Source organism: Candoia aspera, chromosome 2 (genome assembly GCF_035149785.1).
Source record: "Candoia aspera isolate rCanAsp1 chromosome 2, rCanAsp1.hap2, whole genome shotgun sequence".
NCBI lineage: Eukaryota > Metazoa > Chordata > Lepidosauria > Squamata > Boidae > Candoia > Candoia aspera.
The window spans coordinates 136,008,352-136,078,767 of record NC_086154.1 but is presented as its reverse complement, the minus strand read 5'-3'; the positions used below and the strand labels follow the sequence as shown (position 1 = coordinate 136,078,767).

Genomic DNA, 70,416 nt, shown 5'->3' with positions numbered 1-70,416 from the left:
AGTATAATGGCTAAACTATTAAATTTGCACACAAAAAAACCCACCCCATATTAGTGAAAGCAATGAGAAACAAGCATGCTGTCCTAATTTTGTTATGAGTTATGGATTGGTTACTATTTATTAGCTGGATTTCTATTCTGTTTCTCTATTATAATGACAGTCATGATGTTTTACAATAATATGCTGAACAGGAATAATCTTGTATTCCATTTTGGGCCCAGCCCAGTTGCTGTAATCATGAGTAGAGCTGCAATTTTACACACACTTACTGGGAAGCATGTTTGGGTGAATTAAGTGAGAAATATTCAAACATTTGAATATTTTGGGCAACTACCCAAACCTAGCATTCTGGCAGGGCTCACCACTGATCCTGCCCTGAGCCTCCTCCCTGTGAAATATTTTTAGACAGGTGTTTTTGCAGGTCAGAGCTGCATCAGCTTCCTGCATATAGTTACCATTTACATTCCACCCCCCAAACCTTTGCATACCATCAGACTGGTATTTTACAGAGAAATAAAATTTATTGATCGATCAGACTTTTATCACCGTCCATCTCCCCCACATAGCCCCGTTTTTCAACAAGCAAACAAAAGGCATCCAGGATTGCATGTCCTATTTAAAGCAGTAAGACTTAATACACAGTATGAGCCTCTGTATGGATGTTCTGAAAGTAAACGTTATCGCTCCCAGGAAAATGAATATAGAGTTGCACCCTGAATAATGACTTCCTTGGTTTCAATAGCAGTGTGTTTTACGTTGATCTCACTTGTTAAGACAGTTGTAAGAAGAAAAAGTTAAAGGTATCAAGATTCTTCAGCCACTGCTACCAACGTGTGGAAATAATTTTCCTCATTAGAGACAATATTGATATAATGAGTATTCCCGATTCCGCATTAATAGAATGGCCAGACCGGATTCCAAAAATCCGGACGATCCTAATGGTCGTCTGGGTTTTTATAGCCCGGATCTGGTAGCCCTGGGATTAATCTCCCGGGATGTCTAAGGAAGAGCTCCCATTTCTCCCTCGTTCTGAGCTGAATCAAAGCAGACACCCGCCACCAAAACAAATCACGTGGAGAAGCTGAGCAAGATTAAGCTCCTCCCTTTTCCAATGGATCCAATCGCTATTAAAGGCGCTGTCCCTCCTGTCCAATCGGAATAGTTTACGGCGCTGTTCCCGGATCGTTCCGCGCCCCCGCCCCCCGCCCAAAGAAAAAGTCGCTATTCCGGGAAAATGGCGGCGTTGAGGTTTGCAGGTGACGTGGAAGTGGGTTTAGAGTCGGTGTTTCCGCAGGAACTGGAGTTGTTTGCTGATGCTTTTCCTGTGCAGACCCGGTACCGGCTCTGTGGACACGAGCTGAGCATCACGCAGTACCACGGGGCGCGGCTGGGAGTGGCTGCTCCGGTCTGGGAGGCGGTGAGCGCAAGTCCCGACCCGGGACGGTCGAGATTTGTTAAGCCCGAAACTAGGACTGCTGGTTCAAGCGGAGCGTATACGCACGTATGAGGAATTGGCAGAAAGAACAAAGACAGTTTGGACAGTTTAAAGTCTAGCAGTTTATAATCATTCCCAGGAGTAGTTTATTTAATCTAGCAAAAACACCACTCACGCCTTAAATGACCAAGAAACATTACGAATAAGCTTTTGTGCACCCATTTCATTAACTATACGGAACGATCTGGATTCAAAGGGGGCAGTGGGGATTTGGCACCCCTACCTGCACACATTTAGCGCCTTTTGGCGCCTCCTTTCCTTAGTTGGGTTAGCTTCGAACCTGGATTGTTGCATAGCACTAATACATGATGCAAACGGAAATTCACTAGAAAAGCAAGGAAGGAACGTAATTGTACCAGTTTCATTCAGGCTGCTTAATGTACTTCGGTATTTCCTTTGCCTCATTAGTGCATATCCAGATCTGTGTCCTGACTTTATTTATATCTGCAATATAAGACGTGCTCAGTATGTGATGATCTAGAACAGTTTAATACCTGTTGTGCAAATATTTTCATAACACTGTTTCTACTATTTGATAGAAGCTTAAAAATAAAACCTAAGTCAAAATGTTAAAATACCATCTGAATAATCAGCATAACACCAGTATAATGAATAGCATGTCCTGCTGTCAAATTTCTTATTTGTCTCTATGTATTTGTATCTTAATGGTCATATTTGCATCTCTGCTCCAACCTGAGCAAGCATATCAATGTCCTTAAAGTCTAAGGATAAAGGGGAAATAGAGGATGCTTCATAGGTGTTTGCAAGGGGGGGCACAATGGCAGGAGGCGCTGAAAAGTGTAGTGATGTCATGACACAAACCCAGTGAGTTACACACTTGGATCTAATGTCAAGATACAAGGACAAAAGAGTGGTGTTTACACCATGGTATCAACTTGTGCATGCTGCCATTTCTTTATTATCATGGTTACTTGAAGACACCAGTGGGTAACCAGAGATAATGTGCCAAAGGGAGGAAATAAAAACTCCTTTGGATAAATAACAAAGCTAGGGTGGATATATGAAAGAGGAGGAAATTGGATAAGAACAATAAGAGAGACAGGGATAGAGGAAGATTTTAACTGTATTGAGATAAATTTGTACAAGGTATATTTAAATAATTATGTGGCGCACATCAGGCATATACTCTAAATATTTACAAAAAATAATATTTTTACTTGCAAGAAAAAAACCTAGAAAGCGGTCAATCTAATATATAGTACTTTGGTGGTGAATAGGATTCTTCCTAGATTTTTTACATGCTAGGTATGAGCTTTGGTGAGATCACTTGAGATGAGGGAGCACCGAGAAGAGCAGCAAGGAATATGGAAGAGCAAAGCTGTCTTATATCAGGTCAGACTAACTGTCCCTGTAGGCCAGTATTGAATAGAAGTCTGTTTGGCCGGTTGATCAACCCCCATCTCATCCAGCCTTCTGTATCACACAGTGGCCAACCAGATGTGCCTGGGAAGGACCTCCCTCCCATTTTCTGACTGGCAGCAGCTCCCTCCCTCAGTTTCAGATTTTTCCCCATGTTCTGCAAAAACATTGTTTCTCAGAAATTTGACAGATAAATAAATTTTGCAAGTAAGAATTTGTGATGTGTGTGAAACCAGGGTGATGAAATGGAAGGGAAGATGTTTATGTAAAAAAAATTGTCTGCAAAGTACCTCGAAACAAATGCTAAAATGTTGCTTCTTGGAAACAAAAAGCTTGTAGAATAGAAGACAGTGCCCTCATCAGAAGATGTCTGTGAAGCAAAAAGAACTTGTACATGTGTGCTGCTACATTAATTTTTTGTTTGAATCTTTCATTCTAAAATATTACTCCCTCATCTGTTTTTTTATAATAACTTTAAAGAGATAAAATCTAACAAACTAATAAAGAGAAAGAGAACAGAAGGGTAGGAATAAAAGAAAAAGAACAGAACAGAAATACAAAAAGGAATAACTCCTGATTTCTTTTACAACAGATATAGGTAAAACTTATATTAAGCTCTTACTCTAAAGTTACAACATAACATCCATTTTTTCTGTTGTCAAATAATATCAAACTAGCCATCAAATCCGTATATTATAATTTCATTCTTTTCTGTTTCACGCAGAAAGTCCAAAAGGGGCTTCCAATTCACCATCAAATTAGTCAGTGTCTTTTCTCATCTGTTTTTTAGGCTCTAGCTCTCTGTGAATATTTTGAAGCAAAGAAGGTGAACTTTCAGGGCAAGGAAGTTATAGAGCTGGGTGCTGGGACAGGTGTTGTGGGCATCCTCGCATCGCTTCTTGGTATGTTGAATTAACTGCAGAAAAGGGTGGGGAAGAATAATTGATTAGACCTCTGTTGCTAAAACTACTCTATGGCATCTTTTAAGACTAACACATTTTATTATAAAGCATAAACTTTAGTGAGCTGCAGCTCACTTCTTCAGAAGCATGCATTAGCTTAGCTGATGTAGGATTTCAGTGCATAAGGATGAGGCAGGAATGAAGAGGAAGACAGGAATATTATGCAGGTGATGGTTTCACTGAGGACAGACTACGAGTCACTGTGATCTATAATGTGTTAAAAACCCAGTTTGTTCAGACCTTCTGAGGTAATTTGAACCCTATTGATGCCTGTAAGCTCAGCTGTTTCCTGCTCAGTTATGCTACATAGATTTTTTTGTTCCCCAAGTGCTGCTTTGAGATGTGTAATGGAATGTCCTGGGAAGTAAATATGTTCTGATATTACTTTGTCCTTATTGTGAGTCCCAAAGTCAAATGTATGTCCATTACTGTAATTCTTTTGAACAAAATCTGGCCTGTTTGTCCTAGATAGAGTGCAAAGGAGCACTGCTAACAGACGGTGGCGTATATCGTATTAGAGTAGAAGCAGGTGAATGCGCCTCTAATCTTGTTGAGCCATATGATGGTGATGGTGGTGTTGGTGTTATTGTGGGGGCAGAGTAGACCTATGGCCTGGTTCAGGGTCTGGTTCCCATGTTAGTATCATTGTCCTACTGTTTCTTGTTGCTTATGAGAATCTACTTCAGATTGGGTGGTTGTCTATATGCAAAATATTGGTCTGCCACCAAGTGCCTCAGAAAGAATAGTGTCATTGGATAATAGCTGTAATGTTAAAAATAAAGCAAAGCACATTTTGGTAGCCTAAATGTTAAATGCTAAATGTTGAAACTCTAGAAATAGAAATCCATGTAAGAATGATTATAACATTTGTGCCCTTGAAATCTCAGACCCAGTACAAAACAAAATGCTGCATTCATGAGAATCTTTGTTTTCTTCCCCATTACTTACACATTTGCTTATGACTATATTGTTATCCGCAGAAATCCTGGATATGAAGCTTTATGCTGATGTTTGTCTATGTTCTTTCCTTTGATGCAGAATATAGCATGGGGTTGAGTCAAGGAGAGCAGATGGATGTCAAAGTTGTGCTGAAGACTTTCTGACTCATTGGTTTTAGTGTAGCTGGAGATAATGGGGTTATTTGTGAGTAATACCTGTGCACTGGATGCTTGAGAGCCTTTTGTTGTTCAGAGTTCCCTTTTTTTTTCTTTCAGGAGGTAACGTGACCATCACAGATCTTCCTGTAGCCTTGAAACAGATAGAGGAGAATGTCCATCAGAATTTGCCTGTACAATGTATGGCACAAACCAGGGTTTGTGCTCTATCATGGGGTCTGGACCACAAGGACTTTCCTCAAAATTATGACCTCATTTTGGGTGCAGATATTGTCTATCTCAAGAACACTTACCCCCTCCTGATAAGGACTCTCCAGCATTTATGTGGTGCTCAATCTACTATCTACCTGTCTTCGAAAATGAGAGAAGAACATAGTACAGTGCTGTTTTTTGAGACTCTGCTTCCTGTGCACTTTGTCACCAAACTCGCCTTTAGGAATGAGGCTGAGAATATTAACATCTACAAAGTGACAAGCAAGAATAACATTGGTGAATGACTGTCTTTTTTTGGTATAAACAGTGCAACAAACACTCATTCTCCATCTCTTTTAAAGAAAACATAAAAGTTGTGATTTGAGAATTCAGAGTGGAATGAACTTTGTGTCTCTCACTAATTATGTTCATAGTTTTTAATGGTGTTTATATTTTTATGTATTGTATTGTATATTAGATTTATTTTTTAATTGATTACTCTTGTTGTAAACCGCCCAGAGTCCCTCTGGTGAGAGGAGATGGGCGGTGACAAATCTGATAGAGAGATAGATGATAGAGAGATAGATAGAGAGATAGAGAGATAGATGCTATAAGAGCAGACATGCAAATCTTGCAAGGAAGAACCCTGTCTGAGAAACAGCAGTCCTACCAAGCATATATTGCCAGTGGAAATTTAGCAATATGAGGCAGCCATTATCTCTATTGTCTTTCATCCCCTAGTCATTCAGTAGACTTCACACTTTAAATTTTCTTGAGGAGACAGTGAGAGAAATCTGAAGTTCTGTCTTTAGGAATGTGTATTTTCCAGGTGTGATACGGCTTTCAGGGTTGGCTCATTTTGTTCTTTTTTGCAGAAATGTTCAGAAGTGGCTGTCTAAGGCACCAAATGGTGTGTGTGCGGAAGAGGAAATGCAGTAGTACTAATGGTGAATGTAGATTGACTCCTTGCTGCACTTAGGGAAGTTTATTTATTTGATTTGCATGGCTGCCCACTTGACGTATGATCCTGAGTGGGAAACCGCAAGTTAAAAACAGAAACTGAACCATGTCACGCTTGCGGCAATGTACAAGGTGACCAAAGTATGAGTGACTGTCCTAAGGGCCTCCCGGTCCAAGTATGGGTGCAATTGATGCATGATGAATTTGTAGAAAGGCTCTCCTAGACTTTCAGTGACTTTCGACAGAGAAGATATGTTTCCTAGGTCCCATAAGATGGTATGGTTGAATGAAAAGGATCCAGAGCATGCCCAGAAATAATTAGAAACAGGTGGTCCCGCAAATAATCCAGCCCTGTATCATGAAGGGTTTTATAGGTGACAACCAACACCTTGAAATGGTGTAGAAACCTACTGGGAGCCAGTGCAGCTCATACAGTTGTGATATTACATGGGTGTACCAAGGTGGTCTATAACTCTCCATGCTGCTGCATTCTGGTCCAACTGTAGGTTCCATGTGGTCTTCAAGGACACCTCCATGTAGAGCACATTGCAATAGTGCAAATACAAGGTGACCAAAGTATGAGTGACTGTCCTAAGGGCCTCTCAATCCAAGTATGGGTGCAATCGATGCATGCTGAATTTGTAGAAAGGATCTCCTAGACTGAGCAGGGACTGAGAGTCTAGGAGAAACCCCTGAGTTGCACACCAATTATGTCTGGGGCAGTGTCTCCCCATCCAGAACCAGTGATGGAAAATCCCCAGATTGGTGTTGGGGGTAAAACCCACAGCTGCTCAGTTTTATTAGGATTGAGCCTAAGCTTGTTTCTCCCCATTCAGGCCCCCACAACCTTCAGACACAGACAGAAGCTTGACAGCATCACTTGGTTGGCCAGGGGTTAAGCTGTACAGCAATCAGCATACTCATGATACCTGACCTTGTGCTCTCAGATGACCTCACCCAGCAGCTTCATGTAACTCTTAAAAAGGAGTGGGGAAAGAGAAGAGCTCTATGGGACCTTGCAAAGTGGGAACTGAGAGTCCAAGGAAGGCTAGGATGGATGCACTATTTCCATCCCAGTCCTGCTAGAGGTGATCCACAAGTATGATCGATGCCATCTCAGTATTATACTTAGATCAGAGTCCCAAATGAAAGGGACCTCCAAAGCTGTAGCCTAAGCAACTTACCCAGAGACAGAATAAAAATTGTCCAGTGCTGTTGGATTCAGTGATGGCTTCTAGAGTAGGGGAGTGGACCACCACCTCTTAAGCACAGGCAAGACTACCCCTCCCTCAAGGATGTACTCCGCTCAACCTCAGAGCCCAGCCACGTGTCATCTCCCACAAGGTTCTGACCAACCAGGAGGGACATGGTTCTAATACTCAGCCACACTCAAAGCCCTGAGGACCCTGTCCACTTCTTCAAGCTTGAACTCAAAGCGTGGTCCAATCTAGATCGTGCCTCAGTCAACTCCATAGGACTTACATAGCTGGAGTCCAACTTGGAGCAAATCGGACTGACTTTATTCAATAAATGCCTTGAATAGTCTTCACAGCAACCCTGCAAATATTCCTCCAGCCCCCCTACCCAGGACGGGCAGGTAATCTTAAACAGGGCCACTGGCTGGCAATCTTCAGACAGAGTAAGAATGGAAAAATAACTACATATTGCTGTTCTAATCCCACAAGGTAATCCTTAACAAAGATTTTTACCCGTGTTTGGCTGACTTTGCTCTTCATCCTCTTCCAGCGACATCTTAGCATTTAATCTCCAGGAAGTCCTTTGAAAATTGGGGTTCTCTGGGACCCACTCACAGGGACAGACCACACAGGCACAACGTGACCCAAGGCTGTCACCCTTTTATTCCAAGTGGTGATTAAAGCTTCAGTTAAACCATGCATCAGAGTCTCAGAAACAATCTCAAGTTCCCTCTGAAACCCACAGTGGTCCATAAAACATAAGAATGATGTGAGCTCTGGTGTTGGTTCTTGCTCAAAAGTACAACTTCAGGAATGTGCTTACCAGGTGAAGTGAAGCATTTAACATGTGCATTAAAACACATGATGCCTTTTCTCATTTTGAGATTTTTTTAATGTCCTCTTCACAATAACTATAGAAAGTGGAACATTATGTTTGTAAGTGCCTGTACACTGTGCATTTGTATTTTCAACAATATACTGTCCCATTCTTTTAGGAATCGAGGCTTCAGTTCAATTTGTATATCTGAAAAGATCTAACCATATATATGCATTCTGAGCATGGATTCTATGTAGCTTATCAGCTGTAGGAGGTACAGCTGCAATTATCGCTGTTTGTTCTCCTCACATTGCATGCAAGATATTCCAGCATATGTGGTTCTAAGAGATCATTTATCTCAACTGTTTCATGAACTAAAAGAAATTTTCTGTATGTTACTTAGTCTTTCCTCATCAATTATTATGTTGCTAATGGTAAATTACTAAGTATTTGCATCAGTAAACAGTATTTTTTTTAAAAAAGCAATTAGACTTATGCATATGTGATGTAATTTGCTGTTATAACAATGCTTTTATTTTCCCTATATTTTTATTGGAAAGGGGAGGAAGGGGGAAAGAACATGGTATACTTATCATGTGAGTTTATAGTTAAATTGAAATTTATAGAAGCTTCCTGGTTCATGTTCTTAATCACTATAACATTACTGAATTTCCTTTGGGTTGATATTATGGAAGCCCAGAAATGGCAGGGGGAAGATCCATCTAAAATAGTAATGTGGGAGGAATAATACTTTAATTACCTACTCAGTTTCATGTGTTGTGAATTCTCTAGGTTGGTTCACATGCTTGACTGTCGTCATAGATCAAAGTTCCTTTTAATCTGAACTCTTGTATCTCATTGTTCACCTGTGGACTGCCAATGTTTTATCATAGTTTAACTTGTAAAGACCAATTTTAAGCCTGGATGCTAGATCATATTTAACAGTGGGGAAAACACAGACATACTGTAATATGATGGAAAGGTTCCAAAGTATTGAAACTAAAGTGGCTGTGATCTAATTAGGATTTGTGTGTGATCCAGTAATGAAGAAATATGGTTTACGGAGTGGAACTTTCTCCTGGAGCACAGCTATAGCTTTATTTCGGCTTGCCATTGGTGTTGCTGTTAAAAGAATAATTGCAGGATCATTAAAAACAGCATAGGTCATGGAGGAGAAATTGGTGTTCGATAGTAAAGGAAATTCGAAGTGATCTTGTAAGTTTACTAAGAAGTCCCATGGAATTCAGGTGATTTACGCACCCTTCCTAAGCAGCTTCCAATTTTCTGCCAAGTTAGGCGAAGATTGGGCTTTTCTTTTTCTTTTCAAAAAGCGCCATACTGATGATGCAAATGAAACTGCTTGATTTGTAAAAAGGTAAAAAAAGGCACAGGTTTCCCTGCACAGTCTGTCCGACTCTGGGAGCGGTGCTCTTCTCCGTTTCATGGCCGAAGAGCCAGCGCTGTCCGAAGCGGCCGGCATGACAGGCACGGAACGCTGTTACCTTCCCCGAAGCGGTCCCTATTTATCTACTCGCATCATTTGCAATGCTTTCAAATTGCTAGGTGGGCAAGAGCTGGGGCGAGTGCTGGAGCTCACTCAGTCACGCGGCGCTCGGGTCTCGATCGCAGAACTTGCAACCTTCCAGTGGACAAGCCTGGCGTCTTCCCCGCTGAGCCACCGCGCCCCCTCGCACTGACCAACCGCGTAATGCTTCTAACATTGTCCTCGACTTCTGCCACTACCCTCCTGTTTAGCGGGATAGAAGTGGCAGCAGTCTGGAGGACTCAGAAAAAAAAGTAGTCTTTGTTCTCAGCAGCAGCAGCAGAGCGTGTCCATTTCTCTCCAAATTCGAAACAAAAACAACTCTAAAAAAATCGGCTCTGTCTAAACCAGTGTTTTTCAACCTTGGCAACTTTAAGATGGGTGGACTTCAACTCCCAGAATTCCATGCTGGTCTAAACGCACTGGTCCAAACGCAGACGCCCAGCAAGACGCCTGACTCGACTCTCCCTTTCTGACGCAGAGAGCGGCGTCTTATTTCAACCAATGAAACATCTCGGTAGATTGGAGTGAATCAGCTTCAAGGGAAGGAGGGCTGTTCTGCGCGCGCAGTTTCAGCCCAAGGAAGCCTCTATCTCCCTCGTCGCATCCCGTAGCGGCTGATGACGTGTAATACGTGCGCCCTGAACATGCAGCGCGTTTCAGGGCTTGGAAAGATTCTGGTCTCCTTGCAAGCAAGGGGTGCTCCGGCGGCGCAGGTGAGGGGCGCCTGGCTGAAGGCGATGACGGGCTGGGCTACTTTGCTAGGAGTGGCTCTTCTTCTGGTCTGCTTTGCTAGGAATGACCTGTTCCCATCGAGGTCACCAAGACTAGAGCAGGTTACCACGTTTCTTTTATTGGCGGAGCCGCCTCTTTTGCCTTTAAAACAACAGGATTGTATATGTGGGAATTTAGCGAGGGGGACTTTTCCCTATTTCTGCCCGCGATGCAACTTTCATCTTATTGTTTAAAATTCATTTCCAAAGATTACATCTGTTAATCTTGGTTTTTATAGAATGGCAGGATGTAAATTAGGAGAACTAGTTTGGTGCAGTGGTGAAGGCACCAGGCTAGAAACGGGGAGATCGTGAGTTCTAGTCCCGCCTTAGGCACAGAGCCAGCTGGGTGACCCTGGGCCAGTCCCTCTCTCTCTCAACCCCGGGAAGGCAGGCAAGGGCAAACCACTTCTGAAAAACCTTGCCAAGAAAACTGCAGGGATTTAGCCAGGCAGTCGCCAGAAGTCAATATTGACTTGAGGGCACACTCAGTCAATTCAGTGCTTCACTAATAGGGCTTATTTGAAATGGGAGGACCTGGAAGTAGTAATTCATGCCCTCATCACCTCAAGGTTGGACTACCACCATGTGCTTTACATAGGGCTGCCTTTGAAGACTATTTGGAAACTGCAATTGGTGCAGAACGATTGGCTATTTACTGGCAAGTGAAAGCTGCTACAGTCATGTGACACCAATTCTATGAATGCTGCATTGGCTTATGGGTACAGTTCAAAGTGTTGGTTTTAACCTGTAAACCTTACATAGCTTGGCTTCCTGGTATCGCAAGGACTATCTTCTTCAAACTGAATCTGACCACCCTGTGTGAACAATAAGGGAGAGGAGCCTCCTCTCTGACAGGCTGGAGGTAGTCTTTTTCAATAGTTGCTTCTACTCTAGGAAGAACTTTCCAGAAGTACAGATGGCCCATGCCATGTTATTCTTTAGAAGAGTAGTAGAATGAATGAATGAATGAATGAATGAATGAATGAATATATATATATATATATATATATATATATATATATATATATATACATACATGCACACACACACACACACACATTTAAAAGAGCTTTTGGGGTTGATTTGCTTATTGCCTGTAGGAGGAAGGGCTCATTGAAGTTGGGTGTTTTATTGGGTAATCATGTGTTACTACTTTTAGCGTACTATTTTTAAAAAATTGTGATTTTATAGGTGTTGTATTGCAATTTTGTATTGTAAACTTCCTAGAGTAGTTTATTACAAACACTGTAATAAAGAAAAGGATAGGAATTTGCTCCTATACACTAAGCTTCAGATTGCTGGGAAGAACTGAGAAGTTTCTTCCATGCTTCTGAAGTCAGTCTGGCACTATGGACTACACATCTGCCCTCCCATTTCTTCAGCATTAGAGAACAGCATCTCTTTTCTTTGGGTTCTCGCCCTGCCCACTTGCCTGCCCACAGGTGAGTTGGCATTTGTGCATTCTCTTTGGGAATATGTCTTCCCTAACAGAGGTTTGTCAGAAGTCTGATTTTATGTTTCTCTGCTGGAGGACACTTCTAGTAAGTTCAGTTGAATTGACTTCCAGGCAACTGTATGGGAACACTCTCTGACTCTTCTGCTCCATTTTGCCATCCACAGGTGGGTTGGTGGCAATATCAAACCTTTTCATTCTATTTTTGTTTTTTCCCCCCTATAGCAATGGCATTTGGCTCGTCTCCTTCATGTTGGCATTCCTGCACTGGCAGCAAAGGAAGTGCTGATGAAACTTAGGAAGAAAACTGGCTATTCCTTTGTGAACTGCAAGAAAGCCTTGGAAAAATACGATAATAGTGTTGAAGAAGTGAGAACAATTTTGTGTGTGTGATATTATAATCTATATCTTTCATTTTCTCATTCTTTCCCCCTCTACCAACATGCTGCTTAAAAAATCATGTTTTAAAATCTGGGCAACAATCTTGTTTCAAGCAGCAGTCTTGTGCTTGTTGCCTATACAGTAAATCCTATTGACATTAGAATTTTGGCTGGAGTAAATATAATTAAATCTGTACTGACTCTTGTTTCTTCTTGCCTTGAGAGTGCATATTTTCATAAGCACACTGCTTACAAAAGCACATTCATGGCATTGTCTTTTCTGTGCATCTGACCAACTTTTATAAGGTCAAGGGATGAGTAGGAAGGGGAAATACTTGAATCTAGGATCACCCGCTGCTATTCCTGCTAGTCTGAAAATCCTTACATGGGGGAAACAAATGTGACCGAGGACCTTTTCTGTGATTTTCTAACTTTCTACCTCCTGGGTGTCTTTGAAATAGGGGCATATTCAGAGCTGTACCTCACTTTTTGCAGAGGTATAATGGGAGGACACATTTGTTTTTATCTAATATCCCCTCCGTTAAACAATGTCACTGGTGGGATCCAGGAAGAGGATTCTTTGTCATGGTGCTGCCCTCTTGAACCCCAATTCCCCCAAGACTTATATGCCTCCTTGGTGACTTACATGAGCCCTTAACACCTGAGTCTGTCTCCAAGCCATGGGTTAGAACCATGTGAGGTGTTTTGATGGTTCAATCTATGCTTGTTTTTTGCTCTGGATTTTCTTTTGGATTGTATATTCTCTGGATGGATGGATGGATGGATGGATGGATGGATGGATGGATGGATGATATATTATCTCTCATTCTGGGGTTTGTCTTCAAAGGCTGAAATCTGGCTGCACGAACAAGCCCGGAAGGAGGGGTGGAGCAAAGCGCTGAAACTTCAAGGGCGGAAGGCAAAAGAAGGGCTAATAGGGCTGCTTCAGGAGGGCAGCTCAGCAGTAATGGTGGAGGTGAGTGTTTCCTTTGGAGGAGGTTCCTTGTTGGCCTTCAGGAAGGCAATGAAGGCCTTGTTTTTCCCACCAGGGCCAGGATGTTTACAGAGCTGGCATGGGGTGGGTGGGTGGATGGAGGGATGTTTTTATCAGGGCCTCAGTGCAGTTTATTGTTTTAAATGGTTGCTTTATTGAACTGGTTTTACTGAACTGGTTTTTGTGTTGTTCACTGTCCAGAGTTCCTTTTGGCAGATGGGCAGCTATATAAATTGGTTAAATAAAGAAATGTTAGATGTCTGGAGCAAGAATGATTGTTTGGGAATATTCTTCCCTTGCAATTTAACAACTATATAGGTGTGCTCTGTCTTGAACACGGTGTTCTTCAATGTTTTGGGTTATGAGTCTCTTTGGAATTTTGAACCATTTAAGTTAAAGTGGTTGTTTCAAATTCAGACAACTGTTTGGCATTCGAAATGGGCTGCCTCAGTTACTTAGGGAGTGAGTTCAAAGCGGACTGTGTCACGCCTGAACTACTGCTTCCAAAATGATCAAACAGCCTATTTCAAGCGCACAGTGGGATGTTTTGAATTTGAAATGGGTCTCTGCACCACTGCTTTCTGGCCACAGGCAGCAGGGCTAGTGATCAGGAATAATAAATGAATATTTTGCATTATAGTTTCCTGTAATTCCTAAAAGCAGACATGGCCTCTCTGGTATGAGTTTGGAGGTTTGCCTTGCAAGCATGCGCTCTCGAGAAAAGGCACTTTCTTTATGTTTCCGTGTAACATGGTAGATGCAGACAGTGACTTTGGAGCCTGCTGAAGTAATGCAGGAAATAGCCCTGGTCTTTCCCAGATTTAAGCATCAGAGAAATCTGGGATTTTTTCTAAAGTATGGATCAGTTCACTGGTGTGTTTAACTTCCTGGGTTTTCCCCTTTCTTTATTTTATTGTTTTTGTTGAGCAATACTAGTATTGAATAAATGACATGGTGCTGGGATCCTGCTTTTTTATAATAGGGTGCTGCTCAGAGTCTGCGTCAGAGACAAAGAGACAGCTGCAACTGTTTGGCAGCTGTTTTCATTTTTTCTTTTAGTCTTCTGGGGGGGGCGGACAGGCAGTAAAGCTGCTGAGGATCTTTTCAGCATCCATTTTACATCCAGTTCTCATTAGACAAGCACAAACCTAACCCTAATCCTTTAGCAGTAGTTCCAGTGTTATGCTAATAATAAACTAGCAGTATTGAACATGCAATAAACAGAGCTACTTTTTAACATTAAAATAGTATTTATCAATTATCTTATACATAACAATGTTATATTTAGGTTTGATTCATTATAGTTTAGAATACAGGGTATTCTTACAGGGTAAGGAAGAGAGGAAAATTATTATTTGTAAACCGCCAAGAGTCATTGTGTACGAGTTGGGCAGTGGAGAAACACGACAAATAAATAAATAAATAAAATGCTGCTATCGGGCTACTAAAAAGTTGGGATCTCAATTTACCCAGCTATGACTTTGGGGAGCAAAGTCTCTGCGTCTCTCTCTATTTCAACCTTTTCAGCAATATAATCGCGGGTGAGACATTTCTAAGTTAGTCATGCTTCTTTGCCAGGTGAACTGTGAGACCGATTTTGTGGCCCAAAATGTTAAATTTCAACAGCTGGTTCAGCAAGTAGCAGTTGGAACAATGATGCACCATAAGGAAACCATGGACCAGTCAAACACATATGCTAAGGTACGAATGATGTACGCACATACATGTGCGCTTCAGAAACATCTGGTACTTTTTAAAGAAATGATATGTAATGTTTCAAAGCGCTGCATTTAAATCTTCCTGCTGGCTGATTCTTAACGAGCACCTTCAAACGAACAAATTTTGTTCAAACAAAATTTTAGTTGAGTGATTTAAAATGGAAGAGATGTCAAGGTAATGTTTTAGGTTGGGGCTGGCCAGCATGGCATATTTGAGGCAGGATCAAAATCCTGCTTATCTTGGGCTGAACAGAGAGCACTTTCTCTGCTTTGTTTGCAGAACATCCCTGCCAGAACCAAGTAGCTTAAGAGACTAGTGCCCTGCTTCTGACCAGAAGCAGGTATGTATTCCCCATACCAAGCGATACTAAGGTATGTCCCCACAGGCTTCTGCAGAAGTGCAGTGATTCCTTGGCCTTAAGTCCTTCAGTAGAAAACTGCCCCTTGCTGCAAAATTGCCCTGCAGCTCATGCTTTGCATCTAAGTAAAAGAATGTCTGAGATTTATTTATTTACAGTTTCGTATATTGCTGTACTGTGAGAAAATTCCCAGTAAGCTATGCCTTTTCCTTGTTCAGAATTATTTTAACATGAATCCATCGTTCTCTGTTTAATCCAGGCTAAAGTATGACTCAAAAGCTCTGCGGCATGTTTTCGACTCAGTGGTGGATAAAACTTTCCAGAAAGCATAGGAATTACGTGTACCAGGACAGGGATGGCCCGCTTTTTCTTGGCAAGGATCCACAGTTGACGTTTTTGGTGGGGATGATGGCCATAGTAGATGGGGCAATGATGCAAAATGAACAGAATTTCTACATAAGATGATCTGGGTTTTTTCCGGTTTTGGGGGGTTGAAAGTTTTTTGTTGTAGTAGTTTTCTTTTTGAGCTGTGTGAAGATTATCTTAAGATACACAGTTTTCAAGTACTGCTTACCTTAAAATGCTATAAAACAAGCCACTGATTTTGGCTACTGTCAAAATCCAGCAATGAAGTCAAAGAGAGCTCTAGGTTTCAGGGGCCACACATGCTTCTGTGTCTGTAGGCTCTTTACCTTTGCTCTAGAAAAATAAAGTGTTGCTGAAGTAGTGGAGCTGCAGAGAATTCCTTCTTGGTTTCCCAATGTCAGTTTGTACCTCTTTAGATACCCCTTGCTAAGCATATGCAAGAGAGAGCGCAGTGTGATACTGAAAGATACTTCATTCATGAAGTAAACCTTAGTTTACTTGCAGCTTTTTCCATTCTGGAGTATAATTATATTATAGCCTGTGTTTGTGTTACACTTCTGTAAAATTTGCCATATTGAAGCAGCAGCCAGGGAGCACTTTCAGTGTCTCTCGGTTGAGAGCCACAGGTTTTGCACAGGAACCTTACTGTACAATCAGCTCCTTGCAGGCGGGGCTTTGGCAATGGATTGGGTGTCCTGATCCCACAAGTTCCTGCACGCAAGCCCTGCTTGTGCATTAGCGTTCCTTTGCAAACAACACTGTCCAGTGAATGGAGATCAGAGCAGCTTCTTGAGCAGCTGGGCTAAAAATGCAGCCTCGGTCTGCTGTAGGACACAGAGACCTTCCGTGCAAAGACCACCTCAGTTGAGCTGAGGCCATGGTAAACATAGATAACAGTCACGCTCTCTTGTGTAGGAAACCATGATTTTGGCCTCTTCCTGAGACAGCCTACTTCACAATCAGCTTATTTTCTCATTTTTGTAGTTAGGAATTGGAAGTTGTTGGGAAAGGTGCAGAGTTTACACACATCATCCGTGTTCAGTAAAGCTAAAGGATGTACAGTAGTGTGCCTCAGAGGCTCTGGAAATCACTGCCACTCTTGATAGTAGTTAATGATCATCTTGTATTTTTACCAGATGTCCAGTACCCCATCTCCATCAGAAAGCAGGCTACAATGAAGGAGGCTTCCTCTGTAATTCTGTTGCACATTGCATTCAGGGAGAACGGTAGCACCCACTAGCCTTTTGTCCCTTAAGTGCTGCTCCATCAGTGTTGTTATGATTATTATGTGCGATTTAAATTAAATTGCTGTTTTTTATTGATATTTTACCTTGTTTATTTTATGGATTGTAACCCACCACTAGATTATCTAGATAGCAGGTGGTCTTTAAAAAAAAAAGTACATTTTAAATTAAGTAAATAACTTCTACAAACCAGTAGCTGGCAATCTCTGGAGCTTTCCAGATACAGTTTGCTGTAAGAGCACATGAAATAGTCCTGTTTCTATTTGTGGGTGGCAAATTGTGGGAGGCAAAAAGAGAAATACTGCAGGAAAACTCTAGAATTCTTTTTTAACTTACTGTTCTTGCTTGGGCATTAGATTACTGCTTCTTGCTGGCAATTTGCTGCAGATGTGGTTTGCGCCTCCCTCTTCATTCCATCTTCATTATTCCCAACCCCTTACAACATCAGAAGAAAGACAGTGCATACAGCCAAGTCTCTGAAAAAAGCGGTCACTGGAATTAATGTGTAGGCTTTCATTTAAAAATTAATTGATACTATGTTTGATATGTTTTGCAGAGTTTCTTGAATTCTGATGAGCTTTCTCAACTCAGGATGGGACCGGAGAGTTCATTGCTTATTGACCAACTTGCTCTGGTGATAGGTGAGTGTTTGGTGCCCAGTAATAGCCAGAAATGGGCAGCAGCAATTTCCTGTTTTCATACACTGTTTCTTTATTTTGAATGGATGGAATTTATGACAGACAGATATGCATTTATATTCTACCTGTTCTCCAAGAGCTCAAGGCAACGTACATGTGGGCCTCTGCTCATTTATCCCTCCACCAACAACATTCCTGGGTGAGGGAGGCTGGGCTGAGAAAGAGTAGCTGGCCCAAAATGGCCCAGTCATCTCTGTGCCGTCTGGGGGAAATCCAACCCTTAAACTACTATCCTAATTTTGAGGGGACTCTTCAAATATTCCATCTTATTACATTGTTGCTTTGCTGCTTGTTGGTGAGCCTGAAACATTCTCTGCACCTTTAGTGGTTCACGCTGTTCTCTCTGCCATTATTTTTTTTCCTCTTTTTTTAAAGGCAAGCTAGGCGAGAACATCGTTGTCAAAAGGGCAGCGTGTATATCAGTGCCTGAGAACTTATTCATTGGCTCTTACGTACATGGGCCACTCTCAGAAAGAAGCCCACTGCTTGCTAACATGTTACTCGGCAAGTACGGTGCCGTGGTGATCTGCAGTTCCTCAGACCAAGACCAAAAGTTGGATGTCACTGAACTGGGCTGGAGACTGGCCCAACATGTGGTAGGTATGGCCCCTCTCTCTGTAGGCTCTCTGGAAGACGAACCTGGAGATGAATCTGAAACAAAGATGCTTGCCCAGCCATACCTGATGGAGCCAACTATTTCTTTGGGACAATACCTTCAGCCTACTGGTGTATCTGTGTTGGATTTTGTGCGGTTTGAATGTGGAGAAGATCCAGAGTTGTCCAAGTCAAGCTAGAAAAGATTTTTTTGTTCTGAGAAAGACTAATTCCCAGTTCTGCTTGGGCTTGGGGATAATTAACAGAAGTAGCTGGTAATGCCAGTAATGCTATGGTAATGCTCTGGAAGCCAGCAATAAAAAACACAACGTGTCTTTTGAAAACTCAGAAATGGCTTTTGTGGAATGTGACTGCCAAAATGTGGCAAACAGATGTTAATGTAACAAATAAAATATGAATTCCTTCTTTGAGTGTGATGGTAACATTATGGGAGTTGTGGCCTCTGATTCAAACCTATCATATTTTTTGCATTATTTTTTGAAATGTGACAGAGCTGTGTTTATTTCCTATAAAGGAAACCAGTAGGATTCCTAGTCACTTACTGTGAGCAAATGGCATGTGCAATTTGCATACTTTTAAAGTGTTTAACCAGAGTGACAGAATATGTATTTTGCTGAGCAGTTTGTAACTCTGCTATTCGGACTAATGAAGTGTCTTTGTGCAGTAAAATAAGGACAGTAAAGGATTCATGAGGTGGAAAGAAGGGTGGATTCCTCTAAATACCAGTGACAAGTTGAGAGGGGCCAATAGTCAGCTGAGAGACACCAAGTTAGGGAGAATTATCTTTGACGTAAACGGCTGAATCATGAAGAACAGAAATTCCTCGTACCCCTTGGAAACTTCCTGTAGCCCCTTCTCCTCAGACAAGGGCACAAGGGAAATCATCCTCAGTTTTAGTGCGTTAACAGTGAAGACTAGAACTGCCTTCTTGCTTCTATTTAAGTCAGATGTGCAATCACTTTAATGTAGTTACTACCAAAAAGTAAACAAATGTCTTGGATTTTTCTTTTCCTGCACCCTCTGTCCCAGATCTTGAGTCTGGAATAGCAGCAGCGGGGCATTGCAGTTGCTGTCCTCCAGAAGAATGGCTCTTCCTTCATAGAAGATTACGTGCTGTTTCCTTTTGTACTTTGTAGTATTTGATTGGACACATGCAGTGGGTTACTGTGTTACTGTGTGGACAAACTTGTGTGTCTAGTAACCCATGCTGAACACAAGCGGGCTTTTGCACAGTGTAAGAAGGACATCTTCAGTGTCTCATAAGCAACACCTGTCAGGGCCAGCCTCGCTTCGCAATAAGACACAGACTCACTTAATGGGTATTAAGGATTTCTGGTTTATTGGAATGATAGCTGACAGAACGAAAAACGGGAACGGGGTCGGTGGTGTGGGGGTGCCTCTTTTATACCCTCCTGTATTGCCCCGGGCTTCCCCACCCTTCCTTGACCCGATCCCTCTTGATGGGACCCTTGATGACTGCCTGGGTGTTTTCCCAGTGTCTTCTTTTGTCTCCCAGCGACGGTTGTGTCCTCCGGGGCACCAGGTGCGTCTTATCTTCGTTCCTCTGACGTCCTTCTTTTCAGCTGCCTATGGGTCCATGGGTGTGGGTGCTTTTGGGTGCTTGTGTTAATCCCTGGTTTGATTATCTCCTTCCTCTTTTCCTTAATGATCATGATCCACGTTGTGAGGCTCTTTGTGCCTTGCAACGAGGTCATGACATGCTGCCCCCCCAAAGATGTTCTTATGGTGCTGGTTTCTCAGGGTATGCCTTGTGGAACTGTCTTGTTAGTTGTCTAGCCATGACGTGTCGTGCCTGGACCCACTCTGGGTGTGAGAAATGTTTCCATCTCACGAGGTATTGTAGTGTTCCTCTTTGCTTTCTTGAGTCCAGTATTTCTTTTACTTCAAAATGTTGTTGGTTGTCTATCATTATGGGTGGGGGCGGAGGTTCTTCCGTATGCCATTTGGAAGTGCTCGTTGGCTTCAGTAGTGCACAGTGAAACACTGGGTGGACCCGTCTCAAATTGTAAGGCAGTTCCAGTTTGAAGGTAACTGGGTTGATTACCTGTATGATTTTAAAAGGTCCAATGAATTTCGGTGCCAATTTCTTCGAGGGTTGTGAGGTCTTTATGAACTTAGTGGAGAGGTAGACCCTATCTCCCACTTTGTAGTTCGGTGCCTCCGCCCTGTGGTTGTCCGCGTATTTTTTGTACGTGGTTTGTGCGTCTGTTAGGGCCGTTTGGATGATTGGCCAGGTTGTTGCCAGCTGTGCCGCCCAATCATCTGGTGAGCAGGGCAGGGTTTCAGGTTGCGGCAATTCCGGTATCGGTACAAAGTCCCTTCCGTAGACCACCTTAAATGGGGTGTGGCCAGTGCTCTGGTGTACCGCGTTATTATAAGCCACCTCTGCAAAAGGTAGTAGGTCTACCCAGTTTTCCTGTTGATAATTTATGAATGCCCTCAGGAACTGTTCAAGTGTTGAGTTTAGGATCTCTGTAGATCCGTCCGTGTGTGGGTGCCACGCAGTGGACAGTGCTTGCTTGGTTCCGATTAGTTTTAAAAATTCCCGCCAAAACTTTGACGTGAATTGTGTGCCTCTGTCGGTCACCAACCTGTAGGGGGCGCCGTGGATCCTGTATATGTGTGTCAGGAACAAACGTGCCAGTTGTTGTGCGGAGGGGATAGTTGCGCACGGGATGAAGTGTGCCTGTTTCGAGAAATAGTCTTTTACCACTCATATCACAGTTTTTCTTTGGCTGGGTGGGAGGTCCACAATGAAATCCATGGAAATTTCTTCCCATGGGCAGGAGGGGCTGGCTACCGGCTGTAGCAGCCTGTGGGGTTTCCCTCCTTTCCGTTTGGTGGTGGCACATATGGGGCAGTTGGCCACGTAGTCTTTTACGTCTTTTCTGAGGTTTGGCCACCAAAATTGCCTCCTCGTCAGGTGGAGGGTTTTTACAAACCCGAAATGCCCTGCAGATTTGTCATCGTGCGATCTATGTAAGATCTCCCCCCGCAGTGATTCGGGCACGTACAAGGCTGTCCCTTTCCAGGCGATGTTGTCTTTAAAAGATACATGTTGTCGGTTGTTTTGCAACCATGTATCTTGCTGTAGTGCTTGTGTGAGTCTTTGTTGCCAGTTCGGTGAAATTGAGCGCCGGCTCCGATCGCTCTCCGCTGTTCGTGCTGGCGTGCGCCGATTCCTTGTCTGGCTACGCGTGACAGCTGGGCAGCCGAGCTGTTTCTCGGTCCATACTGTCCCCACGATGTCGGAGGCTTGCATGTCGTCCTGTGGCCATCGGGAAAGGGCGTCAGCCAAGTTTTTCTTGCCCGGTATAAATTTCAGCGTGAAATTGAACCGGCTGAAGAACTGAGCCCATCGCACCTGCTTCGGGCTGAGCCGTTTTGGCGTGCTGAGTGCCTCCAGGTTCTTGTGGTCCGTCCAGACCTCGAAGGGGCAGGTGGCCCCTTCCAGCAGGTGCCGCCATGTTTCCAGAGCTGTCTTTACTGCAAACGCCTCCTTTTCCCATACGTGCCATCTCCGCTCTGTTTCGGAGAATTTGCGGGAAAGGTAGGCGCAGGGTTTTAGGTGGTTGTCTGAGTCCTTTTGAAGCAGGATGGCTCCGATGGAAAAGTCGGAGGCATCTGCCTGCACCACAAAAGGCTTGGTGGGGTCGGGGTGTTGGAGCACTGGCTCAGCTGTGAAGAGGTTTTTCAGTCTCTCGAATGCCGTTTCACAGTCAGCTGTCCAGTTCAGTAGCGCCCCCGGGTTTCTCGATTTGCGCGTGTCCCCCAAGCCCTTAGTCTTTAGCAGGTTAGTTAGGGGCAAAATAGTCTCTGCCAGCCTGGGCGTGAACCCCCTGTAGAAATTAGTGAATCCAAGGAGGCTTTGCAGTTGTCTCCTCGTGCGTGGGCGCTCCCACGCCAGGATGGCTTGGACCTTGCTAGGGTCCATTTCTATCCCTTTAGCTGAAATCCTATACCCTAGGTAGTCAATTTGTTTTTTATGAAACTCGCACTTGGAGAGTTTAACGAACAGCTCTGCCTTGCGAAGTTTCTTGAACACTTCTTTTACCAAGCGTTCGTGCTCACGTTCTGTTTCTGTGTAGATCAATACATCGTCGAGGTAAACCAAAACCCCTTAAAAAGGTGGTCACGCAGGACCTCATTAATTAACTGCATGAATACCCCCGGTGCTCCTGCCAGTCCGAATGGGAGTACCTTATATTGAAACACCCCCAATGGGCAGTTGAAAGCAGTCTTCCACTCATCCCCCTCCCATATCCGTATGCGGTAGTAGGCTTCCCTTATGTCCAGTTTGGAGAATACCTTACCCTTTACCAGGTGGGACAAAATGTCCTTTATTAAGGGTAAGGGGTATTTATTTGAAATGCTTGCTGTGTTTAATCCGCGGTAGTCTGTACAGAGCCGCAATGACCCGTCCTTTTTCTCACGAAAGAGGACTGGCGCTCCCACTGGAGAGTTTGCTGGCTCGATAAAACCTCTCGCCAAATTTTTGTCTACGAAGTCCCTTAATGCTGCCAGCTCTCGCTGGGTCATAGCATATATTTTTGGTTTGGGTAGGGGTACCCCCGGGACCAGTTCAATGGTGCAGTCCGTCTTTCTGTGGGGGGGGAGTTTGTCTGCCTCTTTCTCGCTGAAAACGTCGGCGAAATCCCCGTATTTGATTGGCAGTCCCTCTGGCAGTGCCGTCTCTCTGTGTTCCGCAGTCGTCGTCACCCCCCCCATGGCTGCTCGGGGGACCCTGTTCCCTGAAGGTGCTTGGTAACGCCCGTCAGCAAACTTAATCTCTCTGGTTCTCCAGTTGATGACTGGGTTTTGCTGCACGAGCCATGGGATCCCCAGTATGAGTCGGGGTTGCCCCACCGGTGCCACGATGAAAGCCAATTTTTCCTCGTGGCTGCCGAGCCGTAGCGCGGTTTCTCCGGTGTATTGGGTGACCGGGCCCCCTCCCGCTGCAGATCCATCGAGCTGCGAGAAGACCAGTTGGTGCTGAAGTGGATAGCAGCGGAGGTCGAGTGCGGCTGCCAGGTCAGGGTGCATTAGGCTTTTGGAGCAGCCCGAATCAATGAGTGCCCAGACCTTTTCAGTTTTATTTCGATGGGTGAGGGTAACACGGACGTAGAGGGTGGGGCATTCCTCACTCACCCCTTTGTCGTAGCGCCTGTCACTGTCCTCCACCTGTCCTTCGGCGCCCCTTAGGCCAGGTGGTTGTCGTTTCCCGTCAGCTCGTCGGGGTTGCTTCCCTCGACCTCTGAGCTGTAGGGGACGTGTCTGCGTCGGTACTCCCCCTTCGCTGCTGGTCGCTTTCTTGGCGCTGGGGTTGGTGCGGTTTGTGCCCTCCTCGGGCTCTCTGGGTGTCGTTTTGGGGCATGCGGCTGCTTTGTGATCTTCCCTGCCGCACGTGAAGCATTGCCCTTTAGCGAAGCGTCTGTCCCGTTCCTCCTTCCAGGGTTGGGGTCTCACCCTCACCTGCCTTGCGCTGGTGCGTGGGGGTCTCGCTGCCTCCATCTGCTGCGTTTCCCTCCTTGCGTGGAGGAACGTGTCGTGAGCGTTCTCCGCTTCCGCTGCCAGCCGGATCCAACCCGTCAGGGAGCTGGGGTTGTCGCGGCCGAGTGCCCACTGGAGGACGTTTAAGTTGAGTCCGTGTTTGAACTTCTCAATCAGTGTCGATTGAGACCAAGTGTCCACTTTTCCGGCTAGGGCTTGGAACTCCATGGCATACTCTGCCACGGAGTGCGGGCTTTGTCTGAGTGTCTCTAGTGCCCTTTTCGCCTTTTCTTGCTCCAGGGGGTCCCTGAAGTGCCATTCCAGCACCTGCAGGAATTCTGTGCTGTCCTGCAGCGCCCGGGCACCTGATTGGCACAATTGGACGTACCAATCGGTGGCCCGCCCTTTAAGTTTTATGGCCAGGGCATTGACTTTGCCCCTTTCGGTTCTGAAGCAGGGACCCCATTCTTCGAGGTAGTACCTCGCGTTAGTCAAGAAAAAGGAAAGTTTAGAGGGGTCCCCGTCAAACTTTATGCCGAAGTCCTTGGCAGGTGTCCTGGTCTGGCTCCTGGCGCCCTCTGAGTCATGCCTCGGGCTCTGCGGGAGCTGCTGCGGGTCGGGTTGTCTCCAGTTTTCTTGCGGCATTGGTGCCTCTCTCTGGGTCTCCTCGCAAGGTCATCGTCCTGTCGCTCGGGGGGGAGGGCGGGTCGTTCTCCCTCAGTCGGGCTCCTGGATCCAGGCTCCGCCGTCGCCGCCCGCCGGGTCGTCCCTCCGCCTCTCAGCCTGGTGCGTCTCCCGTCTTGGGGTGGGTTCCTGGGACCGGGCGCCGCCGCCGCCGAGGTTGTCCCGCCGTCTCACGTCTGGGCGCGCCTCCGATCGGTGGGTGGGCTCCTGGGGTCGGGTTCCGCCGTGGTCGCTGCCGTCCGCTGGGTCTCCGCCCCGTCTCTCGTCCCGGTGCGCCTCCGATCGTCGGGTGGGCTCCTTGGGCTGGGTTCCGCCGTCACCGCCGCCCCGCTCGCCCCGCCGCCATTCGTCCAGGGGTGCCTCTGTGCCGCCTCCGCTGCGGGGTCCCTACGCCACCGTCAGCTGTTGGAGCATCAGCCGCATCGCCTGCATCCCTTCCTCCAGCGCGTCGAGCCTCTCCGCTGTCCACGGCTTCCCACCGAGGTGTTCGCCGCTCCGCTCACCCTCGCCGTTGGCCGTGGTGGAGGACGGATCTTCCCTTGGTCCCTCCGCGGCGCCAGGCGCGCCCTCGCCTCCGTGCGCCCAGGGTGGCGGAGAGGCTCGCGCTTCCTCCGGGGTTGCCTGCGGGCCTGGAGAGGGTCCCCTCGTCTCGCCCCCGGTGCCTCGCGGGCTCCGGGGCGCCGGGGTGGGTCCCTCCCCCGCCGCTTCCCCCCAGCTGAGTCCCATACTTACCGGGGCGTTGCATCGCCCGGACCTCAGCTGCATCCCGCCCTGCGAGAGCGGGGCTTCGTCGCCGGGCGCCGAAGGGTTGCGCCGCCTCGGTTCCTGGATTTCCATGCCTGGCTGGGTCCCTCACAAGCTTGTTGGATAGGTGCCAGGTGAAAAAAAATTTTTTGGGTTCCCGTTTTTATGTCAGGGCCAGCCTCGCTTCGCAATAAGACACAGACTCACTTAATGGGTATTAAGGATTTCTGGTTTATTGGAATGATAGCTGACAGAACGAAAAACGGGAACGGGGTAGGTGGTGTGGGGGTGCCTCTTTTATACCCTCCTGTATTGCCCTGGGCTTCCCCACCCTTCCTTGACCCGATCCCTCTTGATGGGACCCTTGATGACTGCCTGGGCGTTTTCCCGGTGTCTTCTTTTGTCTCCCAGCGACGGTTGTGTCCTCCGGGGCACCAGGTGCATCTTATCTTCGTTCCTCTGACGTCCTTCTTTTCAGCTGCCTATGGGTCCATGGGTGTGGGTGCTTTTGGGTGCTTGTGTTAATCCCTGGTTTGATTATCTCCTTCCTCTTTTCCTTAATGATCATGATCCACGTTGTGAGGCTCTTTGTGCCTTGCAACGAGGTCATGACAACACCTGTCTGGTTACTTCATATACATACTACCTTTCTAAAGAGATGACATATTTTAGCATAGCGGAGGCTGTGTGACATATTTCAATCTGACATTCTCTGTTCAGCAGCAGATTCCACGGTGTACAGGCCTCTTCCAGTCACCCAGTCTGCCTGTCAAATTCTATGAGATGTAATACAAGCTGTATATAGACCCCGATTCAAAGGCTGTACATAAATACATTAAGTAACATTCAGTACACTGGTAGCCTCACATTTTATTATATATGAATGTTCATTGTGGGAGCGGGGAGAGCAAAAGCTCCTAGGGAACTTTAATCCTTGTCAGATGGTTGGAGGGGACTATCTACCATGTGCCTCCACACCCTTTGTTGATAATGTGCTTTAAAGTACAAGGTACTGTGCTATTAATTTTAAAATACAGCAGTCCTTGTTTAGCAACTGCCTCATTTAGTGTCCACAGTTAGGACAGTGATGAGAAAGTAACTTTGGCCAATCCTCACATTTATGACCTTTGCAGGTCTGTAAAGCAAAGGAAAGCTGAATTAAGATCAAAAGCACAATCATGGTTTCACTTAGCGACTGCTTTGCTTAATGACTGAGTTGCCAGTCCCAATTGTCACTAAACGAGGATTACCTGTTGGGTGAGCTGAACGCACCCCCTGTTTGGTGGTGTTAAGAGGAAAGATGGCTTGCTTGTATACAATGCCAAAATGGCAGCTGATAAGAGGTGCTTCTGTGGCAGTGTCTGCTCAGGAATTTGTGAACTAGGATAGTTGTGCCTGCTTGTGAGCTGCAGTAACTCGCAGCATATCAGGGAAAGGCAAGACATTGCATAGCTATTAAAGTTTCCTCAAGTCAAAGCTAAAGGGGAGGTTAGAGAAGATTGCCCTAAGTCAAGGTAAATTGGGGTTTTGGTGTATATTCTTGTTCTCAGACAAGCCGTGATGGGTGGGAATCAGAGCTGTAGAAGACGGGTTCTAAAACTATATGTGGTGAGCACTTAGAGGAGGGTTGTGATTTTTAAAAATAAACTGCATAGGAAAGTTGGCTGTCAAATACATGTATACTGTATGTATCTTGTCGGGAGAGAGAGGATAACATTTTATTTCATTATTTATTTAATTTTCTTGGCTTTCTATCTGGCATTTCCTTCAGGAGCTCAGTGTGGTGAAGATAGCACTCCCACTGTCCAGCTCCCCCCCCACCCCAAACTACCACCCTGTAACGTAGGTTGAACTGAGAGAGAGTGCCTGGCCTGCAGAGTGAAATTCAGTTATTAAAAGTAGGTAATATACTCATTTCTTGCCCAGCCCTAACCCCAATGCAATGGTTAGTTTTATTCATGGGTGAGGGGGTTACAAATGCATGTATGTCATGTTCACCGTTCCGGTGTGTCTACATCGTAACGGTTCGCTTGCCAAGGTGCTGATACGTGTCCTGGCTGGGAGGGTGCTGCTGAGAGCCTTGTACAGGAGATGTGCTGGACTGTGCCGGGAGGAATGTGTTTAGGCTATCTCTGAAATGTCAAGGTCTTTTTGCCCGTTGATCAGCAGAGCTCGTTAGGAGCACCTGGGAATGTGGGGTGAACTGTGAGGGAGGGGGTGGGCTGCTGTTTGCAAAGACGCTATTTAGTTTGAGTTTAGGCACGCTTTTCTCATTCTCAGCTTTTTACCTGTTTGCACTCTTTTCTAAATAAACCCAGAACCTGAATTGCAATTTTGAGTCTGAGAGTTTTATTTAGATTAAGGCAATCATCACAATGTATCATTGTAAAGGGTGCAAGACCAAGAATGATCACCGTGGTAAACTTCTGAAATAAAAAGTCTAGGGCCCTTTGTTTGCAGCCTTGAAGTGGAAGGCGAGCCAGTGGCTCTGGGTAGCCTCAGATACCCATCCATCCCAACCAGCATAGCCGTCAGGAATGATGGGAGCTGTAGTCCAACCGCACCTGAAAGGCCATCCGTTCACAGTTCCAGTACCTTGAAAGTAGACATGGGTCAGAGGAAATAAGGCACAACTCATATTTAATGATTATCATCTACATGCTTATGTCTGATTCAAACAAAACCAGCAGCCCTGCCAAGCAGCTTGGAGTTCCAGGGGTCAACCCAGTTGCTCTTTATAGGGTAGGTATTTGCCAAGAGCAGAAGGTGCAGTGCCAGTTGCTAATGGGCCTGCTGAGGTTCAGCCATGCAGTTTACTTCACATACATTGACTTTTCTGCGAAGGGAGGCTTGTCTCGGAGAGGGGGTGATGGCAGTGGGGAGAATAAACTTCCTGGACAGCAGCAGCCTTTAATAGATGAGACCAACTTCCCGAGTGCAGTTAGGCCCAAATATGAATACAGATTCAAAAGAAAAAGCTCGTGATACAAGCTGTGTCTGGACTTGGTTCCCGCCCCAAATCAAGAGAAACCCAAGTTTGAGAAATGCCACATTTTCATCAGAAAAGACCCCTTTCTTTTTTCATGTGAAGTTGCTTCCAAGTAGGGAGGGCAGCAAACTTTTCCCGGGAGATTCCAAAGACTCGTATAAAGTCATCATCTGACAGGAAATTCTATGGATGGGGAAAACAACAAGAGATGAGTAAAAAGGATGAGGCTGGCGCAGAGTGTAGAAACAATGGGATTTCTCCCAATCCGGTTAAAATTAGCTCTACAGATCTCACCAGACTAAATTAATCACGCTAGTTTGCTTTTTAAGAGATTTATTCTGACTGCAGGAAGAAACCACACTGGATATTCTGCCCCACTGAAACGTAAAAGCCTTACCACATTGAACATCATGCACTGAAAAACATTACTTAATGCTGTTCAGAGTACAGTTCTTTATCATGAGAAACTACCAACAAAGAATTAAAGAAGAATGGCTTGAGGCAGTGATAAATGAATTAACATGTGCTGTCCTAGTTACAGGCTGTATAAGAGGGAAAAATAAGCCTTCAGTGAGAGAGTTAGGGCAAGAATCCTTCCTGATCTGCTAGCTTTCTAGGTGAAGAAGATTTGGGGGGTTTGTTTTTACTTGGCATTGAGGGGCAATTCAGGCCTCTGAAGTCCCCATTTGTGGTGTGTGTTTGTTCTTTTTAAGTCAGGGTTTCTCTCTTAATCTGTTCATGAGTTCAGAAGCCAGACATTTTACCAGGTATAGCCCAAAGAGTTTGTACAGCCATGAGAATTAGGAATATACTACTTGCAGGTCTAAAATGATAAATTCTGCCCCTCAACTCTAAAACAACATGTTTGTGGGGTGTCCTTATGGAATCTCTGAGGCAAAGTCTGGTTACTTTTCTCAGCACGTGGCAAATGCTTGAGAGAACAGAACTCACCTCTTTCTTAGCAGGATCCACATCTTTGGGTAAGTCCTCCTGGCTGGAGAGCAGAACGTCTAGAGGATAGATTGGACTCTTACTGCTTCCTGGGGTCCCAAGTTTGTCTTCCTAAGCAGAGCACAGCAGATTCTTAAATACCAATTGGATTTCATCTTCTGGGCCAGCCTTCTGGTATCCTCAAAAGAAGTGGAACTACAACTCCCAGATTTCCCAGTTAGAATGGCTTCCCAAAGCATCTAGAGTTTATTGGACTGGACAGGACATTCCATAACAGGGAAGAGAAATTCATGCCCCCCCCAACCGATGCAGCCCCAGATAACAACCAATGGTGAATGATGTTGGAAATTGTAGCTGAACGTGTGGAGGGCCACAGGTTCCCCATCTCTCTTCTCCCCTAGTGTTTTCCAAACACAGATATCTGGTGCCCTCTTTTATCCTGATGTAAAGATTTAGTCATACCTCATTATTAAACCCCAAATGTCTTAATTTAAAGGGTAAGAACCACTCATTCTACCCCATGTTCTCACTCTTTTAGTTATGCAGTGTTTTCTCCTGCTAATTCTCTGCATTGGGGACAAGTTGTGCCTGATGCAGAGATGAGGCAGAATAGCTGGTCCCCAGCAAAGGTGTTTAGCAAAAACAATGAACTGTGTAGGATGTTGTGGGAAACACTTCTCTGAAAATGGATCGTTTGGTCTTACAGGAGCTTTAAATTATTGTGTCACTACCACCATCTTTCAGCAGCAGCACAAGCTTAGAAATGACTTTCTCACAGGTGACGCAAAAACATGTCATCAACCAAAAGCCACCTTAACTGTGGTACTGAAGCTAAGAGCAGGTGGGTAGTGGAAGGTGATACAACAGAAGTGCATCAGTACGAACCCAGTGTGCATCTACATTGAGGCTGCAGGACAGGGTATCTAACATGGAGTAAAATGCAGATGACCAGAGCATACAGGCAAATCACCTTTTCAGTTTATTTATTTGTTTATTTATCCAATTTGTCCCCGCCCATCTCCTCCAATCGGGGGACTCTGGGCGGTTTCCAGCATTTCCTATTTAAGGGATCTTAGGAAGCAGTTAATGAGAAAGTCTTTCTATCTGAGGCCCTGGAGAACTGCTATAGAAAATACAAGGATATATCAGAGGTGAAGAACATATGTGCCTTTGGTAAGACTGAATTATAATGTCTAGTATCTTCCCATAATGTCTAGTATCATTTGGGCATTGTGGTTGAGCAACATCTGAAGGACCACTAGGTCTCCACCCCTGGGCTCATTGGATCAATGGCTGGATATGACTGAAATACAGCAGCTTCCAATGTGCTGAAATTTCTCTTCCAGCTAACTGCTTAACCATGGGCAGTGGTTCTCCCAGTGTAGGCAAACCAACTTACAGCTGTGATCCTGATAATGTTATTGGCATCTCTCAGTTCCTTCTTCAGCTGCTCATATGTCTTCCCTTCCTATAAAAACACAAAAGGTCATCATTTAGAGAATTATCACACCATTAAATATGAGTGCTAGGAACTGAATGTGAGATATATACACACAGAGAGAGAAGGAGGGAGGGAGAAAACACCAGCGCTGGGCTACGACTAGTCTTCCCTTATAAAAAGAAGCCAGATCCTGGGCCAGCCACTCTCAGCCCTAGACTGGGAAGTTGACAAACATCTATCTACCACTCTGCACTAAACCCTGGTCACACCACACCAGCTCAAGGGGTGCTCTAAATGCCTTTCCTCCCATTAAAAGGAATGGGAAGAAGGGACTTTCTGGGGAGAGAAAATCCTGCTTCTGCAGGATTTGCAGTCCCTTAGAAGAGTTGTTGTTTATTCGTTCAGTTGCTTCCGACTCTTCGTGACTTCATGGACCAGCCCACGCCGGAGCTTCCTGTCGGTCGTCAACACCCCCAGCCCCCCCATACTGGAATGATCAGAAGAAGTGTATTAACCTTAGGAATGCTCTGCATAGCTATCAAATATTGTATTATGTTGTGGAATAAATTCCTCTTCAACATTAAATGGAGAAATTCTATATTCACATAACAAAATTTGGACATGCTGGCAGGTTTCTAATACTATTCATAACACTAAATGTCCAAATGCACACAATACATATTTTATTCATTTTAAAAGGTCATATGCTTCTCTTTAAATATTTCAGGAGTGATGGAATAATCCCCAGAGCTTCAGAAAATAAGGAAGTTTATGCTTTAGATTTAGCTTTCACTTACACTCCATTTGTTAGGATCCCAGGCCAGGAACCAGCCAGTGAAGCTGGGGGGTTCAAAACCTTGCTTGACCACCAGGATGGGGGTGTCAATCTCCCTCCCACTAGGGTGGGTTTGCAGATATTCCTGAGCAGTTGCCAATGCATCCTTCTTCTCAGTCTCATTGGCTTCTTTGCCAACCCACATGAACACCTGGGGGGAGGGGAGGGGAGGGAGGGGAGGGGAGGGGGAGAAGAGCAGCAGTTTCAAGTCACTTGAGCAGTTCTGGCTTGGAAATCGTGAGAGTTCTGCTGAAACCAGGTCCTAACCAGACATGAAAGTAACAGATGAGCTTTATGTCTAGCGCTGTAAGAAGTCTATGGTAGCAAAAAAATCAGGAATATGAAATATCTTTTCCAACTAACAAATGCACAAGCTTTTGTAAGCTGTAGCTCACTTCAGCAGATGCATAGATGGCTAGACGGACAGAGCATTTAAATTAGGATGTGGCGAGGGGAATACAGGTTGGTTATACAGATACAGGTTACAGATGAGACAGATTGCTGGTGCCTTATCAATTAACAATTGTGTTAAAATCCCATTGTGTTTGCTGAGACATTTTGAGATAAATCTCCAAGTGACCACTTTGGAAAAATAAGACTTGAACAGCACAACTGAGTGATAGTCAAAAGGTTTCAGGTTATTTTTTCCCCTCCCTCCCCCCACCTCATCCCAGTTTAAATCCTATCTCTGACTAGCTACTCCATGCTAGCTGAGATTGCAGGAGTATCAATTCAGCAAGATCTGGAGGGGCCACAAGTTCCCTATTCCTTCTTTAACAATAATCACTGTAAACAAAAATAGTTTCTCTCCCCGAGTTTAACATTTTCCCATTCAGATGTCCAAATTTAGCTCAAAGGCCATCAGTTGTGAACTCTCATGCAAGGATTTGTTAGCCTTTTCTTAAACATATGAAGCAGGGCCATATAATACTTCAGATTCATTTCCAAAGAAGCTGCTTTAGAGTGTGGAGATACAAGTATAGCACATGACCACTTTTTGAAATGATGTTTTTTCCTCCCTAAATCATGTGGCAGCTGCAGAGGGCAGCCACAAGGAAAGATGTGGCTGCTTTAAAGAGTTGCAGACAGAGACTACCTTTGCCATACCACATACTCCAAAACATAGTTTGCATTGGCTATGTAGAAATTTCCACACTTTGTCAGACTATAAGGGCTTCCAGCTCCACCTTCCTTCCTGGAGTCTACCAGCTGCACTTGGAAAGTTTAGAAACAGAACAACAGCTACGGTTGTACCCTGTTCTAGATAGCCATGGATATATTAACTCAGTTACCTAGGAATGCTCAGTGTGCCCATGGCTATACACATTGTATATCCTAGTTGACCTTTTTGAAGCCTATCTTGTTATCTCTCTTAACAAAGTTTTGAGCACAGAAAGAGCTCTTCTGGGTCAGGCTAACAGCCCATCTAGTCCAGCATTCTGTGTCACCCACAACCATGCTCAAAAATGCACACAAGAGGGCAAGCCCTTTCCCATCCCCTCCCAAACAGCTGGTATTTAAGAACTGATGCTGCCTGCTATTCAAGAGGTTGTAATCAGCCCTAAAGACTCATTGAATGCTCTATCCTCCATGATTTTGTGAGTCCCCTTAAGTCCATCCAAGCTGATAGCCATCGTTATGTCATGTGACACAATATTTTTAGTTACATACAGTAGAACTATACTCCAAATCTCCTTGTGTTTGGCTTCAGTGGAGTGAAGCATGTTGTATGCTCTAGGTGGGAATATTTGAACTTTGGAGCTCATAGTTTTGCTTTTCTGCTTTTAGCTAATTTTTCACCTCAAACTGTAAACTGTTTATCATCTCTCTCTCTCTCTCTCTCTCTCATCTCTCTATCTATCATCTGTCTCTATCTACCTCTGTCTCTGTCTCTGTCTCTCTCTCTCTGTCTCTCTATCGCTCTCTCTCTATCATCATCTATCATCATCTATCTTAAAATGTACTACAAGTCTCCAATGCTAAAAGGAATTGGACCTTCAAAAACTGCCTTTAACTCCCTAATACTCATCAAGATTAAAACACGAGGGAATCACAGAGTTATGAACTACACCACTTCTAAAGAATGAGAGGTGTTAACATTCAGAAGGCTATCCTGCTCTCAGATATCACCTGGTCCCAAATATCCAGCAGTATAACATCACTTTCACTCAGATCATCCTGGGTAAAGTCAGTTATCTCAATGACCACAAAACGTCCAGTCTTGTTGGAGCATTCAAAAAGCCGGGGAGGATGATCAGGGACCTCTTGCTGCAGCCTGCAAGACAAAGATGGATTATGTAACCTAGATCCTTCAAGACCAAGTGTAGGGAACCACTGATGTTGCTAAACTACAGCAACCCTACAGCATCTTCAACAACATCTGGAGAGCCACAAATTCTCCACTCTTGCTCTAGGTCTCACTGCCTAGGATCAGCTGACCCTATCATTAACCTCTTTATTACAGTATATTAGGTTGTATCTAGCAGAAATCTTCCATGGATGGAAGAGTTTATTGCATCTAGGGGGAAGCTTTTCACCTAATGAAGCTTTTCCACTCCCCTTGCAGTCTCGATGTCCCTCAGAATTCTGCTCTGGGTGGTCCTTCTTTTGATTAGTGAGAGCATTTTGAGTTGAGCTCTGATGGGAAGGGCCTGCCAATGGAATAATTTTTAAAAAGTTCTAAATCCAGCTGTACTTTATACATTTCATCACTTAGTTTTTTTTTACCACTTATCCTTCAAAGGGGCTACCAAATCCTTAAAATCATTGCATCAGGTTTCCAGTACAAATACACTTAACTTAAATATTTGAGTTAGTGTACAAATACACTATTTCAAACATCAAACTTAAACATTTAGCCCAGATGATTATTCAGTAATAACTAGTACCTATAAAAATGGGTACCTATAAAAATAGTTTCAGCTTAAGGTTTAAAGGCCCAGTTAAAGATCCTGCAAAATAAGAATAGCCTGCCCTGGAAGAATTCACACTAGGCTTAGTGAATGTTCTGGAGAAGACCAGAATGTTAATGACTGAGATAGAAGTCAGTACTTTCTGTCACTTGAATATGGGGCTTTGCCTCCAAGCAGCTCCCAAAATTCAGCTGGTTCTTGTCCCTCGGCCACAGTCTCCTGAAGTCCATCACAGATAGTGGCAGCCAGCTCCTTCGCCATTTCTCGTTCATCTCCGCTAGAACCCTGCCATGAAAACCACAGAGAAGTGGAGAAAGTGGCCAAACCACCCAAACAATTGGGTAGAAATGCTACCCAATTGGACAGTTTGGATTTTAACCAACATATCAGGAGACAAAGGTACTATATTTTTGCATCTCTCCTCAAACCTTTTCTTAAATAAAAGTCAATGAATTCTCCCTCCTCCCCAGAAGCCTAGATTCTACATTCCAAATGCTAAATCATTTTGTTTTAATTGTTTATGTATGAATTTACACCCTTCCCTCTGATGTAAAATACTAGAATAAATGCCATTGCCTTAATTGATTTGGAAGTTAATGGAAGGCTAATGCAGACATTCTCGCCTCCTCCTCCTCCTAAAACTCCTGGTCTCACCTTGCCATACCATAGGTAATAGTCTCCCTGTGTCTTCAGCAAAAAGACATCATTGGAATTGAGAGATGCAGCAGAAGCCAGCACCTCCACTGCTTTTCTGTTGAAAGTCTCTGTTCCACGGATCTGGAAGAGCCTGATTGGAGGTTCCAATTCATTTTTGTCTTTCCTGGATGTCCCACCCTGCAGAGAATGTGAAAAAAATGCAGAACAAACCAACTTTGCTGCAAGCCAAATTATGTGGTACAACAGGGATGAGGCATCCTCTGGATGTTCTGGACTTCAACTCCCATCAGCCTTGGGTAACACAGCTGATAACAAAGGATTCTGGGAGCTGCAGGCTGAAACACCAGAAGATACCATATAATTTAGACTTTTATTACCAAGATTATCTCCAGTTTTGTTAAGGTTAAAACTGGCTGAATAATTTCCATTTATCTTATAAGGATGGAAGCATTTTCATAACTAACTATTGCATTAGATACTTTAAAATAAGGGCGACCTTGTCTCTTCTTGCCAGCAACCCTTCAGAGCATTCCTGGTACAGCCTCGTTACTTCCCTGTACCTGATAGGAACTAAAACACACTTCTGCTGCCTCATCAAGCACTCCATTTGCAAGTCTTGGTGTAGGCACAGTTTGATTCATGGCTGTTCAGATATCTCATTCAGTAATCAGCTAACAATAGAATATTCAAGGATTCAGTACGGTTTGATAAAAGCTATATTGCAGACTAGAAGTCGTACCTCTGCAGAAGTTTAGTTACTACAGAATGCAAGAATGCAGATAAATACGTTTGGGAGAAGTCAGGTGAATACTTTTTGCTGCTCTTCTTTCAGACTAGAATGTAGAGGGCACCGGTACCACGTTTTCATAATAATCTTGACTGACCTGAGGCTCTTTGCTTTCCATCTTGCCAGCTTCAGCCCTCACACCATCTAATGCTAAGACGTGGCACAGACATGGCTGAAACATCAAGCAAAATTTCCTTTCCCACCCCTCCAACACCAGATCTATAATTATCTTTCCTGCTAAAGCTTTCTTTCAAAATGTGAAACTTTCCCACTACTTTTCTTCCTTACTCCCCCTCCCCTTTTCCTATATTTTCAACCGTTGTATCTGATTAAGAGGATCTGGAAATGTAGTATTTCATTTTGAAGTGTCAGTAGCTGACATAAAAATATATTGTCTTAATACCTCTTCACTGATATTATATAACCAATTTTTAAAAACATTCATATTTGTCATATATGAAAATGACAATAAAAGTTCCTTTTAATAAGATACATTTCTTCAATCCAGGGAGATGCTGTAATCTAGGGAGATACTGTAAAAGGCAACGGTCAGATAAGAGGCAGCTGAGCCCTCAGAAGGAATGGGGACATGGCAAACATCTCAGAAGGGACCCTCCCTAAGCAACAGGGGAGAAATGTACTTTGATTTCTCAGTTTATCAGACCATTGTCTAGGCTGCTACTCCTCCTCCTGTCTCCCAAGATCATTTCCACGTACAATTACAATACCTGATACTGATAAGTTTTCTCCAGGAGGAAATCTGAGGCAACATGCAAATGGAAAAGACCTACTATCCATAAAAATGCACCTGAATCTAACAGTCATGCTCATTTTGAGCACAGACTTCAAGGAAGTCTAAACCTAACCCTAATTGAGGATTTCCTCCCTCATAGGTTTTACCCAGAAGTTTCCTCCAGGAGGAAACCTGAGGCAACATGGACACAGAAGAGGCCTACTATCCATTAAAAAACAACAACAAACCAAATCTAAGTATCACACTCATTTAGAGCAAGGACATCTGGAAAGTCTAACCCTAAATATAGGTTTTCTTGCATGTAGGTTTTACCCATACATTTCCCCCAGGGGGAAACCAGAGGGAAAACTAAAATGTAAAACACCCAGGATCCATAAAAGGGCACCCCAAATCTCACTGTCACATTCATTTTAAGCAAGGACTTCAGGGCAGTCTAACCCTAAAAGTTATTTGGAATTTTCCCTTCACAGTTTTTCCAATGCATTTCTTCTGGTGGAAACCAGAGATAAAATTAAAATATAAGCATCCTATTATCGATCAAAATCTAGCGATGACATTCGGTTTGAGGAAGAACTTCAGGGAAGTCTAACAGTAACCTTTACTGGGGATTTTCCCTAAAATATCATTTCCCCATACATTTTCTCAGTTAGTATTCCTAGGACAAAATAAAAAAGCTTACTATCAATAAAAAAGTACAACAAGTCTGAGGGTCATGTACACATAGATGAGCAAGCAAGTCTAACACTAGCTCTCACTCACGAATTACCCAATGGAGCTTTTATCCATACTTTTCCACCAGCAGGAAACCTAAGATTAAAGTAAAACGGAAAGGGCCGCTTCTCTCCCTAAGGGAATTTCCCATGCATTTTGCCTGGAAACTAAACTGAGGAAGAACAGGAACAAAAGAGGTCCACTCTACAAAAGGACCCTCCATGAATCTAACAGTGATGGTTAGATTTTCACCCTGACCTTAATAAAGCCTATCCCTAACCCTATGTGGACTTTTCCTTCCCAATAAGGGCTTTCCCATGCCATTATGCTGAGGAACAAAACTCAGCCAAAGCAAAAACAGAAGACATCCACTATACAAAAAGAGCTGACCTGAATCAAACTTTGATGTTGGATTTCCAGGAAGCCTAACCTAAAACTTCCCCCTCCCAATAGGATTTTCTCATGCATTTTTCCAAGAAATTAAACTAAGGCAGAAAACTAAGCTCCATATATCAAAACTAAGCTCCATATATCAGAAGAGTCTTCCTGACTATAACCACGATGTGGGAATTCCTCCCAGACTTCAAGGAAACCTAACCCTAACCCTAGCTACAATTTTCCCTCAGAATATGGTTTTCCCATGCATTTTTCCCATGACCAAAACAGAAAGGATTGCTGTCCCCCTCCCTTTCCTTACACAGAACCTCTGCGAATCTCATCCTGATGTTGGTTTTTAGCCCAGACTTCAAGGAAGCCTAACTCTAACGCTAGCTACAATTTTGACTCAGAATACACTTCCCATGAATTCTGCCCAGGACCAAAACTAAGTCAGAAAGGAACGCTGTCCCCATCCCATTACTTAAAGAGCCCCTGCAAACCTGACCATGACATTGGTTTTTGGCCCCAAATTCAAGGAAGCCTAGCCTTAACCCTAGCTACGATTTCCACTTGCAGTAGGATTTTCCTATCCATTTTGGCCAGGGACAAAATTAAGTCAGAAACGAACACTGTCCCACTCCCTCTCTTTAAGGAGCCTCTGACCGTGATGTTGTTACACTTGCTTCGATCCCAGACTTCAAGGAAGTCTAACCCTAACCTAAGTGTAGATTTTCTCCCATAGCTTTTCACCAAGAGTAGAACTGAGCTAAAAGGCAAATGTAAGAGTCCCACTAATGTTTTATTCCAAATGTAACATTCACCCTGGTTTGGAGCCCAGACCTCAGGGCATCTTAACCCTAACTCTATGTGGAGATTTTCCATCGGAATGTCTTTTTCCCATAGCCTTCCCTTCCCTTGCAGAAAAAGTGAGCCAAAAGGGAAATGTGAGATTCCTGCGATGCATAAAATAGAACCCCAAATCTAACTGTCACAGTCCTTCTGATCCTAAACTTTTGGTGACCCTTACCCTAACCTTAGACACAGGTTCTTTTCTCAGAATATATTTTTCCCATAGCTTTTCTCCATGAGTAAAACTAAGCCAAAAAGAAAATGTAACATGCTCAATATCCATACATCCTCACCCTGAATTTAAATGTCATGCTCATTTTAAACATAGATTTCAGGGATTGCTAACCCTAAATGCAAATTTTCTCTCAGATTCGGTTTTTCCCATAGCTTTCCATAGGATAAAACTAAGCCAAAAAGGAAATGTAACAGCTCAGTATGCATAAAATGTCACCCCCAATCTTACCATCTAGTACTTAAAAGCCATTGTCAAAATCAAATCAAATGAGCATTGGCAGGAAATTTAATTTAAAAATCATCTGTCTGAATAAGCAGTTAGTAGGAGTTTCTAGCTAATTTGAGGAAGTCTGTCCTTACTATAATGAATCAGACAAAATCTATTATTTTAAAGTCTTATGTTAGGAAAAAACAAACTGAAGATGTGGTACAAGTTTTTGTGCAGAGTTATACTCCATAAATGGTCTCCAGATTAAATAAAATTCATTATCAGATTAGCTATTTAAATACAAAGTTATTTTTTGACATTGATGCATGCTCCCATATCTTAGTCTGCCTTTCTTCTATGGAAAAAATTATGTATAATTTTCAGTAAGAAGAATAAAGTATCCTAGCAACTTTTATCATGTACAGAGCCAAGTCTGTATATTTTGTAGGAAAATGCTTAACAGGAAAACGGTTGGTGAGAAGGAGAAGTCAATATTTAAAATTTGTTTCACTCTATGGTGAATCTTCTAGAGCTATTGAACTTTACATCATTGCCACTGTGTATGAAAAGTGATCCACCCTGATTATTGCATTTCCAGCAGTTTTTTGAATATGAGTTATCTATTTTGGCAATCAGCTCTGTGGCAGAATACCAGTGAATAAACATTTTGTACCAATTTTCTCTGAGTGTCAAGTCTGCAGTAAATGTGGTATTTATCTCCTATTGGTATTGTAATTGCTGCGTATCAAATGTACTGTTTAGGTCCCTGATTTTTGTGGAAGAGTAGTTGCTGCATCATCTCGTTTCCTACCTCAAAGATAATAAGCTTGCCTTTGAAGATGGTCAGGAAGTGGCGTGGCTCCTTGCCCATGCTCACCCGGACCTGCACAGGTTCCCCGTTGAACTGCTGATCCACTTCCACAGCAAGATATGCCGAGGCTGCAAGCTCATCCACCGTGGCATGGCATCCCTGGACACAGAGAAAACATCACAGGGTCTAGTGTGTTGCATTTGGAAGGTAGTTGTCACCGCTCATGTCATCTTACACCTACATTAGTTAAGAATCACCCCATGTGTATCTCATTAGCAGTCTTGGAGTTGGACTGGAGAGATATGGGTTCAACTCCTTATTTAGTCCTAAAATCACTGGCTGATTGTGACATCAGAATCTCTCAGTCTAATCTACTTCACAGAACTTTTATGAGAATAATGCAAGTAAAATCTCTGCATGTCTACCTGAGCTTGTTAGAGAGAGATTTGAATTCGGATTATATAATAGCAGGTACTAACATTTTGGATAAATTTCAAGAGACAATTAATCTACGCTTCATAAGCAAATATTCCATATTTATCCCCAACCAGCCTTGAAATTTCAGTTTTAAAGCAATATGATGAGGTAGGCTCAGATTTGAAAAGTGGTAATCCAATTCACTGTCCTCACATCAATTGTCTCACTGAGATACATTTATCCTTACATTTTCTCCTCTATTGCTAAAAACAGTTGGGGGTGGGTGGGATATTGGAACAGGACAATGACACAGAAGTAAAGACCTGGACCTGTTCCTAAACAGCCTGGCTCCAAATCAGGGTCTCCAATGCCATCTTCTTGGAAGACACTCTGTTGGAAGAGCTAATACATGTTGTGGACATAGGAAGATGCAGAGAGGGCTCAAGGAAATAAAATAATTTCATAGCAAATTCTGGTACAAGGTAAAGATACTTAGGCCTTGGAGAACAATTCACTGATTGCCCAGCCAGATCCAGTGTATAAGCAACAAGTAATCTTGAAACTCTAATATGTCAACTATGGGCAATCCACCCCTGGTCTGAAGTCAACAAAAATTGTACCTGTTAAGAAGCTTTACACTTGAGATTCTACACATACCTGCCAGATGTAAAGTATGTAATATGGCTTATTTTTCAGTTCATAGGTATACAGGATTAAATAGCAATCTCCACCATAGAAGAATCCATGCCATTGTTTGTCTACCTGCACCAGTTCCAGGTTCTCAATCCTCCAGACCTAGAGATAACCAAACGGTAGATACAGATGTTGCTGGAAAAAATGGATAGCCTTCCTAACTTTATGCTTCCTGAGGCAGCCCAGAATATAAAACATGGGGCACTTCCATTGTGGACTGATAGTTGGAATGGATGCACAACCCTTCCTGTACCTGTTGACCTATTAAAATTTCAAAAGACACACAGATATTAGAAATTCGTACAAATCCTTACCAGTACGCAAAAAAAGAACCCATATATGAAATGGTAGAAAACTGTGGGGTGCTTAGAAATTGATGATGACCCTGTCTGGACTTTCAGTAAAAATCTGTGAATGAGAGGGTGTGTTTGCATATTACCAGCCGCATCTGGAAGCACTCCAAGTTCCAGCAGACATATGTTTCACACTCTCAACATTCAAGCATCTGTGACTTATGCACATGTATAAGTACAGATATGGATTCAAAGTAAATCCCCCCAAATGTCAAAAGCTAAGAGACAAACAGCCATATTCTATAGTCAGTATATATAATGCCTGGTATGATAATGATGCCATGTTTTCAAAACTGCATATCTGTGCCTGCAGAACTGGCTATTCCCTATCAAGAAGGTTTGATTTAAAAAAAAAGAAAAAGTTGGGTTATATTCATGAGAAAGCCAACAGAGAAAATCCACCTTCCATAGCAGAACAGAGATTGTAACTCTTACCTCAACTTTTCCTTCCCCATTATCTACCATCCTCTCCTGGGCTGCCAGCTGGGGCAGGGTGTGCAAGGCTGTAACATCAAATCTCTCCTGGCTCACCTTAGCTTGAAAGGATGGATGGGATCAGTTAGATTAGAGCTCTGTAAGGTGGAATGCATGCTCACAGGAAGATGGATGAAATTAAAGAAACTAAAAGCATTTAAAGATCATGACAAAGTTGAGGCACACTGCAAATCAAGTTGGCCTGAATTAGTCAAGAAGAATTTGTGACCCTCCAGGGATTGCTAAACTACACAGTCGCTCCCTCCTAGCAACAGCAATATTAGGGAGAGATTGGGGAATTGTAGTTCAGCAACCCCTGGCAGCTCACAGTTTTTCTACCCCCAGCGCAGTGGGTTGCAGAGCAAGTTACCCTTTAGTGTTTCATTCTAAAGAAAAAGAGGGAAAAATGGCCAAGAGCTAAAATTCTGGATAAGAAGTTTAGGAACCCAGAGATTAACTCATGTTACAGATGGTGACCAAGTGTTATTAGAGAGTGAGAGAGTGGCACCGTCTGTCTTGGGCACTGGAACAAGGATGTGCGCAGGGGTGAATAATAACGGAGCAGCTGAGGGTCCTAACTCAGACTCCCAGCCTACTGCAGTGACATATAGGATGTGTGTGTGTGTGTGTGTGTGTAATGGTCATGCTTTCATCCTAAAAAAAAATCCATCCATCCTCAAATCATGCTGATAAAATCTGGCAGTGCTATTGGAGTACTTTGAGATGGTTTCAGCATGGAAATAGGAGCAGGTTGCTTCCCACAGTCCCATCCCCATCCTTGAAAGCCTGTCAGAGTTTTTCTCTGTCCCATCTTATACTGAACAAAATCAAGGCATGGCTATTTTGAGTTTCTTTCTCACACTTCCTTCTTACTCTGGATGGCATAATCACTTCTCCGAGTCCCTCCTTAATGGCTCACTCATACCTTCCCCAAAGTCAGCTCTCAATTTCTTTACACGCCTGCCTGTGGATTAGTGCTTGTGTTGTGGGAATGCCTAGTCCCTTCCAATGTCACTGAGACCTGTTCTTTGTAATTTATTCCAGTCCCATTCTTCAGAAGTTCAATTCACTTTACATGATTTCAAAACACAAGCAAGAAACAAACAAGAGAGCATTGACAGGCGAGAAAAAAAGCAAGCATTTTTCGGTGCCCCTTATTTTAGATTGCAACTCTTTGACATAAGGACCTATCATAATGGTGGGTTATGTGCCATAGTAATGTAATATTAACAGGAAGAAGAATGAGAACTGGTTACTTGCACTAAAAGAAAAAGAAAGGCAGGTTATTTTAGATTTCTGAATGCTGCACTGGAAAACCAATTCTCCCTTATGGCTACTATTATTATTATTATTATTATTATTATTATTATTATTATATTTAGATTCTGCCTTTATTTTGCACAACTCAAGGTAGCATATATAATGCCCCCACATCCTATTTTCCCCACAGCAATAACCCTGTGAGGTGGGTTGGTCTGCAAAGCCACCCAGGCTGCTTTCATGGCCAAGGGGGGACTAGCACTTACAGTCTCCTAGTTTCTAGCCCAGCACCTTAGCTAGTACACCAAACTGGCTCTCTATATCTTGAGTTGCAAAAATCTAGATGACCACTAAAGAGCAGCAAAAAGATCCCAAGAGCCCTAACATCTAATGGCAGTCTGGAATTTTGTAGCCCTGGGATCCTGCAGCATTGTTACAAGTTGGTTTCAACTGCAGGAAAGAATCAGACCAGACCAATTCTTTTAATTACATAATTCTCTTTTTAGATGGCATACAGCATCATATCCAGCAATCAGATCTTTCTTACCGATTCTTCCAATGCTGTGGGCTATTCCTAGCCCTGCAGTCTGTTCATGGACTGCCCAGTTCTGAAACAGCTGCTTGAACATGGCTGACTCTGCTCCATCATGCACAGTCTCCACATTGGTGCTGGAAGAATAGCCTTTCTTCTTAATAAATTCCTATAGGAACAAGACAAACAGAATAACAGCTCTATTCCCACAATATATTAAAGTCAGTTATCTCCTAACTCAGTGTTTTTCAACCTTGGCAACTTTAAGATGTGTGGACTTCAACTCCCAGAATTCCCCAGCCAGCATTCTGGGAGTTGAAGTCCACACATCTTCAAGTTGCCAAGGTTGAAAAACACTGAGTTAGGTAAACCTGGCTTTTGCCTTTCAACAGGACCTTGACAACTGTTGGTTAATAGAAAAGTTGTGGGGAGTATCTGATCTGTTCTGCCAAATTAGGTATCAGAAGTGCAAATGGTTATGCATATGAGCATGATTCTGCCCACTTTATTCTATGAAAGTGAGAATTCTGTGGGTCTGGAGAAACACAAAAGTAAGTTGAACGCAATGGGAATGGGGTATGTCAGAAGTGTGTATGATAAAAGAGAGTATCTTGAATGGGGTGATAAATTCACATGGATTGAATCCAAATCAGTGACCAGCTGGAAAGAAGTAGGTTGAGGTGGTTGGGTCATATAGAAAGAATGACTGAGGAGCGCAGGTTGAGAGAAAGGAGAAGACCAAGAAAGTCATGGCTGGATAGAGTTGACAAAACCCTGCAAAAGTTAAAAGAATACAATAAAAGGGAATACATGAAGTAGCACATGAATAGAGTGGAAGCAAAGACGTTTTGCATGAGAGAAGGATCCAGAGAAGTAGAGTGAATGGTGATGGTATTAATTAGATATATTTCCTTTCCTTTTCATATGCTGTAATTCTTTGGCTTACTATTTCCTACCCCTTTCCTGCAGTTTGTGTAGCACTGCATACCCCAAAAGGGAACAGTGTGATGGGTGTATATGGCTGCTTTTTCACTCCAGCAATTTTTCTCAGACCATATTACTATATCTGGGCTGCAAAAACCCAGACAACCACAAGATGGCAACAAAGCTACATAACATTCTTGCTCTTTTCTACCTTGCAGGGCTCATCCAGAGCTTTGCAGTGCAGATCTGATAGCTGTAGCTCAAGCATACAATAGGCCTGCTGAAGGTCCTGCTAGTGGTTACTCTATGTGTACAGCCTACAGTGCCTTGTGCTGTTCTGACTATTAAAATAGAGCCTGTTGCACACTGGTGCTGTTCTTTAAAACACACACATATACACGCGCACACACACGTGTTACAATTCTTTTAAATATTTCATACCACTAGGAACTGGAGCATGTAAAGCTTTACTTTTTGAAGTATCCCATTAAGAAATCAATTTACAATCTAATTTTAAAGAGAGAGAAGTGGGAAGAGGCCATTTGAGTTGGATTGTTCCACCGTACCAGGGCTTTTGACATGGCTGTTTGCTTCTCCAGCTTGGTGGCCCCTTTTCCCTTCCAGACATAGATTTTTATCCCGCTGTGGTCCAGAATGTAGCAGTCCTAAGGCCCAAAGGAGATCATTAAGGGTATTGTACAAATAGTTCAGATCACTGCAAAAATGGCTTTTGGTGGCCACTGAATAGGCTTTACAGCAACTGGGACACTGATGAAAATTAGGAATCCTAATTTTCCGCCCACACCCCTGATTTTCCTACAGACAAGAAGACTATAGGAAAATGCTTCTACCCAGTAAGGCCATTAATCCACCTGGCTCAGTTCTCCAAGGTTTTAAGGCAGGACTCTTAGACTTACAGAAATCCCAAAGGCTGAGATCTCTTGTGTGCAGAATGTGTGCTCTGCTACTGAACTGAGACCCCTCTCTAATACCAACCCTAACTTGGACAGCAGGCAAAAATACTTGAAATATTTTGTGTGACAGAGGGTAAGGTGAAGTTTATAGTAGGATCAGTAATTGACAGATTAGGGGACAAATATTTCCAGTTGTAGCATTCAGGTATCCCCAGCTGTGTTCACACAACACACAGGAGACACAACTCAGCCAATCGCATTTTAGCTCTCCCGGTTGTGCAACCCCAAGCTGTGTGCTTAATGACCAAGAGTGTCATCCGGCAGAAAACAGGGTTTCCTGACTGAACTGTAATTAAGTTGACCATAGCAAGCACAAACTATCTTTCCAAAACATTGTGCCAAAACACTTATTGCATCATAAGGTAAAGGAAAAGGTTTCCCTGGACATTAAGTCCAGTCGTGTCCGACTGTAGGGGGCGGTGCTCATCCCCGTTTCAAAGCCGAAGAGCCGGCGTTTGTCCGTAGACACTTCCGTGGTCGTGTGGCCGGCATGACTACATGGAACGCTGTTATCTGCCCGCTGAAGCGGTACCTATTAATCTACTCACATTTGCATGTTTTAGAACTGCTAGGTTGGCAGGAGCTGGGACTAGCAGCGGGAGCTCACCCCGTCACGCGGATTCGAACCGCCGACCTTCCGATCAGCAAGCTCAGCAGCTCAGCGGTTTAACCCGCAGCGCCACTGCGTCCCACCATTGCATCATATGTTTGCCATATATTTGGATTTTAGCCGATATTTCTAGGGAAGCACTGTCAGCATAAGAATGTAGGGCTTCAATCCACTTTACGTAATAATCCAACAGCCTACTCGATTGATGTATTAGAGCTAGGAAGCTCAGTTTAGCACCACCTGTGCCATCTCAATCTCGGACTTACATTGTGGTTTAATAATTCCTGCCTGAGAGGCCGTTTGGCTTCCTCTATAATCTGTATTTCTCCTCCAGAGTCTGTAACACTAGAAAAGAAGACAAGATTGCTTGGTTGATTAGTATGATCTCTGAGCATAGGAAATGTGAGAATTCCTTAACTACTTCTTCTAGAATTTCTCCCAGATTTTACCCATTCTTCCCAAAGTATCCAGTGTGAAGTATGAGAGTGAGGCCACACAGGTAAATGATAATTAAATAATTGATTAAGTGTAAATGAATCGTCACAAATCAAAACTCTATATCAATACTTCCCATCCTGTCACATTTAAATATAGACAGATCCCAGGTTCATCTCGAATTCAGGGACCAACTGAGTTACTGTAACTAACTGACGTACAGGCATGTGTGAATCCACCCAGAAAGGTGAAAGGTCCCCTGTGCAAGCACCGAGTCATGTCTGACCCTTTGGAGGGACGCCACTTTCATGATGTTTTCTTGGCAGGCTATAGCGGGGTGGTTTGCCATTGCCTTCCCCAGTCGTCACCTTCCCCAGCGAGCCGGGTGCTCATTTCACTGACCTCGGAAGGATGGAAGGCTGAGTCGACCTGAGCCGGCTACCCAAGAGAGACTCCAGCTTCCACTGGGATCGAACCCGGGTCGTGGGGAAAGTTTTCGGTTGCAATACTGCCGCCTACCACCCTGCGCCACATGAAGCTTGCTGGAATCCACCCAGATGGACCATCATTCAGTTGCTTGACTCATCAGCTATTCCTTTTCTGTTCTAACACCTTGGCATTTAGTTTCTGATTGTGTGAACTATGGTCTAGCTATGTGGGCTGATTTGTGAATGTTCAGGAAGTATATGCCCGTCTTAGAGCAGAAACTTGGGTTAAGTTGCTGTCTGACTATAATTGCACAGATCTGATTTAAACCAAAAGAACAAGAAAAATAGCACCCTATCAAGTAAGTAGCATCAGGGAAGAAGTTCCAATAAACTTCAGAGATAGCTCAGTAAATGTTTTGGTTTTGGTTTTGAAACCATTCACAGGCTTACAAATTTGGACTAGTTAGTTTTTTTTTACCAAGATAGACACATATCTTCCAGCTTTTCTTGCCTGGCTGGCATTATTCTGGCCTTACCACCACACTGCCTGTTAGCCCCACCAGCTTCCCCTCAGTTGTCCTCTATTCCATTCTACCTCTGTCCTTGCCTTGACACACCAAATTCTCCAAACCTCTGTGCATGGTCCTCCAGTTTCCCCAAAATCTCATTTTTGCTTCCCTTTTCTAAGTGTTGTTGAAAGCCAAAGATGGCAATTTTTGTTTTCTTCCCATTCAAATCAAAGGTTCTATGAATTCTATAGCATCTTTGCAAGGGTGCTTCATCTACATTCACAGTCAATCATAGTTGTACCATTGCTGCATCAGTGACAACTATGGTCAAGTCTTGGCCATGAGTAAACTTTTTCACCGCACCAATAGAGGGAGAGGCTGGCCTTCTGCTGTTGATCCACCACCTCATCAGGAATGGCAGGTTTGATTTCATGAGTCCTTTCTCCAAGCTCACTCTCCAGCACCTTCATCAAATCTGAACTGGCTTCTTCTTCATCACCCTCTACCACCCCAATTTCAGCACGGCCTCCACGTTCTCTATCGCGGATATCTTTTGCAAGAAGCATAGCCTAAGAAAGAGAGAAGGAACATGGGAAGTTGCCTCATATGACATTGGGCCACTGGTCAGTATAGCTCAGTTCAGCTGACCTTGAGTGGCATTGATTCTCTATGTACTCTATTAGGAGATCTATCTATCTATCATCTATCTATCTATCTATCTATCTATCTATCTATCTATCTATCTATCTATCTATCTATCATCTATCTATCAAATGTATAGGGCCACCCATCTCATCCGAAGTGACTCTGGGTGACATACAGAAAAACAAAGAATTAAAACATTTTGCAAACCCATGAAAGGAATAAACATGGATAAAACAAGACCATGAGAGTGAAAATGCTTACATACAGTATAACCAGTGTGCAGACTGCCTATTACTAGGGTTCCCTAGGTTTGCTGAAAAACCACATTTTGAGCACTTTATGGAAGGCCATAAGGATTGGGGCTAACCTCACCTCAGGAGAGATGGTGTTCTAGAGGTCGGGTGCCATGGCAGAAAAGGCTCACCTCCTGGGTCCTGTCAGATGGAACTTCTTTGAGGGTGGGACCTGCAGCATGCCTCTCCTGCCAGACCTGATAGGACAGGTAGATGTCCCTCAGGGAAGAGGCGGTCCCTCAGATAACCTCAGATTGCCCCTGCCTTTTCTGAAGTTGCTAGGGATTGAACCCAAGACCTTTTGCACGCTAACCATGCACTCTGAGCTATGCTTCCAAGGTATTACCATAAGCAGGTATAACTTATTACAGAACTTCTTTTAGCTCTCTGTGGCTTCATTTACACCACAAATACACAGGATGAAGCCCTAGAGACCCACATGGCTGCAAAAGCCTTAAGTGTGATCCCCTGAAACAACTCTAAATGCTTTCCCTAAATTGTACATTTGAATGTGAATAGGAGGGAGAAGTGGTTAAACCAGGGTTTCTCAACCAGGGTTCTGTGGAACCCTAGGGTTCTGCAAGAGGTCACTAGGGGTTCCCTGGGAAATCACGATTTATTTTAAAAAGTATTTAAAATTCACATTAAAGAGGTAAGTTTCATTCTTTATTTTTAGCTTAAGAACATTGTGAATGCATACAGGCCTACCCATTAAACGAATATAATATTTTTGTAACTTCTGACCTATATTTGAGCCTGAATGTGCAGGGGTTCCCCAAAGACTGAAAAATATTTCAAGGGTTTTTCCAGGGTCAAAATGTTGAGAAAAGCTGGGTTAAACACATGAGGAGTAATTTTGTTAATGGCACTTGTTTGATTTAATTTTTATTAAAATGATAGGAAATGATTTCATTAAACAATATCAACTTTAGTTTTCAGTCTGGCACAGCCCCATGCTTTATCCTAGCAGTCTGCTTTTGGAATAGGGTTCTTGGTTCAAAGAAAGTTCCACATCTCAGGTCTACAGGAGCTGATCTGTAAAAACAATCTATAACAAAATTTAAGTTCATGATGATATTGAAACAAATATAACAAAGGAGTGCTTGCCTTCCATCTTTCTTACAATGTTTACTTTTCCCTAAGTGAAGAATTTTTTGACAATTTAATTCTTTTCTTCCCCACTCCAGGGCCATAGGAGCTTAAGAAGGGACGTACCTGACTCAGAGACAACAGGAAAAAACAACAGCATACTTACAGGAAGTTTTGCAAAACTCCCATGTGTCATAGAGTTTACCTCTCAGTTGGAATTGAGAAGAAGCCCTTGACCCAAGCAACCCAGCTACCCTTTTGGTCAGAGGTAAAGCCATACCTTCAGCCGCTCCTGCCTGTTGCTTTCTGGCCCGTTCCACTGGACAATGATTTTGCCCAGATCCAGGAGGAACACATCACCAAGGTTGAAGCTGTCCCAGCTGATCTCCACCTGCAGATGATGAGTGCACAAGAGTGGACAGGGACAGAGCAAGAGACGCAGTCAGTCATACTGGCAGTGCAGAAGCTGAACCGTCTCCACCCCGAGGCAGGATCTATGGTTGGGACTCAAGCTCACCTCGCTTGCCATGACGTTCCTCTTGCCTTTGACATGCAGAAGCCGCTTGACATCGTAGACATTTGTCTCTGTGTGGTTGAAGCCAGATGCCCTGCCTCCTTTCCTGTAGCTGTCCAAGTTAGAGGAAAAGGGACAGGATGTGATAGCCAGACAAGCTGGATAACAGCTACTGAGGATTAAGAATCCTTAATTTTCGCTTCCTGCTAAGGAGAGCTAAGGATGACCCCTAAAGATTTATCCAACTAATACTCTTTTACATTTCCTCACTTGCTCCTAACCACAGCACAGTGGTCTATTTGTCTATGGTGATCCCAAGATGTTACCTCCATCTGATGCCCAGCCCATGAGTGACTCAGTCTTAAGCTGTCCCCAGCAGCACTAGGTTAAGTATTTCCCTCTTCTTCTGACCCCTCCTAAGGGAAACATCAAGGTGTATAATATCTGTAAGGTCAGATTTTTGGTGCTGGAACTCCTAAGCTCTTAAATAAATGTGGAGTCCTCAGTGCTCTCTGAGCTTGGTTGTTTGCTTGCAGACGTTTCATTATCCAATTAGATAACATTATCAGTGCCTTAAATACATGTCTTTAAATAAATGTCTTAAATAAATGTCTTTGACTCTTCTCTCCATGAATATAAAACAGTTGTGGAGAGGGAGCAGGAGAGAGGAAATGCAGGATCTTTCTTGGACATCATTCATAGAAGCATTTTTTCACCCTTTCTTCACCTCCCCTTTATGATGTCATGCCTTTGCCATTGCTTGGGACGGTGGCTTGGCCTTTGATACTATGCAAAGCTCAGGTACACTGAAGGTGCAATTAGTAAATCAAAGTCAAGGCAGTAAGTGCCTTGGGAAGCAGGGGAAAATGATTCCTTCCCAAGCATTTCCTGCCTTTCCTCCTTCCCACCCAGTATCTACCCTGAGCATCATGATGATGTGTGAACCTTAGGGGATGCTTGCTTTTGCTATCCTGATTCATAGTTGTTTTGCCATTCATCAATTTGTATAAAATTACTGGGCTGTTAAAAAAGGAGAAAGGGGCATCACTGCTATTTTTAACTCCATCCAATAGAGGTATATTTCTGCACTGGAACAGGAGAGGAGGCTAAATAAATGAATTCCTATCCAAGCCAAAATATCCCAAAAGAATGCCTAGGGCTGTAATTCTATAGACTATTCTATAGGTGTGAAGTTCCATAACTGATATTGAAGCAAATCCCTGGCCATCATGCGCACACAGGCACGCATCCGGTTCTCCATTAAGGAAAGCCTACCCCCATGGCCTCAAGTGACCACTGCCTTCTCAGCCTCTTGGCAAAGGTCAAGCATACTCACATGACCCCTTTCTTAAAGTAGCCCTTGAAGAGTTCAGACTCATAACCTTGCACCTCCCGGTGCTGCACTGGGACTCCACCAAGATAGTCGTCCAGTTGGATGGTATAAATGGCAGCACAACCCTGTTCATCTCGTGAGGAGCACCTGCCAATCCAGTAGTGGACATCATAGCAGAGGGTGCTGCCTGATTTACGGGTCTGCAGATGGGATAAAGGTTATGGGGAACATAAGGCCAGTCAAAGCTGAATACTTGGTGATTATAAAAAAGCTGGGGTACCCTTATCTTCCACGTTCCTTCAAAAAATTAAGGTATTTAATGCAGTAACTGGGATGCTTACATCTTAGTATTCCTGTGAGTCTGTACCCAAAGTCCAAAAGTGTTTTCTAATCCCAATGGTGCATCACAATTTCATGAGACTTTGATCCACAAGAGATGCTTGGACCCAACCATTAGCAAATGCAGGTGAGGTGAGTCTGGGCTTACTGACACCGTCATATGACTCTGTTACCCATAAACCACAATCAAAGGAAATTTTAAATTAGTACAGGACAAGATATGTGGGATGTCAATTAAATAATTAATCCAGAAGATGATATGATAAGACCATGAAGCAGGGATGAGGTGTGGAACCTGGGGCCATCTAAATACACCCCCAGCATCCCTTGTCTTTGATCAGACTAGCCAAACTTGTTGGAGGTTATAGGTCAACTAGAGAGCTCTAATATGTCCTTTTTCCCTCTCTCCAATAGTATCTATTTCCATTGTACATGGACCTGAGGTATGACATTACATGTTACTCCCATTCAGAGAACTCAGCAACAGAACTTTATTTGCAGGTAATCTGAGGTTCAAACTCCACCTTCTAAAGGTTGAAAGGAAGAGCTGTTAGCTGGAGAGAATAAAGACCTTCTTTGCTGTGCTCTTCGCTGCCAGCCCTAGCAGTCAATTCCGGGATGGATCATTTGTCTTTTTCTAGTATTATACAGTTGCCTGTGGCAAAGTGCTCATGTCCATCTGACACTGTAACATTTGGTTTTGGCCTATGAAATATTATATTTTGAGTATTTGGTATGGTGAATCAAAAGAGAAATGCTACATTGTACATAAAGGTATCACAGCCAACTTTCAGGTTACTTACTGAAAGGAGAACATAGCAATCCCCTTCATAGAAGTTGCCATGAGCATTTGGAGGCACCAATACTAGGTCCATTTTCTGGGAAGAAGAACATAACATTAAAAGTCATGCCCAAAGAAAACTGTGGCTTCAGTCAAGGTCTTGACTCTATGTGTCTATGTGTCAACCTCCCCAACCCACAAGTGTCCCTTATTCCTGAAGCCAGTAAGCTCCAGTGTATTCAGGGCAGCTTCCTTCTACTGTAATTAAGTGTGCACTGGATTTCCATTTTTATTGTATCCATTTTTACTTTGGTTTTAATCATCTACTTAAGGAACACTCAGAAAGTAAGTGGGGTTTCCTGATAGACTTCTGGAAGATTTTCAATAAATTGAGAACATTTCACTGCAATAACGACAACTTAAGAATAGGAACTTCAAAGCTACTTCTACCCCATCTGGTACAGAAATGTACTGTTAAATCCTGCATCCAGAATCAAATATAAGTGCCTGAGGTCAATTCTCTGGCTCTTGCTACGATCAGATGCTGCAGAAAGGTAGACACTCTGCAGAAAGACATTACTTTTTGTTTTCATTTCTCCCTAAAATGCCAGGTGGGAAAAAGTGGAAGAGGTCAGTGATTGACACATCTATTTTCTTACAATATGAACACTTCTCCAGGTATTCTATAATTTGGCAGGAGGGATGCTGAATCTTCTATTATCGTTTGTCTGAAAACGTCATTGTCATGAGTGCCGTTGAGCTGAAGACATCAGCACAACGGCACACATGACAATAACGAGGATGCAGAGGAAGGGACTCAAGATAAGCATAGTACGCACAACAACAGACACAGACCCTGGGCAGATGATTCAGCCATCAGGACACAAAAGAGAAAGAAGGAAAGACAAAGACAAGGCGGATCACGAGGCACACCCAAGCTGTTAGCAAAAGCGCAACGGAGATCGCCCAGCTGACAGCAATCACCGGCTGAAGGAGGAAACCGATGATGGGCGATCCCGGGGCAACAGCTGGGGCCCCGCAACCCTTCACCTACCGGCACGACAGTATACAGGACAAAGGGGGGATGACGTAACCCAGGGTGAGGGGGCGCTGACCGGCGCGGGGTATTTAAACCCCGCACCGGTGCGCTCCCCTCACTCTCAGCATTTTTCGCAACTGACTCTACATATGAATAAACCAGAACCTGCTCTCCTATGAATCAGCGTCTGTGTCTTACTCAGCGGTAGGCAGTGCTTGACATAAAGCTGAGAGTCACAAACTCAGCCTCGCTGAGCCCCACCGGACAACGAGCCGCGGGAGGAATAGACGGCGAGAAGACCAAGAACGATGAGGCCGACGCGTCGCGGCCAAGGCGGGTGAACCGCATGGCAAGAAGCGGAGGAGGACCGATCGAGGCCAGAGGCACCGCGGACCCCAGGAGCCACGGACACCCTCCCAGCCCACCCCGAGCCACAGCTCCAACCCCAGAGGGAGACGGAGGCGGAGGCGACCCGGCCACGGGAGGGAGCAACATACCTCCCGAGACCAGCGGAGACCCCCCCGCCCCACATCGCACCCCAGCCACGGGCGTGGAGCGTCAGCCCAACTGCGGCAAGCACGGTGGAGGACGGAGAGGCAACCCAGCCAACGCACTCCCAAATGGAGGAAGCTGACCAGCGGACGGGAATGCCTGAACCCCACCGGCGGCTCAACCCTGCGGACATACCGATAGACCCGACCCCAGCTGCGGCGCGGATTTCGGACGGGGAAACACAAGCCAGACTCACGGCCATGGAGGCCCAGCTAAAGGACCTCAGGAACATGCTGCAATCGCTGATGTCCCCCGCGCCTCACAACGACGTTCCCGTGCAGGTACACACCCCGATCCACACCCCGAGCGGGTCGTCGCACCCCCATGGGCCAAATGCTAACCAACAAGCGTCCCAGGCGGACGAAGCCATGGGTCGGGAAGCGAGAAGAGGGGACTCACCGAACGCCCGGGCCCCAAAGGACTTCCCCATTTTCTTCGATGGGAACCCCGCGAAACTGTCGTTCTTTATCACGAACGCCAGGGAGTTCATGGGGCGGCACGGACACTCCTTTAACTCCGAAGCGGACAAGATCGCAGCCGTGGCGATCAAACTACAAGACCGGGCGGCGGACTGGTACGTCCAAATGTACGAGTCCAACTCCCCCGCCCTCTCTGACTTCCATGCCTTCATCACCGAGATGAAGCGCTACTTTGAGGACCCGCTAGCCAAAGAGAGGGCTAAAAGCGCACTCCAAAGCCTCAAACAGGGCGCACGCACTGTCCCGGACTACGCCCTCGAATTCAAAGCCCTCGCAAGGAAGATCAACGACTGGTCCGAGACCACCCTGCTAGAAATGTTCAAAAGGGGGCTCAACCGTGAAGTACTCCAATGGGCTCTCTACCGGGACGACCCGGAGGCTCTGCAAGGCTGGATCCACCTCGCGGGGAGAGCAGAACATGCGCACCGCACCTTCCTAATGGCAACGACGGAAGACAAAACCAACACCTGCCCAAAGGTACCCGCGCCACACGTGGGGACGGCCGGTCCCACATATCCAAGGAAGAAATTAACTCGCGGGCCCTGCGGGAGGTGTGGAAAAATGGGGCACAAAACGGCAGATTGCTTCTCCAACCGAACCCCAGCTAGCGCTCCTAAACCCGCACTGAAACCTAGCCTCAAACCAACTAACCCGCCGCCGCCCCCCCACCGCCGAATGACCGGAGCCACAGCGACACTGGATGAAGGCTGGGACGCTTACTGGGGGGGAGAGGACGCTGTAGACCCAGACCAGCCGGCGGGAAACGCTCCCCGCCTGCCTTAAAACGCGCCGCGAGGCAGGTGGTGGGACAGAGGCGTGGATCACTTCGACAGAGCGGCGAAAGCTCCGTAATAATGGCGGCAATCAAGCTTTCGGTGGGCAACGGAGCCACCATGGCCGCGGCACTAGTGGACTCGGGGTGCTCGAAAAACCTAATCCACCCCGACATAGTCGCCAAACTCGACCTACGCTGCCTCCCTCTCCCCACGCCGCTGGCATTTCACCAGCTGGACAGCTCAACAGCGGGAGGGAAACCAGCCACGATGCAGACCGAGCCGGTCACCCTACAAATGGGTACCCACACTGAACGAACATCGTTCGTGGTAACCCACATAGGACGGCCCATCGTAGTCTTGGGAATACCATGGCTCGCGACAAACAACCCGCGCATCGACTGGAAGACCCGCACCTTCCGATTCAACGACGGCGAGTACCGGGTGCCAGTTCCAGCGGGCAGGACCAACCCCACTGTGGGACGAGCAGAGGCGGCAACCCAGGACAACACAGCTACCCCAGAAGACCTACCGGAGCAATACACGGACTTCTCAGAGGTCTTCGGAGAGGCGGAAGCTGATCAACTACCCCCCCACCGCAAAACGGACTGTAGGATTGACCTGCTGCCCAATGTCCCCTTACCTAGGCCAAAGATTTACTCGATGACCCCGAAGGAGATGGCAACCCTTCGGGAGTTCATCGACAAAAACCTAGAGAGGGGATTCATAGAGCCGGCATGCTCACCGGTCGGAGCGCCCATCTTATTCCGAGAGAAAAAAGACGGCACCCTGCGGCTCTGCACCGACTACCGGGGCCTCAACGCAGCTTCCCTATCCAATAAATACCCCTTACCCCTCGTGAAAGACATGCTCGCCCACCTGTCCATGGGCAGAGTATTCTCCAAGCTGGACCTTCGCGAGGCGTACTACCGAATCCGAATCAGGGAGGGGGACGAATGGAAAACTGCGTTCAACTGCCCCCTAGGCGCCTTTCAGTACAAAGTGCTGCCATTCGGACTAGCAGGGGCCCCGGGGGTGTTCATGCAGCTCATCAATGAGGTTCTGCATGAACACCTGTTCAAAGGGGTCCTGGTCTACATAGACGACGTCCTTATCTACTCCAAAACGCACGAGGAACACGTGACCCTAGTCAGACAAGTCCTCGACAAACTAAAAAGGGCGAAACTCTATGCCAAACCCTCAAAGTGCGAATTCCATAAAGCACGCCTAGACTACCTGGGGTACCGAATCTCCGGAGAAGGCATAGAGATGGACCCCGCAAAAGTCGAGGCGGTGGTGAATTGGGAACGCCCCCGTAACAGGCACCAACTCCAGAGCTTCCTCGGCTTCGCGAATTTTTACGGGTCATTCGCACGGGGGTTCGCGGAGATAGCCCTCCCCCTAACAGACCTCCTCAAAACTAAAGGGGTGGGGGACACACGACGCGCCAAGAACCCGGGCACAGTACTAAATTGGACTCCCGCATGCCAAACCGCATTCAACAGGCTGAAAGCGCTGTTCACCACGGAGCCAATCCTTGCGCACCCGGACCCAGAACGGCCGTTCGTGGTCCAAGCCGATGCCTCAGACTTCTCCCTGGGGGCCATCCTACTCCAAAAGGACCCCACAGGAGTCCTGAAACCGTGCGCCTACCTGTCGAGGAAATTCTCTGAGACAGAAAGGCGTTGGCACGTCTGGGAGAAGGAAGCCTTCACCGTAAAATCGGCGCTGGAAACATGGAGGCACCTACTGGAAGGAGCCACCCAACCATTCGAGGTCTGGACAGACCACCGGAACCTCGAGGCCCTCCGAACGCCCAGACGCCTCAGCCCAAAACAGGTCAGATGGGCCCAATTCTTCAGCCGCTTCAACTTTCAGCTGAAGTTCATGCCGGGCAAAAAGAACTTCCTGGCTGACGCCCTCTCCCGACTGCCCCAAGACGAGGAGCCCGCCCCAGACATGATCGGGACGGTCCTATCCGCTTCCCAGCTGGGGATGGCTGTGACCACCCGGAGCGGCGCTCGGAGGCAGCCCAATCCCACGGCGCAACCGATGGTGGGGCAACCAGTGACCAGACGGCGCCAACCGCAACTGCCAGGGGGGATACGCGCGGACCTCACCGCCGTGCTCAAAACCAACCCTTGGCTCCTAGCAAACCCCGACAAGGTGACGATGGCACAGGACCTGGCATGGGGGGAAGACAGAATATATGTCCCGGACTCGCAACGCCAGGCAATCTTGCGCCGATCCCACGACACCAAGCAAGCGGGACACTTCGGGTTCCTAAAGACCCTGCACCTAACACGGCGTCAATTCTGGTGGCCCACGCTAAGACGGGACGTGAAAGCCTATGTAGCGTCCTGCCCGACATGCGCCAGGGCTAAACGGGCACCAGGTAAGCCCCCGGGACTTTTACAAAAGGTGGCGGAGCCCTCCCGCCCATGGGAGGAAATCTCCATGGATTTCATAGTAGATCTCCCACCCAGCCAGAAGAAAATGGCCATTTGGGTGGTGAAAGACTACTTTTCGAAACAGGCCCACTTCATCCCTTGCTCATCGGTCCCGTCCGCCCAACAACTAGCCAAACTCTTCCTTATACACGTGTACAGGTTACACGGATGTCCCGCACGCGTGGTGACTGACAGGGGCACACAATTCACTTCGAAATTCTGGCGGGCCTTCCTAAAGCTGACGGGGACCCAACAAGCCCTATCCACGGCCTGGCACCCCCAGACGGACGGAGCCACAGAGGTCCTCAATGCCACCCTAGAACAATTCATACGCTCATACACCAACTACCACCAAGACGACTGGGTCGAACTGCTCCCGTTTGCAGAAGTCGCATATAATAACGCCGTCCACACGAGCACGGGGAAAACCCCGTTCGAAGTAGTCTCGGGGTGCGACTTCGTACCCATACCGGAGCTACCGCAACCCCCGGGACCCCAAGTGGACGCTAGTGACTGGGGACGGAAGATAGCGGAATCGTGGCCAATAATCACGGCAGCGCTGAAGGAAGCACAGGCGGCCTACAAAGAGCAGGCCGACAAGCACCGGTGCCAGCAACCGACGTTCCAGGCAGGGGATATGGTCTACCTATCCACCAAATTCCTGAAGTCACCTCAACCCTCGAAAAAACTGGGGCCTAAGTATATCGGGCCGCTTTGAGTAACACAGATAGTGAACTCGGTGGCAATACGCCTGGACCTGCCGCACAATCTACGGAGACTCCACCTGGTATTTCACACCAGCCTCCTGAAACCTGCAACCACCTCTCGATGGCACCCGAGCACGCCACTGCCCTCCCCAGTGATGATCGACGGCCAACAACATTTTGACGTAAGAGAAATACTCGACTCTCGCCGTCAACGGGGAACATTACACTACTTAGTAAGGTGGAAACACTTCCCCCACCCAGAATGGGTGGTGGCGCAACACGTCAAGGCGCCAGACCTGACCCGGGCATTCCACCGGACGTACCCCGACAAGCCAAAGGGGCGACAAGCCGAACCGGCACCTGAGCACCCTTTTCCCCGCAGGCCCCCCCCCACCCGCTGCGCCCCCAGGGGAAATGGCCCCCCAAGCCCGCGACTTGGGTAGACCTCCCCCCCCCGGACTCACCCTCCCCCCACCCCGGGCCCACGAGGGAGTGACAATTGGTCACCAGTGCATGCCTGGGGGCAACGCCCAGGATGCACACACAACAATGATGACGCAATTACAAAAAGATAAGGGCCCTACCTGGAGCTGAAAAGCACCCGACCAGCCACGCCTCTTTCCTCGACAAACTGAGCCAAACAAGCAGGGTGTGGCCGGGGCATGCGCACGCCCAGGGTGTGGTCGGGGCATGCGCACTGGGAACACACCCTAGATGGACACGAGGTAGAAGGTGGAACAAAGGGAGGGGCGAAAACACTCCAGCGGGAAATTTTAAAAAAAAAACAAAACCAATTTTGACAGCTCTCCTGGTGAACACCCGGAAGGCCGGGGGGGGCACTATTCGGACAGGGGGCAGTATGTCATGAGTGCCGTTGAGCTGAAGACATCAGCACAACGGCACACATGACAATAACGAGGAAGCAGAGGAAGGGACTCAAGATAAGCATAGCACGCACAACAACAGACACAGACCCTGGGCAGATGATTCAGCCATCAGGACACAAAAGAGAAAGAAGGAAAGACAAAGACAAGGCGGATCACGAGGCACACCCAAGCTGTTAGCAAAAGCGCAACGGAGATCGCCCAGCTGACAGCAATCACCGGCTGAAGGAGGAAACCGATGATGGGCGATCCCGGGGCAACAGCTGGGGCCCCGCAACCCTTCACCTACCGGCACGACAGTATACAGGACAAAGGGGGGATGACGTAACCCAGGGTGAGGGGGCGCTGACCGGCGCGGGGTATTTAAACCCCACACCGGCGCGCTCCCCTCACTCTCAGCTTTTTTCACAACTGACTCTACGTATGAATAAACCAGAACCTGCTCTCCTATGAATCAGCGTCTGTGTCTTACTCAGCAGTAGGCAGTGCTTGACAGTCATCTAATTTTGGCTAAAAACATACACATCCTGAATCTTTTACATTAGATTTTAAAAGAAGCTAGCTACATAACCCTTGTGTCTATCTTACAAATAATTTTCAAGATAGGTTTTTTTTGTGGAGGGACACAAATGGTACTTCCATAGGGTCTGCTATTTTCACCAACTTTACTCACCAAACAAAGGGGGGAAAGAGCAAATGCAACACTCAGGTTTAAACTGAGTCACATCCAATTTCCTCCAGATGAATGAATCAGTCCACAGTCCAATCTTATGATTGGTGAACACCCCTACAATCTAGCTAGGATGTTACCTAGATGTCAGGTTCTAAAGATGCCCAACATGGAACAAATGCAAAGTGAAGAAATGGTGATCATTCAACAGGTTGCTGTGAAGCTGGGAGAGGAAAGAAGCCTTCAAGTTAGCATTACAACAGCTGCATTTATCCCACCTCAACTCTCCAGATGATCAGTCCAGGCTTATTGGTAACAGCCTTGAAGGCACTGGTCAGAGCCATGCTGGCTTCCAGTCTTTAGGATATTCAAAACCTGCCACACAAGAACAAGAACATCTTCTTTAGCATTCCCATGAAACCAGAGAGAGAGGTCATCCATCGACTGAGAGCCTGGTATCATCAAAGCGCTGATGGTACCCAATTGTCTGTCTCCACTCCAGGCTGCCCATCCTGCACTATTTGGCTTGGAGAGGATGCTGCAAGTGGTCACCCCTAGAGAGATTGGTGGGTTGCAACCCATGGAGTGGTGTCTTAAGCAGCAATCCCTCATTTTTGAATAGCTCGCTCCTGGACGGGCAGCCAGCTCTCACCTTTTTATTTTTTAGAAAACAGCTGAAGGAGTTCCTCTTCCACGGGTCTTTTGGAGAATAAATTTTATGAAAGACAGCAGCAGATTTTTAAAAAATGATTTTTTTTTTATCGTATGGCATAGCAGTTTGGTGTTCATGCTGTTTTTTCTTGCTGGGAAATCCTTGTGAGGTCCAGCAGCCAGATGTGTCTGCAAGTCACATTGCCCAGGGTGCACCACGAGGAGGCTAGTCTACACTGCACCAATTTAATGTTTTTAATGATTTAATGTTTGTAATATTTTGGGTTTTGTGGATGTTTTTAGTGTACTGTTGTAAGCCACCCAGAGTCATTCAAAGGCAGCATATAAATAATAGTAAGAAACAAACAAATAAATAAATGGTCCAGCTTACTGCAGTGTTCAAAAGCAAATGAGGGCTAGCACATCCTTGACAAGCAATACCCAAAAGTTGTCACTTTGTATTGTTAAACACATGAATTCCAGTCTGTTCTGTCGACACAAGATAGTAGTTTGTGAAATGCATAATGGTTTTATAATAACAACTGTCATAATGATTATAATTTTTGACTGTAGTTGCTTTTTATAATAAATCTGCAAATTACTATTTTTTGAATATGTAATGATTTCATTACAGTGGCCATTATTTAATATGACAGCAAACCTCTAGGGGGTGTTCTTGCTGTGTGTGTTTTGGCCAGGAAAAGTTGCCTAGTTACACAGAGATCCAGAATTTTACTAGACAAGAAGTAGCATCACTTAAGCACAGACATGCGCTCTCTGATACATACATAAGCCAGGGTCCCGTCCAACATCCCATTCCTGTACAGCATGGCTGAGAAGCTGAATTCAAATGGTCAGGTTGAGTCAGACATGGGAAAGCCTGCATGATGCTGGTATGGAGTATGTGCACATCTCTCTGTGTGTGAAAGATAATATGTGCATGTGCATGTGTGTACATGCAGATGATGACACAGACTAGTTGGCCACACAGGTTTCAAGGTTCCTCATTGCCCTCTATGGCAGCGTTAGGGAATCTCTGGCTCTTCAGCTATTGTTGACCTTCGTTTCCATCATCCTTGACCATTGACTGGACAAGCTGTCCGAAGCTGATGGGATTTGGAGTCCAATAACAATAAGAAGGAAATGCATAGGTTGCTCACCCTTGCTGTATGACACAAGAAATACAGGGTGCATTACTGTAGCTCAGGCATAGTGTAGGGAAAGTGGTCCAAACAAGGGATCAGCATATCCGTTTCAATTTCATTTGTTTTCTCTTTTGCCCATCCTTAAATTCATTTTCCCAATTTCCAATTCAGTTTGCAAACAGGAAAACATGTATCCAAAATGTACACAGGAAAACATGTATCCAAAATGTACACATTTCTCCTTGTGTGGTCAACTTTCTGCAAAGAAATTTTACCTAATATAAATACAATTTGGGATGCACTTGTGGCATGCCTTACTTTAAGTTGGAATTGCCCAGTAAATTCTGAAAGATAGGAATTTCAGCATGTGAGTGCATTCTGGTATGCAGGGTGGTTCAGGAGGGCAAATTGAATACATTTGCATCAAAATCCAAATGAAATTAATTTCCTCCTCTACCCCTGTCTAAGTGGCTCTCAAGAGAGACACTGAAGTCCTCACACGGGACAAATAGAAAAATTTCCCCATCTTGGGGGCTTTCCTCTTACACTTTAGTCAGGTAATAGAAAGGACACTATTGAGAGAAGCTCAGTTCCTGGTGACTACAGGTAGTCCTCGCATAATGACCACAATTGTGACTGGCATTTCAGTTGCTAAGTGAAGCAGTCATTAAGTGAATCTGACCCAATTTTACAACCTTTTTTGTGGCAGCTGTTAAGCAAACCACGTGGTTGTTAAGCAAATCACGTGGTTCCCCATTGATTTTGCTTGCCAGAAGCTGGCCAGGAAGGTCAAAAATGGCAAAGGTGACCATGGGATGCTGTGACGGTCATAAATGCGAACCAGTTGCCAAGTGCCCAAGTGAGAGGTGGCTGCAGCAATGATCATAAGTGTGAGGACAGGTTGTAAGTCGGTTTTCCAGCACTGTTGTAAGTCTGAACCATCACTAAACAAATGGTTGTTAAGCGAAGATTGCCTGTATAAGGACATTTTCGGAGAGTGGGGCACAATACAGAGGTGATTTACCATTGCCTTATTCCAGTGTGCTTTTCAATGTCCCAGTCTAGTCTAATTTCCTGGTGTTCTCCCATCCCATTATCACACATGTTTTTGATAACATTGTATGGGAATGTAAGGGAAGCAAAATTATGTCCACTGCTACATCTGGCTGTGGATGGCTCAGATTTGGTCAACAGAATTATAAAAGACCATGAAAAGTATATGAACAGTACTGAAATGTTCGTGGAAAAAGTGTTCATCAAAGGTACTGAAATGTTCATTTTAAAAAATCACGAAAACATGAAAAAAGACAGGCTAACCGAGGAGACAGAAGAGGCTTCATTTTTGCCTTGAGCAGGAAAAAGGTAAATGGCAGCATCCTTTCAAGGACGTATGCAATTCAATCACTGCCTTGCTAACATAGGAGCCAACAGCTGCTGCAAAATGGCACTCTGGAGCTTTGGAACTTAAATTTATTAAGGCAATTGAGAGCCAGTTTGGCGTAGTGGTTAAAGGCTTTGCTCTAGAAGCCAGGAGATGGTGAGTTCTGGTCCCACCTTAGGCACAAAGCCAGCTGGGTGACCTTGGGCCAGTCCCTCTCTGTCAGCCCTGGGAAGCAGGCAAGGGCAAACCATTTTCAAAAACCTTGCCAAGGAAACTGCAGGGACTTGTCCAGGCAGTCACCAGAAGTCAATGCTGACTTGAAAGTTCCAAAATAAATAAATAAATAAAAAGTTAACTAGCACTTTTTTTCCTTTTCCTTTTCCTTTTTTGAAACCATGCCCCCCCCACCACCACAAAAAAACTTCCTCTACCTTCTTTATATTCCCTGTCTTTTGCTCAGCCCATCAGCACATCATCTAAACACATAGCTATATGTAGGCAGGCCGATGCTGGTGCATCTTGGAACCGGGATATTTATCCACCCTTCACAAAAAGCAAAAAAGCAGCCAGGCTATCCATAAGGGGCAAAAAAACCCCTCCCCCCATAATTAAGGCAATATTTTAATTAGGTCAACCAGTATGTTACAACATAGCATGTAAAGGTTTGAGTTCAAAGCTCTGGAAAAAGCCAGCATTTTACCTCGACCCAACTTGGCATTAGAAGAGAATTAGGAGAGGGCCTCATGCTGACTCCTTTTTTTCTGCCTTCCTGTCAGTGTTGACTCCTGGTGACTGCCTGGACTGCCTGGACTAGTCCCTGCAGTTTTCTTGGCAAGGCTTTTCAGAAGTGGCTTGCCCTTGCCTGCCTCCTAGGGCTGAGAAAGAGGGACTGGCCCAGGGTCACTCAGCTGGCTCCGTGCCTAAGGTAGGACTAGAACTCACCGTCTGCCCATTTCTAGCCAGGTGCCTTAACCACTACACCAAACTGGCTCTACCATTGCACTTGAGGTGACTATATACATTTGTTTTAGGAGCTATCCAGGTCCTGGTGTTTAGCTGTGTTGCAGAAAAGGATATACAGTAAAGGATCTATCAGAACGGTACATATAGCACACCTTCCTTCAAACTCTTGGAGCAGAGTTACAGATGTTATACTGTGTATATCTTCACTTACATATCTCTGGAGGTTCATTTTCAGGAGGAACCATCCCCCAGTTTGCTCCTGAAGGGAGTCGCTTTAGAAAGGCACTTCTGCTATAGCCTTTCCCTAAGTTTTGCATAGAAGGCTTTGATTGCCACATGGGGATGACATAATGTAACATATGTACCTCTCTCTGTCTCTGAGAGCTGGAGGGAAGGTGGACAGTACAGAGATTCAGGTGAAGTGGCTTTTCTGCCCTGATCCCTGACTCTACTGCCAGGAGTTGATCGGAGTTGAATTCCAAAGCCTCTTGCTTGCCCCTGCTCTGTAGAGGCATTCCTGCTATGTTTTATGGGGCACTTATAGGGTGCCTTTAAGCATGTCCACCCTGACTTTCCCCCAAGATAAAACAGACAGTATGAGTTTTGGGGACAGAGGGAGCAGTATTCCAGCAACTGCTGCTAACTCTTTCCAGCCCCCCCCCCACTTTTTTTTTCTTTTGCATCTTGCTTCTTGGGTCTCTGTAGACAGCCTGCAGAGCATTGGAAGACAGTGTGCATATATTTACAAATCTCTGTCCATCTTATAACTGATGGAGTTTTTAAAGGTTAATAAAAGAACTCCAAGCAGCTAACAGCAATCTTGCAGAGTAGACGCGTGAACCAAAAAAGAGAACTTGCACATTAAGCTTAATTATGTTCAGGAATAAATTCAGTCTTCACACTGTAGTTAGATGAAGAAAAATAGAGATAGCTTACTTTTATTCAGTAGATCTGGATTCAGGTAGGTTCATGGTAGAAAGCACTTAATCATCACTGGTTCTTTGTAGACACTTTTTAGACACTTTGTAGACACTTTGTAGACACTATTCCACTATGTGGAATAGAAAGTCTACATGCAAGTGAGATGGTAGGCGGCGGGCTGCATTCCTGCAGCACCTCCTGCTTGCATGTCTGCCAGAAGGGTAATGGAGATTGTTAATCCCCAAGGCCAAGAAGAAGGAGGAAGTGGAAATCAGGTGGCCCATGTGACATTCCACAAGCACAATAGAGATGTGTTTACTAGCACAACCCCCTTATGCTTATGAGACAATGCTGAGTTGATCCCTGATAATTCCAACAAATCACGTGCGCACCACTACTTTTCTCCTGAATGTGGCCAGTAGAGGCATACACAAAAGGCAAGTGAAGCATTCTGGGAAATCCAAGGGCACTCAGTTGGCTGGAGCAGAACAAACAAAGCCATAAAAGCATTTTTCCTACTTCCCCCATACTCCCCAACTCACTGAAGCCAGATGGTGGGGTTTAACAGGAGTCCAGCCAGGGGCAGACTCCTGTTCAGGCCTTGGAGACATTCCAGAGGGCTGAAACTGATTAGTCCAAGCCAGCTGGAGTTCCAGAGAAAGAGGCAGAGACTTGGACTTGGCTCTGAAAAGGATTGTCCAGCTTTTTCCCTTCTTGGCTAAGGAAAGGTGGCCTGGGTTCAAACTAGAGAGATCTGAAGAGGCCTTTCACACCCCAGAAACAGAGAGCATTTGCCTTTCCCTTCAATGCAAAGCTTAGGGAAATGCTATAGCAGAAGTTCCTTTCTAAAGCAACTCCCTTCAGGAGCAAACTGGGGGATGGTTCCTCCTGAAAATGAACCTCCAGAGAAATGGTGGCATCAGAATGGGACAGAGCCCATAAGGGTTCGGCAGGAAAGATACTCTTTAAGAAGGATGCTGCAGTCTCTTTCCTTGCTTCCTGTTTGTGGGTCAGTCCTGCAAAATTGATGTTGATTTTCCATTCCTACCTAACACTTCTTTAAACATACGCTTCAGAAGAGTCATCGCAGGGCATTTAGTCTAAAAGTCATAGCAGAGGAAGGCCTCATGCATTCTTCTCTCAATCCAATCTGAGAGATACACATACAATGTTTAGCAGGCACTTTGGCTCATTCTGGGCCCTGTCAAACTCTGCAGTTATCCAGATCCCATGAGTCTGAGGGATACACCCCATCCATGTCACCATAAACTGTGCCCATAAACCTTTGTTGGAGCTCAACTGGGGGCTCTAGGTGTTCTTCCAAGTCACTGCCAATCCAGCTAAGCTCCAGTCAGGTTATCTAATTCTGAACTGCTCAAGAGTCTTCTCCAGAATCACCAATAGTTTGAGTAACTTTGGAAGCAATGATGCTGCCCAGCACCAGTTACTGTATTCTGTCTACAAAGTATTTCATGTGTGTGCAGCCAAATTCTAGAATCTATAAACAACAGAAGAATCACATGGTAACTCCATCCAGTTCCTGCATCATATGTTCCTGCTCCCTGTTTGTACAGTAATACAAATGGGGGTTCTGTAGGATGTTCTGAGAGCAGTGCCCAGTGATAGCCAGCAAAGAAATCTGCCGTTCTGGTGATGTGTATTCCACGTAGGACCACCTATCCTCTCAAAATATCCATAGAATTTGCAAAGAGTTTTTTGGGGTTTTTTTTTAATGCCGAAGGACTTTGGGTGTTTACGTACTGTGTCCTTAATTGTTTTAGATGTTTTCTCCACTCAAAGGTAATCTGCTTTGTACTAATCTGTTACAATACATCTTAAAGCTACTTATGTGCTTAAGGAAGAAAGTGATCCTTCCTCTTGTCAGTGCACTGCTTGTGGAATTAACTCTCCCACAAAGATATAACTTGAACTAATGCTGATTTTTTTTCAGGGTGCCAGTTATTTAATTTTTTTTAAAAAGTGCTCTGGCATATGAAGCTTGTTATGTTTATTAGTTTTATTTTATCTACTCATTTACTTTATTACGATGATTTCCTGCTTTGCTTGTATGCCCCACTCTAGAGGTAGGGAACCTATGGTTTTCTCAATGTTGCTGAACTACAGCTTGCAACATCCTCAACTAGCATAACCAGTGGTGGGGGATGCTGGGAACTGTGGTTCAGCATGGAGGGCACAGGTTACCCACTCCTGTTCTGTCTTGTGTGACCAGCTCTAATCATGCTCTTCCAACATTATCCTACTACCCACAAGGAAGATTTCAAAATAAACAAAAATTTAAGTTCATTAAAGCACCCCCTGCAAGCAGCCAATCCTATCTAAAACAGCCATTTCATTGGGCCTGATGTGGGTAGCTCTCTGAAGCAGTTTACTGCTTGCACTACTGTTTCATTTGCATTGGTCTGAAGGGATCCTCAGCATGATGCTTTCTGAAGGATCGGTGATGTCGCCCATCCACTTCCACCTCACAAACCATCACCCTGGGGACCAACTCGGAATGATACAAATGGGACAGCCAGCTTGCTGGGTGGCTGGAGAATGTGTGGGAGCATTGGAGCTGCAGGGAAGGGGTGCCCAGAGAGAGAGCAGTAGATCCTTTGGGGCAGCCCTGGAAAGATACAGAGAATGCTAGAGATGGAAAGAGCATTCCTCAGTGGTGGAGTACCTGCTTTTTATATAGAACATTCCAGGTGCAATCCATGGCATTGCTAGGTGAGTTGGAGCACTTGGAAAACTCTTGCCTGAAGCTTTGGGGAACCAGTGTCAAACTGTATCAACAGTTATTGAACTGGGGAGATCAATATTCTAATAGAATACAAGGCAGCTTCTTCTTCTTCCATAACCTTCAATTAACCATCTTTCTTGTTTATTTGTTCAGTCGCTTCCGACTCTTCGTGACTTCATGGACCAGCCCATGCCAGAGCTTCCTGTTGGTTGTCACAACCCCCAGCTCCCCCAGGGAAGAGTCCGTCACCTCTAGAATATCATCTATCCATGGGTTGGTTAAAATTGAAAAAAGAAGAGGGTGATGGAAAACCTATCATATAGCGCAGTATTCTTCAATATAGCTGTGACATAGTCCTCTGGAGAACTGCTATTCAGATGCTGATATGGTGAAAGTTAAGGATCCCCATGGGAGAATTAGTAGCCTTGGGAGAAGAAGATACGGTAATCAAGCTGGTATAAAGCCCTATGAAGCCACCAGTGCACATTTAGACCTGCTACAGCTTTTAAAATCCTGGAAGTAGCTTTGTCAGCTCTAAAGTAACAGAAAGCAGAATCATTTTTGGTCAGGCATATTTGAAAAGCTTTCTGCTATTAAAAAAACATGCCTGAGAATGGGCTTGGCATTCATCGTAATCAAATTGATTAATCTGGCTTCTTCATATCCTCCATTTGCTTTGCAAAGCAGAAGTCTGATCTCATTGTTCTGCTGAAATTCTGCACTGAGCAGAAGGTAGTAAAGGCAGGCTTAGTTGTAGCCTCTTTACCAAGTATTGGGCTTGCTCCTCAACTAACTTTTCCCTGCTCCATACTCTTTTCCTTGTTTTCTATCACCTAGCCTTTCTTCCAGTATTTTGCAATCTGAAAAATGTAAAACTTGTAGTACGAATGCATTTGATTGGGCTGCGTAGACCCAGCCCCACTTAGTACATTTATACTTTATTCCAGCGCCTGCCCTCTGGAACACCAAAGCCTCCAAGGTAAGATTGGCCCCAATCCTGCTGGCCTTTCATAAAGCACTGAAGACCTGGATGCTCTCCAGGGCCTGGGGCTGGGGGGTTAGACGGCCCATTAGAATGTTTGTGTCAATTGTTTCATTTGTTTTCCTCTGTGTCCATAGCAGGTTTTTATCCTTTGCTAATATTGTTTTTTTTTCCAGTCTTAAGGTGTTGTTAGCTGCCCAGTCACATTTGTGAGCTGGGTAGCCATATAAATTCATTAAATAAATAAGTACAGAGCTGTCCAAGGAATATTCAGAGCCACTATTTGAACTTAAATTCTGTAGGCAAAAATGTCATTTACTGGGTGCCAAAGCTTGACTCATATCAGATACATGTTCACATAACCAAATGGAACAGAAGGTAGCTGAGCCCAAATTCTGTCCCTGACCCTAGTTTCAACCTTGTAATGAAAGACATCCCAGCAAGCAGGGGGCATTTAAGTGTGTACGAAGTGGATCCTGTTTACTGTTGAGGCAATGGCCACAACCAGCCCACACCTATCTGGCAGACTTGATTTGCTTAAAGCAATATATTCCAGTTTGGTTCATGCAGCTCAGTGGGTTGCCTTGAATAAGCCCCCTCTGGCAGTTTTAAGGCTGCAACTCTCAGTGGGGCTCACATGCATGTAAGATTGCACCGCTGGTTAAGTGCTTGCATTTTCAGAGACCTTCCCACTTCTTTCTTAGTCTGATTTTTCTCCTGGGGCTATTCAGAGAAAAAGTTCCATCAACGTAGCTTGATGCCCTTCCCTTATGGAGGGTCCTCCATCTCCTCCCATTCTTTCCCATCTTCTTCCTATGCACTGCTTCAGCCACCCCATAAATCAAGATGCACTTACCAAGATTTGCTGGAGATACTTGCACTTCTATCTAGAGTTGAGGCTTTCAGGCAGAAGGAATGGTCTCCTCCCATTCACAGCAGCATCTGTCCAGAGGATCCAGACCAGCTCATGGAGATTTGATTATATTTGCATCCTGCCTGCCTATGAGCTGCCTGGTCCAAACAGAGCTGGCCTTGCCCAATGGCTTGGATTCATATAGGGAAAACATCTAGGTTTTTTTAATTGTTGTTGTTGAAAACCTTGAACTAGGAGGAGCTACAGGGGCTCCCAAGGCCAGCCCCTCTCTCTGCATCTGCCATCCCAGTTTTCCATTGATTTTTCTGAAGTGCAGGGTTGCATCAATAATGCAACAAAATGGGAGCAGAAAGGGATATGGCATTAAACCACATTAAAGTGGTTTGCTCGGAAATGAGACGCAAAAGACAGTAGACAGAGGCAGAATGGCTCTCCTTGTAAGGAAGAAGAGCCAGCAGCCAGAAATCAGACTGGTATTTTTGAATGCTCCAACTTTCCAGGATCCATGGAACTGCTGGACTGAGAATGGTTGGGATTTGGGGGCACTGAATTATGGTGGTTTTCTTCCTTCCTTTGCAGTCAGTTCCAGTCAGTGTTGGCGAGGTGGGGAGAGGTTGCTCCCTAGCCCCTGCTTTGCAGGGTGCCACAGGGCCCCACGCTCTCTCCCGTTTAACATCTACATGAACCCGGTTGAAGTCATCTGCCAATTTGGGGTCTGATATCATCAGTATGATGATGATAACCAACTGTATCTTTTGATTCCAGGCCAGCCAAGTGAGGCTGTTGAAGTTCAGTGTCAGTGCCTGGAGGCTGCGTGGGCCTGGATGGGGAGAAACTGACTGTAGCTCAGTCCTACCAAGATTGAGGGGAATACGGCTGT

The 70,416-nt window shown here is 45.0% G+C and overlaps 3 protein-coding genes across 6 annotated transcripts; 2 read left to right on the top strand and 1 right to left on the bottom strand.

Annotated features, from left to right (window-relative positions):
- Positions 1-1,206: 1,206 nt before the first annotated feature.
- EEF1AKMT3 (EEF1A lysine methyltransferase 3) lies at positions 1,207-5,475 on the top strand. 2 transcript variants are annotated; one of them, XM_063293792.1, is made up of 3 exons: positions 1,207-1,501; positions 3,666-3,777; positions 5,052-5,475. In XM_063293792.1, exons 1-3 carry the CDS (start codon positions 1,235-1,237, stop codon positions 5,447-5,449), a joined length of 777 nt encoding a protein of 258 aa, XP_063149862.1. In that variant the 5' UTR covers positions 1,207-1,234; the 3' UTR covers positions 5,450-5,475. The 2 variants fall into 2 exon arrangements, with proteins under 2 accessions (XP_063149862.1, XP_063149863.1); XM_063293793.1 differs by having other exon boundaries at positions 1,207-1,417; positions 5,052-5,474.
- A 4,783-nt stretch (positions 5,476-10,258) lies between these two features.
- On the top strand, positions 10,259-18,685 carry TSFM (Ts translation elongation factor, mitochondrial). Of its 3 annotated transcripts, none has more exons than XM_063293791.1 (6): positions 10,259-10,376; positions 12,115-12,258; positions 13,117-13,245; positions 14,842-14,964; positions 17,507-17,591; positions 18,024-18,685. In XM_063293791.1, the coding sequence occupies exons 1-6, from the start codon at positions 10,281-10,283 to the stop codon at positions 18,440-18,442; spliced, it is 996 nt and encodes a 331-aa protein (XP_063149861.1). In that variant the 5' UTR covers positions 10,259-10,280; the 3' UTR covers positions 18,443-18,685. The 3 variants fall into 3 exon arrangements, with proteins under 3 accessions (XP_063149861.1, XP_063149859.1, XP_063149860.1); XM_063293789.1 differs by having other exon boundaries at positions 12,115-12,276; XM_063293790.1 differs by lacking the exon at positions 10,259-10,376 and adding an exon at positions 10,383-10,496 and having other exon boundaries at positions 12,115-12,276.
- Positions 18,686-27,660: 8,975 nt separating this feature from the next.
- AVIL (advillin) lies at positions 27,661-69,749 on the bottom strand. The gene is made up of 20 exons (XM_063293788.1): positions 69,519-69,749; positions 60,155-60,251; positions 52,345-52,419; positions 51,206-51,402; positions 49,873-49,981; positions 49,636-49,746; positions 47,692-47,897; positions 46,223-46,301; positions 44,939-45,037; positions 43,464-43,617; positions 41,618-41,718; positions 40,794-40,931; positions 39,720-39,878; positions 34,985-35,164; positions 34,470-34,615; positions 33,549-33,693; positions 31,381-31,569; positions 30,542-30,610; positions 29,143-29,253; positions 27,661-28,374 (listed from the first exon to the last, which is right to left on the bottom strand). Exons 2-20 carry the CDS (start codon positions 60,218-60,220, stop codon positions 28,261-28,263), a joined length of 2,448 nt encoding a protein of 815 aa, XP_063149858.1. The 5' UTR covers positions 60,221-60,251; positions 69,519-69,749; the 3' UTR covers positions 27,661-28,260.
- Between the last annotated feature and the right edge of the window lie 667 nt (positions 69,750-70,416).

Excerpts from the sequence above, each read along its gene's own strand:
- AVIL (XM_063293788.1), bottom strand. The coding sequence starts at position 60,220 with ATGGCTCTGACCAGTGCCTTCAAGGCTGTTACCAATAAGCCTGGACTG. Across the intron at positions 51,403-52,344 it reads ATTGCTATGTTCTCCTTTCA|ACCCGTAAATCAGGCAGCAC; the intron begins GTAAGTAACCTG and ends TCCCATCTGCAG. Across the intron at positions 34,616-34,984 it reads ATTACCTATGGTATGGCAAG|GGTTCTAGCGGAGATGAACG; the intron begins GTGAGACCAGGA and ends TTTTCATGGCAG.
- TSFM (XM_063293789.1), top strand. The coding sequence starts at position 10,281 with ATGACGTGTAATACGTGCGCCCTGAACATGCAGCGCGTTTCAGGGCTT. Across the intron at positions 13,246-14,841 it reads GCTCAGCAGTAATGGTGGAG|GTGAACTGTGAGACCGATTT; the intron begins GTGAGTGTTTCC and ends CTTCTTTGCCAG. Across the intron at positions 17,592-18,023 it reads CCAACTTGCTCTGGTGATAG|GCAAGCTAGGCGAGAACATC; the intron begins GTGAGTGTTTGG and ends CTTTTTTTAAAG.
- EEF1AKMT3 (XM_063293792.1), top strand. The coding sequence starts at position 1,235 with ATGGCGGCGTTGAGGTTTGCAGGTGACGTGGAAGTGGGTTTAGAGTCG. Across the intron at positions 1,502-3,665 it reads CAAGCGGAGCGTATACGCAC|GCTCTAGCTCTCTGTGAATA; the intron begins GTATGAGGAATT and ends TCTGTTTTTTAG. Across the intron at positions 3,778-5,051 it reads CATCCTCGCATCGCTTCTTG|GAGGTAACGTGACCATCACA; the intron begins GTATGTTGAATT and ends TTTTTCTTTCAG.